This window comes from Medicago sativa, chromosome 3 (assembly GCF_051527215.1).
Source record: "Medicago sativa cultivar Bolivia chromosome 3, Bolivia_mono, whole genome shotgun sequence".
NCBI classification, from domain to species: Eukaryota; Viridiplantae; Streptophyta; class Magnoliopsida; order Fabales; family Fabaceae; genus Medicago; species Medicago sativa.
This window is the reverse complement of record NC_140751.1, coordinates 52,613,719-52,674,666: the sequence shown is the minus strand read 5'-3', so window position 1 is coordinate 52,674,666 and position 60,948 is coordinate 52,613,719. Positions and strand designations below refer to the sequence as shown.

At 36.5% G+C, this 60,948-nt stretch overlaps 2 protein-coding genes and 3 pseudogenes across 4 annotated transcripts; 1 reads left to right on the top strand and 4 right to left on the bottom strand.

The window, feature by feature from the left end:
• Window positions 1–7,459: 7,459 nt before the first annotated feature.
• Window positions 7,460–9,158, bottom strand: LOC146938243 (uncharacterized; annotated as a pseudogene).
• A 9,438-nt stretch (window positions 9,159–18,596) lies between these two features.
• Window positions 18,597–20,436, bottom strand: LOC146938242 (putative F-box/FBD/LRR-repeat protein At1g78760). Its single transcript, XM_085757829.1, has 3 exons — window positions 20,318–20,436; window positions 19,159–20,203; window positions 18,597–19,032 (listed from the first exon to the last, which is right to left on the bottom strand). The coding sequence occupies exons 2-3, from the start codon at window positions 20,185–20,187 to the stop codon at window positions 18,730–18,732; spliced, it is 1,332 nt and encodes a 443-aa protein (XP_085613955.1). The 5' UTR covers window positions 20,188–20,203; window positions 20,318–20,436; the 3' UTR covers window positions 18,597–18,729.
• Window positions 20,437–43,924: 23,488 nt separating this feature from the next.
• Window positions 43,925–46,030, bottom strand: LOC146938241 (F-box protein At1g60400-like; annotated as a pseudogene). Its single transcript, XR_015031219.1, has 3 exons — window positions 45,609–46,030; window positions 44,470–45,497; window positions 43,925–44,341 (listed from the first exon to the last, which is right to left on the bottom strand). The product of XR_015031219.1 is annotated as an F-box protein At1g60400-like (transcript).
• A 144-nt stretch (window positions 46,031–46,174) lies between these two features.
• Window positions 46,175–47,385, bottom strand: LOC146938240 (uncharacterized; annotated as a pseudogene). The gene is made up of 3 exons (XR_015031220.1): window positions 47,237–47,385; window positions 46,479–46,821; window positions 46,175–46,352 (listed from the first exon to the last, which is right to left on the bottom strand). The product of XR_015031220.1 is annotated as an uncharacterized LOC146938240 (transcript).
• Window positions 47,386–53,057: 5,672 nt separating this feature from the next.
• Window positions 53,058–54,443, top strand: LOC146938239 (uncharacterized). The gene has a single exon (XM_085749602.1). The coding sequence runs from the start codon at window positions 53,058–53,060 to the stop codon at window positions 54,441–54,443; it is 1,386 nt and encodes a 461-aa protein (XP_085605728.1).
• The last annotated feature ends 6,505 nt before the right edge of the window (window positions 54,444–60,948 follow it).

Genomic DNA, 60,948 nt, shown 5'->3' with positions numbered 1-60,948 from the left:
AATTATGAAATAATAGTGTGTTTGGTATCTTGTTTGAGTCTTTTAATTTAAAAAAACAAATATGTGCATGTGCAATATAGATGCACATGTGCAATATAAATATGTGTATGTGCAATATAAAAAACCATTGCAACATTTGATATTAATGATTTTAAACGAAGATGAATGCTAGCAACATTCACTTTTAAACACTCACTCTAGCACTCACTTTTGAACACTCACTCTAACACTTTTTTTGCCAAGCAGGGAGAGAGGACATGCATCAAGAGGGAACACCGACATCCCAACTAGGTTGGCAACCCGGGAAACCTCCATCCTATGCCGCCAAACTCTAAAGATTTATTAAAAAAAAGGGGGTAAAATTGTACAAGAGGGGGGGGGGGGGGGGGGGGGGGACTAGGGCAAGACCCTCAGAAAAAATGCAGACAACTACATGACCCTAAGGAAACCTGTAGTTAGGCAAGCCCACTCTATGACGAAAGAAATCAAGATGCAACTCCATGGGTAACGAATGACCCCTATTTGCTAACCAAACAGAGCCATGTAAAGAATGACCCCTATTTGCTAACTTGTTTGCACAACAGTTACTATTATCGGCTCCGCAATAAAAATAATAACAGGTTTATGTGACATAAATGAATTATTCCAATAAAGGACATTCATGATGAAGAAGGTGGAGGCGTACCCTTTGCCCGGGTGTTGTACGAAGCCTTTCCTAACACTTGCTTTTTTACTTCTTTTTGCTGCTTTTTGGATAGTACCTGTGTGAATCCTTCCTCCGCCATCCGTTTATCATATTCACGAATATGTGCCCAAAGGTCCAAGTCACTCTGGACATTCTTTGAAATCGGAATCTCTTGGTGCTGAACATGTGCTATACGCATAGGGGCAGTGACATCAACATTCTGGTCTGAACTGTTTTCAATTTCTGCGGTATTTGTCTGAGTACGTACTTCTAACTCCATGACATCAGTAAAGAGAGGCTGAGCTGTTGCAGTAGTGTCACCTTCCTGTGTCTCTGCACATTCTGAAATTTTCTCCAAGACATGAACCGAGGTGCTGGGAAGCATTTCTTGCCTTATGTCATCTTCAACAACCGGTACGACCTCAACATCATACTGAACTGAGGTGATGGGAAGCGTTTCCTGCCTTATGTCCTCTATGGTCTCAATATCATGTTGTTTCGTGGCAACTTCCTGAGCAGAAACATCATCCGAGCGTTGTGCTTTCTGACTCGGTGTGAACAGATTGTAATTGTAATGTATTGGCATCCGCTTTTGGTACTGAAATGTCATCTGCATCGTTGTTACTCCCCGGAGCTTCGAAGGCTTTTGATGACCCTATGCCGTCGGGGTTGTCCGTAGGTTGCCACTTCGGAGGCTGCTGTTTCATTGAAACAATACTTTTTTTCTTTTTGTCAGTAACGGTAGTTCCTTTCATGGGGTGCAGCCATCGACAACTTGAAATATGATGTCCAATGTTCCCGCAGTGTGTGCAAAATGCCGGCAAACGTTCATAGGTAATCTCAATTGAAAAAGAAAAGCATGTTCTCTCAATCATAACCTCATTGAAGATCTTCTTTGACAGGTCCATATCCACCAAAACGCGCGCATAGTGTCCAAATACTCGGTTTTGAGTGGCTGAATCAATAAGTATCGGGGTTCCAATAGCGCTTGCAATCTCTCTCAACGTGCGGTCCATCCAATATTCTTGCGCCAGCTCAAGTAATTGAATCTAAACTTGTGCGTGTGTTTGTCGCTGCGTGCGCGCACTAAAGTCCTTGGACCATTCGAAAAGCCGAAGCAAACCTGGCTTACGGTTTAGAGTTCCCTTGGACCATACTGATCGCATATCCTCATAGGAAGAAAAATAGAATTCAAAATACCCCTTGGCGTCATCTTCCATGGCCCAACGTTCGTCCAAAGTTGCTGAAGCTTTATCTGAACCTCCCGTGATCCATAGGGTTTGTCACCCTTACTTAAGATGAGTCTGCCCCGTAAGTTTCTTTTGCAAGCATTGATTCCTTGTGCGTAGGTCTCATCAGATATAGGGATGCATAGCGTTTCACCACGGATAACCGGAGTTGGTAACGGTGTCGATGTGTCTGTCACAGTTGCAGCAACAAGAGCCTGTGCAAATGATTTTTTTGGTGGATTACTATTTGTTGGGAGTGCAACCACGGTGGAGGGAGAAGGAGGTTTCCCCGTGGAAGCCAATTCTGATTGCCAATCAAAAGCCATGGCAGGGCTTGTGTAATTAGCCTAATAGATCACGTAAGCACAAAGATGAAGAAAATTGAATCACGTAATATAAAAGTGAGTACTGGTGTGAATTCAATTGAGGGAATCAAGTGATGAAAATTGAATCACGTAATATAATTCAATATAAAAGCGTGATTAATGAAGGAAAGGCAATGAAAATTGAGGTAACCATGAACTAATGGGGGATGGCGCTAGTAAGACCTAACGGAGCTCCATCATTCAATTTTTTATTATTATGACTCACTCTAACACTCACTCTTTAATACTTGATATTAATGGTGCACCGATTATTTTGGTGAAAACATATTTCTACTCTTGTTCTCTTCTAAGTTTTAAAAGCTAAACTTATTTCCGTGTCTATAAATTTGTTTAATTTTCATCTCTAAAAGTTCCGACTTTTAGGATTGAAAGTAAATTTTTAAAAATGGATCTGGACCTAAAATAAGGATGGTGAAACTCACACTCTCTAACAATTAAATACCTCTAAAGAGAGGGTCAAGTATGAAAATTGAATATGGTCCAAAAAATTTAGGTCATAAAGCGTGAAAATTGAATATGATCTTTGAATATGGTTCAATATTACTTGAAATTCATATTACTTTGAATAAGATCAATTATGAAAACTGAATATGAGCATGAAGTGTGATATTCCACAGACTTTGGGGTGTAATTTTTTTTTTAGGGGTTTAGAGTTGAATATATGATATAAATTTATTCATACTTTCTTTGCTTAAATTAAAGTACTCTTAAAGCAACAAAGCGAAAAACAAACGCTTATTGGAGGGCTTGTACTTCATTTAGTTATTAGGCGCAAAAAAAATATAGAGCACGTTATATCAATATTTAATCTTGCTAAGACGTTGTAATTTCCACTATCAAGGTGAAATTTTATTTTAATATTATCTTTACACAAATAGGTTTATAATTGGTATAGTTAGAAATGATCCTTTAATATGATCATTTCCTTGCAATAAAAAAAAGGTGAAGAAAGAGAAACTAAAATAGTTCTCATTCAGAAAATACATAAGAACAAAAAAAATAGTAGGAAAATACATTTTGAACCAACAAATGTTCAATCGTGTTGGAAGATACATCAACCTACAATGGACAAAGTCAGTAAAGATTGTGATTTTAAACCTCACTACCTTATATTTGTATTTACAAAACAATTTAACGAACCATTGATACAAAGTTTTATTTTATACAAAGTTTTATTTTATCTTCTTTTGAACAAATCAAACTGTTATGGGTTTTATTTTAAAACGATGAATTCAATTTTCCTTGTAAATTTAATTATTATTGGAGCTAATTTTTTTGACTTCTGACAATCTATAATTATTGAAATGTTTGAAAAATATAAATTTTGGTCCCAAGTTAAAGAATATTTTGAGACACTGCAAATTCTTATGAAGATATTGAGTTTACGGGAAAGATATTGTCAAAGAAAAAAATTGAGGGAGGGGGGATTTGTTTTAATCAATTCAGATAGTTGTTATTAATATAATAAATTTGGATCCTCAATCAAGTTATTTATATCAAACACAGATGGAAAATTGCTCTTCTCCTATCAAAAATTGCTCACTCCCAACCAAACTTCCCAAAATACTCACACGTGACTTAACTCACTCAGGTGTTAAACTCACTGTGACTTAAGTCATGTTGAAATACAACCTACGTGACTTGAGTCACATTCGGTCACATTCTGAACACCCGCGTGAGTTAACTCACGCAGGTGTTAAACATTCCTTTTTGCAATCTCTCTTTTTTAATGATGTAAAAGCTAGGCTATCCTCTTTGGTACAATAGGAATCAACTAGTTTTTTGGAATTATGCCTAAACAGCATTATTAAGGTCAAGTTTGAAGTTGAGTCATGTATGGCCAACATGCTAAAAAGGCGTTCAAGAGTAATTAGAGACTCAGACAGTAGTTTGAAATGTGGCTTCGTAAAAATTGTTGGAGTTTTGTCTATTACTAGATCGCCGACCCGTGCTATCGCACGGGTCAATAATAAGCAAATAAGCAAAATATATTAGCAATTGGGTTAATTATGTTTCTAGTCCCTATAAAATAGCGACCTTGTAAGTTTAGTCCCTACTTAATTTTAATAGTATTTTTAGTCCCTATAAAAAAAATTTACTTATAATTTTAGTCCCTCTAAAACAAAGTTTGATTAATTATCCTTAAACTCTTAAATTTTTGAACGATTTTTTTGAGACAAGATTAGAACACTATGAAAGGTTCGTTTACTAAAATTTAGAATTTTTTGACATGAAATGAATTAAATATGAATTTTTTAAAACGACAAAAGTTAAAGATAAAAAGTAATAAAATCTGGATGTAGAAATCAAATTTTGCAATAATTTTTTGCGGACGAACTTTTAGTAATGTTCTAAACATGTCTGCAAAAAATTGTTCAAAAATTTAAGAGTTTAAGCATAAATTAAACAAATTTGAATTGAGTAGGGACTAATACTCAGTGCAGAAAAACAAAATTAGGGACTAAAAATGCTATTAAAATTAAGTAGGGACTAAACTTACAAGGTCGCTATTTTATAGGGACTAGAAACATAATTAACCCTTAGCAATTTAAGAGTATTACTTCATATGAAAGATAGAAAATTAAAACAACGCCAAATATAATTTAATTAAAATATCACTACAACATCACACATGTAACATTAATCAAAACCTTTGTAAAAAAAAAATAAATAATCAAAACTTCAATATCTTTAACCTTTGGTAGGGTAAACATGCACAATTAGATTGCATTGTGATTTGTGGCGAAATCCTTAGATTGCATTGTGATTTGTGGCGAAATCCTTAGCATGAATGCAGTATGAGTTAACATGAGTGTACTATATAGGTTAAAGTAATGCAAGATGCATGTAATTATAGAAAAAAACTATTGGCGTTAGTATCTATGTAAATTGAGAGCACTGTATTTATAGAAAAAATTATTGGCGTTAGTAGAACTAAAATTTAATGTCTTACACGCTTATAATTGAAAGATTTGCATGTAAAATCATGTGGATAATATTAAATGAGCCTTTTTTTTCATTAAAGTGAGGTAAACATCATTAAAAGTTTGATTTATGCAACATCTTAGATTTACCTCCCTAATGCTATCTTGTATACACAATCAAATCTAACATTAATAGCTACGATGATATGGTATCAAAGATTGCTTGCATACTCATAAACTGCAGTGCAGCCATAAAGATCGTGTCTTCCTTGATTGAATCATTTAGGTTTAATAGCAATTTTCGTTCTCTAACTTTCACGAAGTTGCGATTTTTGCCCCATAAGAAAAAAAACTACAAAACCGCCCCCTAAGTTTTGCAATTGTAGCAGTTTTGGCCCCCAAGACCAATTTTTGGTAAAAAAAAAAAAAAAATAACACGTGGCCCCTCACTTAGGGTGCCACGTCAGTGTAAACTGAGTCAAAATTGGCCTTGGGGGCCAAAACTGCCACATGTGCAAAACTTAGGGGGCGATTTTGTAGTTTTTTTCTTAGAGGGCCAAAATCGCAACTTTAGGAAAATTAAGGGGTTAAAACTGTTATTAAGCCTATCATTTACTTAAAGAAGTTGTTGTGTCTTACTCCCTCCGCTCTCAAATATAAGAAAAGATTCCTTTTTTAGGTTCATTGAATAATTAATGTATTTGCTTTACAATGTAGACTAGATACATTAACTACTCAATGAACCTAAAAAAGGAATCTTTTCTTATATTTGAGACCGGAGGGAGTAGATTGTAAATCATGGTTTACAATCTAGACATGGTTAGGCTAGGTCTGCGCTATAAGAATGAATGGAGTGACCGTTTGAAACAAATCCAGTGAGTTGCCTTGCAGAGAAATCTAATGATGGGTGAGTGCAGCATCTAATACGTAGGCTTGCTTCATTTAAAAGCCTAATCATGTAGAAGTTTACATTCCTGTGAATTTGATTCCATTGGGCAATACCTATTATGAGCATGCTTATACCGAGTTGTTCAAGTAAAATGGCATTAGAGGTTAGGGTAAGTTTGTGCTATAAACAAAGATTTCTGCTCTCCCCCTTGCACTTTTCGTTCGCACCAGCTGAAAATACTATAATGCCTTTGCGCTAGTTAATTAGCGCAAATGTAAAATAATGCGCAAGTTAAGTTAAGTTAAGTGACGCGAGTTAAGTGGCGCATAGTGGCTACTTTTTTTAATTTATTTACTATATTCAAATTATTTTATTTACTTTATTCTAAATTATTTGTTCACTTTATTCTAAATTATTTATTTTCTAATTTTTTTTTTTTTGCTAAGCAGGGAACAAGTCAGACATCAGGAGACAACACCGACATCCCAAAGAGGTTAGGACCCCGGGAAGCCTCCGTCCTATGTCTTCCAAACTCTAAATTCAATAAATAAATAATAAACGGGAAAAAGGTATGTACAAAGAGGGGGGGGGGGGGGGGGGGGGCTAGGTCAAAACCCTCAAAAAAGAAAAGAAACAGAACAAAAGAAATAAATGACTAAGGAAATCTATAATTGGGTAGAGCAATTCAGACTCGATAGAAATCCATATGCAACTCAGCTGGGATCTTGTCTAACCAAATAGAATCTTGAACCTAGCAGGAAGATTGCCTAACCAAGGATCCATAATTTTTTGTGCCATCTTTTTAAATACTTCGTCGTCATTGTCTTTAATCAATGAGGTTGTAGTGGCTATCTCTTCTTGCTTTGCATTATTCGTGTTAGTAAGCAAGAATGCCATTCCATTATTATTAGTAGCCAAATAATAATCTAGAGAAAGTATAGAGGCTGTGATGAGAAACACAAACCAGAATCAAGTACTTCCTCAACATTGGCATGTCCATCTTCTCTTTGTGGTTGATTTCAAATGTTTTTTCGTCGGACATTCCAATATAACATAATCATTGGGAAGATGGAGGAGGACCACCCTTTGCACGGGTCTGATAATGCGGCTTGCCAATGACTTGCTTTTTACGAGCTTGCTTCTGCGACTTTGAGAGGACTTGCGTGAAGCCTTAATCAGCCATTCTTTGGTCGTATTCGCGAATTTTGGCCCATAAATCCAGACCATCCTGTATGTTTTTACTGCTGTGTGCTTCAGGATGAACAGAAGGGACCTGAAGCAATGCGTTTACCTCTGCATCATCAGTACAAGTGTTTGCTGCGTGTTGGGTTTGTAGGGCATCCTGTTCAAAGTCTGCAGCTATATATGGTGTCTTGCTCAATTTCATGATCAACCATGTCTACGTTCTCATCAGCCGATATCTCTTCCAGCACATATACTGAAGTGCTAGGCAGCCGGTTTGTGCGAGTTGTAGTAGCTTCTGATTGAACCTCAACGGTGTAATTTTCTTTGACAGTATGCTGAGATTCTGCCATTTGTGTTGTGTCATTTGGCACTGCTTTGTCTTTATTTTGATTTGTCGTTTCATCTGCCATATCCTTCACATCTGTACTTTGATCATACTCTTTAATTTTCTCAGCTGCCCTTTGATCATACTCTTTAATTTTCTGCCATAGGTCAAGGTCTCTTTGAATACGAGGGTTACTATGTGTCATACCCTCCGCACGTACCAAAGAGGGATTGTGCTCCCCATCAATAGCTGCAACATCTTCTTTAACATCATCAACAGACCCTTCAAGTTGAACATTATCTGAACCATCCCCATCAATAGTAACATGCGCCTCTACATTTTCAAGGCTAACATGATGGTTGGGCAAGCTTGCTGCAGGGTTAGTGACTTCTTGAACCTTCTCCTGCGCAAACAAAGAAACAGATGCAACCGGGGGACGAGTGAAAAACTTCTTGAACATCATTACGAATTAAAGTAAGAACAGGTTCAGTAGCCTGAGGCGGTGTGCACTGCGGGACCACATCCTCCACATGTTGCAATGGAATACTAAATGAAGAAGGTGCAGTTTCCTTCACAGTCTCCATTTCTTTCGTCATCTCCAAGGCTGCAAACGTATTGGAAGAGCCAATTACTGAGGGGTTTGTACGCGAAGGAGCCCATTCTTTCCTTTTCACCATAGTCTGAGCCTTCCCTTTATCACTAATTGCAGCAGGCGTAGAAACATCTTTCCGTGGATACAACCATCGACAGTTGTTCACCATATGCCCAAGGTTCTAACAATGAGTGCAATAGTCTGGCATCCATTCGTAAACAACTTCAACAGGAAAGGAGAACCCCTCTCTTTCAACCAAAATTTCGTAATACAGTTTCTTTGAGCAATTCATGTCAACCAAAATTCTGGCATAATGACCATAAAGCTGCTTTGATGTCACATTATCAATCACCAATGGAGTGCCCACCGCATTAGCAATCTCACGAAGAGTCCTATCCATCCAGTACTCTTGCGGTAATTCTATTAAACGAATCCAGACTTGTGCGTGAGTATTCTTCTGTTTGTGCATATTAAAGTCCTTTTCCCATTCGAATAATCGCAATACACCTGGCTTTAAATTTATAGTTCCCTTTGCCCACACGGAGTGCATGTCGGCTTCTAAATTGAAATAGAACTCATAGTATCCTCTCCCTAATGATGTCAGAGACCATGGAACTGCAGTGTTCCATTGTTGAAGAAGTCGTTGTTGGACTTCAGTTGATGAATATGGCTTGTCGCCCTTGTTCAAAATTAGCCTCCCGCGGAGGTTTCTCTTACAATATTCAATTCCTTTTTCATAGATTGCCTGCGAAATTCGAATACTAAGTTGTTCACCTTTAATAGATGGTTGCGGCAATGCTTCATTGATCGTGGGAATCTGGACAGTTGAGGTTAGCGCCTGAGCAAAGGAAGGACACATAATAGAAGCCTGCTGTTGTGATACCTGTCGCAGAACAGGAGTTGCAGCCGGAGAAGCAAGCTTGGCCTGCCAATCAAACGGCATGGCCGCGTCTAGGTGTAGAAGTCGAACCAGAATCAGAAGTTGTTCATTTATTTTCTAAATTATTTGTTCAGTTTATTCTAAATTATTTATTTGCTATATTCTAATTTATTTATGCACTTAAAATAAATTCAAAATTAGAAAATAAATTCGATTTTATTCTAAGTCAATATTTATTCTAATTTATTTATTCATTAAATACAAAATTAGAAAATAAATTCGATTTTATTTATTCAATATTTATTTATATACATAATCATAAACATAAAATAAATGCAAATATAAATACAAATAAAAAACAAAATTAATAAATATAACTCTCGTTTTATTAATATCATTCAAACATTACAATAATTAATACATATATTTTATTTGAATTCACTAATCTACTTATTATCTTTTTACCCTCTTGGGGTAAAAAGTTATTTTTACCCTCTTGGGTATATAGTGATTGCTCTTGGGGGAAATAGTGATCAGTCCTGTTGGGGAAAAAGACATCAAGATCCCTTGAGGTAAATTTAAATTTGGTTCCTTTTATACCGCCAGGATGATTCTTTTTACCCACTGTAAAAAGATTTTGGGAGTAAAAGGAAGCAAACCTAATTTTACCTCAAGGGATGATGTCTTTTTCCCCAACCCGACTGACCACTATTTCCCCCAAGAATCGACCACTATATACGTAAAGGGGTAAAAAGAGCCTAGAGACTATAGAAGCAAAAAAAAAAATAAAGAAGAGAAAGAGGGGGAGAGAGTGGGAGGAGATAATGTGAGATTGTGTGAGGAAATGATGAAGTTTGTGAGGGTATTTATAGGTAGGAATGATAACTTAGTTTGTATCTACCATAAATGTGGTAAAAAAAACGTGTAAAAGTGGTTAAAAACGTGTAAATTGAATGTTGAAAACCTGACCAAAGTGGAAAAAAAAACTTTTGTTCTTCAGTTCTAACCACCAGCCAACTTGCGTGAGTTAACTCACGCAAAGGCTCAGTGGTGCGTGACTTAAGTCACACAGAGATTATAAGGTGTGTGAGTTAAGTCACGCAGCGTGACTTAACTCACGCAAGGGTATATTTGGAAATCATGCTGGGCGCGAGCAAAATGTGATGGTGGAAGAGCAAAAATGATAAACAAATGGCATCTTTGAAATCATCACACTAATTAATAGAAAAGATAGCATTTGAGTCCCTATGAATCCAATCCTTTTCTTGAGCCCACTAAGCATATGATCGAGACGCTATCATATGGTTAGTTACTTCTTCAACAAATACATTTTTCGAGAAAGCGTTGAGCATGTCCTTAATAAATCATCAGTGTCTTTAAAACTTTGACATAAAACACGTTTTACAATTTAAGCTAGTGGTTAGGTTGGATCTACAATAATCATGGCTATATATAATGGCAACCTCTTTCTTGATTAATTTATATAATGACATAATGATGGCTATATTACTTTTTTCAAACTCTTCATAGGTACTCCCTCCGTTTCAAAATGAGTGTCGTTTTAGGTGTTTACACACATATTAAGAAATGCAATGATTAAGAGAAAGAGAATGGTTATTTTACCAAATTATCCTTATTAACTATTGGTTAGTTTTAAAAGTAATATTTTGGAAGTAGTGTGCAGAGTATTAATTGGAGGGTACAATTGAAAAGAAAAAGTTATTATTGCATTGGAAACCGAAAGCGACACTCATTTTGAAACAATTTTTTTTTGCTAAAGCGACACTCATTTTGAAACAGAGGGAGTAATACTTTTTTCAAACTCTTCATGTGCAAATTTAAATGACAAGTGTAGTGCTTTTTATTTTGGGAAACCTATGATTGCAAGTAATAAGATTTTTTATGATGGTCATAATTATAAAATGTACATAATGACACATCATATAAGTAGGATTTCTTAATCCCCGTGCCATTTGAATTTGGTGTATCTCATAGTAAGCCTATGGTTTTAGGTCTCGAACACATCGATTCATAATTACTTAGGCAATAATTACTCGAGCTTTATTGGCATGCAAGTAATAAGATTCTTGCAAGTAATAAGATTTTCTCTAATGGTCATGATTATAAAATCTACATAATGGGACATCATATACACATAATTTCTTGAGCCCCGTACAATATAGATTTGGTGTATCTTTTGTATGAAGTATTGCTCCTCCATTTCTCATGTGAAGTAGTACTCTCACATTGCTAATATATTGCGCTCGCACGGGTGACCGACTAGTTATTATATATAATTGGAGAGTAGTGTGCAAACCCTAATGCTCAACCCTATCAACCAATTTGTCTATTTTACCCTCCTTTTTTGTCACCTCATTCCAATTTCGCCCTCTCAAAAAAAACTCCTCCATCATTAAATTAAATTCTTAAAACTCTCAATTAGCTTTGCATGTCTATCCATATTCCAACCTCTCAATTATTGATTGTATGTTACATTACAACTCCTAAATGCACATAATTATTTTTTATTACTCAACTTCTATAATAAAAATGATATATAAAAAATATATATATCATCTGTATGATGTGCCCCAAAAAAAAAAAAACTAAGCTTGAGTTATAGAAAACTTCTCACCTTTTTTTTTATTCCAATGGTTTCCTTAAACGAGTGAGTTCAATTTTACTCACATAAACTTCTTATTTGTTGACATACCGTTAAATATCTATTACATAAACTTCTTATTTGTTAACATGCTTTAAAAAAACATGTGCTTATTTATCTCTAACATAAACGCATTCAAGTTAATTATTTTTTTCGGTTGCAGAATGTAGTTAGACAGATAGACATTCAATGGTTGGAACAATTAAAATATAGTAAAAATTACTTGATTGCATCAAAGCTTTCCACATATATAATCTCACTCTCAATTGCAAGTGTGCAACATTGATAATTTGTTCTATTTTATGAGTTTTCTTTTCTTCTATGATTTTAGTACCATTGTTAATTCATGAAATATTTTATTTTTACTTAATTTAACTTAATTTAACTTATTTCCTTAACTTAGTACCATTGATATCTAATATTTTTAGATATCATTAAATATTTTAGAGAATTCTTACTCCAAAAAAATAATTAGCCCGTGCGACTTCAAATTTTGTTTATAGAGAAGTTTTTAGGAATTTATAATAACCAATGATCTTAGATATTACATTTGGCTAATGTTTTTATTTAGGGATTTTGGATATGTTTTTCTTCCAATTGTTAATTTACCGTTTTTATTGTTTGTATCTATTTAATGAAATGTTTATTTATTTTAACATATATTAAAACATTAAGACCTGTGTGTCGCACGAATCGACCGTCTAGTAAAACTAGAATAAACACGAATCATTTTATAACAACTTTTAAACAAGGGCAGTCAATTTAGAATAAACACGAGAAAAGATATATGTGCAATCTTTAATTTGGAATAAATCAGAGCATTCAACTATTGATTCTAGATACTTAAGTGGGACTTGCATATATACATTAAACATTTTATAATTTTTAATATTATTATTTAATAAAAAAATTAGTCCATAAACTATTATTTTCACATAATATGATTTTTAAACTATTACAATTAATTCAAAGGTCCATAAATTATACGTTCATTGATCAATTTAGTCTTTCGGTTAGGACCAAATTGTTTCATTAGAGTATAATTTAGAAGACCTTTTAGTTGATTTACATAGTTTAAGAGCCAAATTGATGAGATATTGATAGTTTAAAACTAAATTAATTGTTTATTAATTTAATAAACATCTAATCTCTCCAACTTGATATCTCAAATAATTTTATAAAATGAGTCATATTTTTTTTTAAAATATTATATGAAGAGTCATAAATAATTTTTTATCGTTACTTTTTATCGTCACAAATTATTAAGTTAAATACGTGTTTCACCTAAATATTTTACTCTACATTGGATGTACTTATTTATACTAAATAAGTGAAAGAACAATGACATTTAGTAATAATGATAATAAGTTGAATACAGAATAAGACTAACAAGCTCCACCGGAGGTTGGTGCAATCTATGCAACCCCGGAGTCAATTCTAGACTCCAAGAAGCCAAATAATTTGTTCAAAACATAGTCACATAATTCGTAAATCACTTCGGTATATGGTACGGGTTTGGGTACGTGGTACGAAACCCTCAAAAGAATCCGATACATGGGAGGTATGCATAATCGGTATGTTATTTCAGTTCACGGTACGTTCTATGTGAACAAGGTAGAGCACAACTTGAAACTGAAACTTTATGTCACACATCGGTTATTATGTGAATAAGGTATATAACATTTCCTATAAATATATAAGTGATACGTGACCGATTGGACCGTCTCAAAAACAGGTAACTTGACCCTAACCGCGACCTGTCGGTAGAACCAAAGTTATCAAATAAGGAACTTGACCCTAACCGTGACCTGTCGGTAGAATCAAAGTTTTTAATTAAACAAAGTGCGACCCTAACCGCGACCTACCGGTAGAACCAACACTATAAAAGTTCTTGACCCAAGAACAAAAGAAAAGCTCTCACAATAGAGAAAACTCAAATATATTAATCTTAAAAAAAATGTGTTTTGAGAATTACATGAGCTTTTAATTTATAGCCTAGACTTGGAATACTAAAGATAAATTCCAACTACCATGCATTTACCGAATACATTGATAAATGCATGTTTATTACCTAGAAAATAGGCACTAACATGATTAAAATTTCCACTAGCCATTATAATAACTTAGAGCACTACTTTGAAGCATTGGAGAGGCTAGGAGAATACAAAAGACCATCTAAAAATTCACCCAAAAATAAAAACGAAAATTGCTTATTAAAATGGAGAAAATTGGACTTTTAATGCTTCTTGTCATGTGAATTTTTTATAGGTTTCCTTCCACATGCTTAGAGCACACACATCGGTTGAAAAAATGGGTGGTATCACACTACCCAATGCTACCATGTCATAGTATCATGGATATTTGACAATGAAATTGAGTGGTTAAACTTGCAATGGTAGCAATGCATTGCCACTTTGCTTTTGCTGTAGTTTGTCAGGTTTTAGAATACTTTTGATTTTTTTTCCTTCTTTTAATTACTATTTAAATAAGAAGAGGAGCCAACGGTTATATACATCATTCTTTCTTTTTTTTTTATTCTTTTAATTATGTGCATCATTCTTTTAATTTGAATGGAATGTTTGTGCATCATTCTATTAATGTATTTTCTTTTTTTTAAGGACTTTAATGTATTTTCTTATAACTTATTTGTGTCAAGTAGTACATTATTTAATATAATTTTGTATAATTTTAGTTTAATTTTATTTATTTATTAGATATTTTGATTCATTTTGAGTATAATGTGTGATACATTTTATATTTTTTTCATTATACATTTTATATATTAATGTAAAATATAATTTAAAGTATATTGTTATTGTAAAATAAGTGGGACCCATCTTAAAGTTTTAAAAGAGTGGTATGGATATTTAGAAAATGTAGTTGAGTGGTTTAAATAATTGGGAAGTGTAAAATATTATAAAAGATTAGGTGGGGTCCATTTATACCACAAAATAGAGTATCATGGATGTGTATGCTCTTAGTGAACTCTTAATCTCATCAATAAGTTTCTACTTTCTCATAGGAATTCATTGACAGATCACGTGAGTTACTCCCTATTGAGGAGGGACCGCTAGTGCAGTTTGTTCTCCCTAGAGGTGAGACTATTTAAAGAGTAATATATTTTGACATCCATTTGATGACAATTTTGTTGACAACCTTGTTTTTCTCACTTCTTATTGGTCAAAAACAATGGAGAGAGAAAAAGGAAGAGAGAGGATAACAACATCATGTGAGTATGAGAGAGAAAGTTATCCAAAAGTTATCAAAAAGTGGTTGTCAAAATATCATTTCTCTTATTTAAAGTGCTTCTCCATAGGAAGTTGGGACAACTTTTGGGTTGCACTTGGGTGTTCTCTGTTCCAAAGACAGTTAAAGTTTTTCTTTCACTATACTCCCTCCCTCTGTCTCACAATAATTGTCACTTTAGCATTTTTTTCTTTTTCTCAAAATAATTGTCACTTTACAATATCGATGCAGCATTTATTACTTTTTTTCACTATTATACCCTTATTTATTGAATTTCATCCAACTTAACTACTCCACTAACTACAATTAATAAGGATATTTTAGTAAATGCTACTAATTTTACCATTGAAATCAATACAATTAATCATTTCCTTAATAATCGTGCACAAACCTTAAACGACTAATATTGTGAGACGGATGGAGTAGTAATTAATACACCCTCCGGTCACTAATATAAGCAAAAATCTACTTTTTAGGTTCATTCAATAAATGATGTATGTGGTCTATTAAATATACCATATACATCATTCATTGAATGAACCTAAAAAGTGAAATTTTGCTTATAATATTGACCGGAGGGTGTACCTGGTACCGCGAACCGGTTTGCGCGAACCGGTTCTCGGTTCTCTGCCTAAACCAACGAATTATGTATCTTTGGTTCAAACATTCTGGTTCCGAGACACATGAGACCTTCACAGTCCAATCATGCTTCAACTAGAAATTAATACTCCTGCTATATCAGCATTGTATACTTAGAGCTTGACATTCCTAAAACCTAAATCTCAATCAACTTCAAGGCCATAAATGACACGGCAAAGCTCGGCGACAATGGTAGAGGAGTAACTGATATGAGCACAAAAACCAAAAACTCACTGACCATTTACATCACAAATGATACCCCCGATAACCAGCGTTACTTGGGTTACCTGTAAACGCGCCATCCACGTTCCCCTTGAACCAACCAGTCTCTGGCTTGCACCGTTTTAACTCTATCAATCCTGTTGAGATCACCGTTAATTTGATTTTGTCTAAAAGACTCCTTAACTTAATTAGCTTTCTCTATTACGAACAACTATGAGGCAGCCACTGCTCTTAATAATTGGTATCATGGATTCTATTATTCCTCCAAATGCAAAGCCAATAACAAGGCACAAAGAAAATATTGATCCAACTAACATTTTTCATGTGACCATAGGAGAACTTGATATTAAAATCAATCCAAACTAGAAGATTAAGAGAATAGAGTTTCACCAGCATATTGAAGCTTGTATAGTTTTACTTTTTGTGTTTTTGATGATATTCTTTAGATGTTTGTTCTAGCATATAGTCATTTTAAAGCACATAGCATATATGTCTCGTTGTCCTAGGATTCATTGGTATCGTGTACATTGTTTACATATATGAAACTTAACCAAAATTCACCTTTTTAGTGTCTGAATCGATTCACTAGTGTTTGAATCATATCGTCAGAAGTCAGAAGTCTCTGACTTCTAATGAATCGATTCACAAGTTTTTGAATCGTATCACTGTCGAATCGATTCGATATTATCTGAATCGTATCATGATTTCTCTCTGACTATGTACTAAATTGATTCAAATTAGTCTGAATCGTATCAATCTTCATCCTGGGCTCAGTTGAATCGATTCGAATATACATTGAATCACATCAATCATCATATATTATCTGGCTTGTCTTTTTGCTATCTGAATCGATTCACACATTTAATGAATCGATTCACTATGTTGTTTATGGCCGAAATTTTGCACTTGCCACCCCTTTCTATATAAACTCACTTCCTCATAACTCCCAAATTATTGAAGCATTTGCATCTATTCACTCTAGGTCTCAAAAACTCATTGTTCATACATTCTTCAAGATTAAATACTTTTTCTTAGAATCACTTTGTTCTTTGAGTCATATGACTTGCTAGGGTGCTAATAGGGATTGTAAGTTAGTTTTTTCAAGGAAATTGGTTGGGCTTAATCAAGGTTCTAAAGTGAAGTGAATAATCTGATTCCACCTTCAAAGGTCTTAAGGGTTCTTTCTAGTTGTTCTTGTGTTCAAGGGGATCCATTTGTCGGACTTAGAGAGCTTGAGTGAATAGCTTGAAGGGTTGCACGAGTGATTGAGGATTCGAAGACATCATGAAGCACCAAATTCAAAGGTTATTTGAAGTTTGGGGGAGTGGAGGCATTTTTACCAAGAAGAGTAGACGTAGCTCGAAACGAGGACGAAAGAGCGAACTACTATAAAAATCTCGGTGTCTTTCTCTCTTCCTTATCCTCTTTAATTTTGATAATTGTATACGCTTAAATTGATAGGATAGAAATTGATTTTGATCTAAGTTCTTTTTGGTTAATTGACTTAATTACTTGAATTAGGTTTTCACTATTATACTTGGATCAATTACTTTCAATTCTCAACAATTCATCAATTGCATATACATTGTGTTTTTGATTGTTAGCTTGTTATATTTTCTTATAGGTTTGGTTTTGAAAATTGAAATAAGATTTAGCTTGTGAATCACTCAATTCTCTTGTAAATCTTATTAGTACATAGTCTTAACAATTTGTCATAGTTTGTGATTGTTCAAGCAAGTTTCCAATAAGTCAATATTTCAAAACGCTTTCGCCAAAACTCCGTAAATTTTTCAAATCGCTATTCACCCCCCTCTAATGTGCATCCTTATTGGCCATATAGACCAACACATATCCTTTTTGACTAAGGGAATCCGCAATCTGCTGGCCATGGGACAATCTCTTGAGATGTGCATACAGGATTTGGGGACAGCAGTATAGTTAAAACAATCAGCAGAAGTTACTCCATTTGCTTCTGTTATGGTTAGTTATTGGCTAAGAAATCATAAGATCAACTGTATAGAATACTAATAGCTTGTAAAACTGTTTAAATTAGCACTTGTTAAGAGGAGAACAAATTTGAAGCAATCTTACAATAACTGAAATTTTAAATTTAATTTATGCATCTTTTATATTATGTTCCTCTCAGCTGTGAACACAACATTGGTAAGACAAAATAAAACCTTGATATATATATTGTCACCATATATCGATAGTTAGCTATGTAAGCCGAGAATTGTCTTACAACAAATTATTGAAGTAAAGTTGAGAAACTAGAAGGTAACAATACGACAATAGCATTTGTAGATAACTATAAGAACGCAATCCAGGGCAACGTAAATGACAGATAATTTGTATCAAATAACAAAGCAAGTAGGAGATCACTCTTTAGCATTTCCCTTAATTTATAAGTACATGTGTGTGACACTTTTTGGAAAACTAATTTCTACACTAATAGTATAAAACTATTTTACACTTCTATCTAATAAAATTATGTCAAATAGATATTTTAGAAATTAACCTATAAAGTGGCATCACGATAGGATTTGATTGGTTGTATATGTAAAAAAGTTTTACAATAACAGCGTATATTAATTCCAATTTGATTGGTAGCACAAATGATTAATCAAGCGATGCAACAGACACACTTTCAGATTATCAGCAACCAGAAATTCTTAGTATAGATTATAGAGCACTCACTATAAGTTGAGGCTACACACAATCATGTTAGTATATATGTATAATTTCTTTATTTATCTGAGAGACTTGTGATTTATGCTTTAATAATTGGTTATTACCAAAGAGATCTCGATAAACAGAAAGCCAGAAACATAGAATGAAAGAAAAATAAATAGTAAAACAAACCAATTATAAATGTCTCGGTCTAATAGATTTTTTTGTGCAATCTACGAAGTCAACATCAGCTGAGGGAGAATTTTGACGCAAGAAGTCCACTATCCCATCAGGTACCGTTGGAGACGGTTCCGATCCTAATTCATATGCTTTTTTTAACCTGGCAGCTTCTTTCTTTGTTTTCACTGTCTGTAACTTAACCTTGCATAGTGTCAAGCGAAATCCATACAGAATTTCGTCAACTTTCACTATCAATGACTTCAAGTTTCCCAAGGAAGGGAGTTTAAAATATAACAGACCAGGAACTAAGTTAAGAACCTAAGCAATGAGGGGCACAAGCGAATTAGTCTAATTAAGTCAAATATTTTATGAAGTTTTAGAACAAAAAAAAATGCATCTTAAGAAAGTAAAAATAGCCTCAAAACATGTTATAGGTTAAAGTACCTGAAGAGTCGTTGCAGTGACGGTCAATGATTTTATATCAGCAAACTCTATGAGCCAGCTTAATAGAAAAAAAGGAGGCGAATCGCGATGAAATGAATCTACTTCTGCATGAATATCTACATGTTTAAGAGAAGAAATATCGCTCCCAGAGATTTTCTGATGAGGAGTACCATGAAAAGTAAAAGCACAAAGACTTGGAGTATGTAGATCAATTTCGTAATAGGTGTTTTTGTTATGACACTGATACAATGTTAAATTGACAAGTGTCGCACTTGATATGCGGAGAGTTTGTCCACCCCTCACAGTACAATTGGTAATGAATAAACTATTCAACCTGATAAAGGCCGAGAATGGCTCGGCATAGTCATTATCACGAACACAAAATGTGAAAAATTGTAGATGCAAGCTAGTTAATGCCGGCAAATCAAGAGATTCTGGAAACAGATTTTCATGATTTGAATGCATAGAAAGCTTAAGATATGTTAATGCCGGCAAACTGAGACAGTTTGGAAACTGTGTTTTACTCTCTGCGTCAGAGTAAACAGAAAGCTTAAGATGTGTTAAACTCTGAAACGAATATAAGCTAGTCGGAATTAATGCAATGTCACCAGTGACATCAAGTCGTAAGCGCTGGACATTGTGTGAAATAGCGTAATTCACAATACTTTTAAGTATGTCAGGCTCTAAGCGACCAAGACGATACTTAAAATCAAAATCAAGAGCGTGTAATGAGATAGAGGTATCGCGAAGAGATAAAATCTTAGACACAAATTTGGTGAATATCTTGTATGTTCTAAAGTCTGTACAATGTAATCTAAGAGCTGGTAGACGTTTCCAGAGATCGCTATATCTTTTGGATAAAACGCAAGTTTGAACGGCGTGTTGGGCATTTAAAAAGGAGAGGGTATGAAGGATAACGCTTTCGGGTAAGTCACTGAGTCTGTCTTCATTTTCACACCCGCTGCTGAGCGTAACTTTCTTCATTGGCAGCGGCAAAATTGTTATCTCATCCGCTGCTGAATTAGACATTCGAGTTTATTTATACCTAATAATCAAAAAACTGTTGAAACAAAAAGGGATTATTTTGTGCAAAAGAAGTAATTGAAAAATTCTAAGTAGTTTTAGAACAAAGAAAAATAATAGTAGAAATAAGAAATACCTTGGAGTTGTGATTGAAGTAAGAGTGGAATGAATAAATGAATGAATAAATCTGCAACGATGTGAGTAGTTTTCTAGGGTTTGAGCGGAAGGATCCAACAGAAAATGCCGTGATGTAGTGATGGACAAATAAAACTAGATTACATATAACTAGGTTACATATAAGCTCTATTTATAGAAAAATACAATGACTTGGGGAGCAAGCAAACACAATATGGACCAATAATATAACAGTATCACCCAATAACCCAATTTTCTATATGGACATCCATTTATAATATTCATAACACTCCCCTTTGGATGTATATTGAGGATATGCCTCATTAAAACCTTACTATAGAAAAACCCGGTGGGAAAAAATTCTAGTGAAGGAAAAAGAGTACAACATCCTTTTGTGTGATAATCTGCCTCGTTAAAAACCGTACCAAGAAAACCCAAAGGGATAAAACCCTGGTTAAGGGAAAAAGAGGGTAGAACATATTTTTGTCTCCCCCTCATAAAGATGATTATATATGAGACGAAGAGATTCAAATATATTTTATATTAGTTACTCAAAATCTTTATTTTGCGGTGACTATGTAGAAAGATATGATCTATCTTCATACTCTTCTCCAAATTAGCAGGTATTGAGATATCTTCATATTGAGTTGTTGAAAGAACATCCTTTTAAAATTAGAAAACCGCAAGTATGTGTAAAATCATAATCCTTAATAAAGAGCATTCTCCACTTCCTTGATGTAGTGCTAACATTTTCAAATGATCGGATGATATTGTTGTTTTTCTAAGATACAAATTGTTTGTTTGACTTTGCTGCAATATCTGTGTTTACTAATTTTGACAAAAATAAAATACCATAATATGTATAATAAGCAAAATACATTAGTGTCCACACCTGGCCAATTCAAGTTGTTCAAAAAATTTCTGAGGACATGATCTTTACTCACATCAAGTGACATCACAATCATTCTATCACATAATCAACTAGATTTGTCCATATTGACCTTTATAACAAATTTTAGAATCTCTTCAGGAGTTCTAATAATATTTATAAGATTATCACAAAATCGATTATAAGAAATTCATTTTCAATCCTTAAAATAGACAAATGATGTCATCTCTTCAATAGTTTTGATTGTATGTCTTATGCAAATGAAATCATTCGAGTTTCATATAATCATCACTATTAAGTGAACCATACAAATAAAGTGTAACACATTTTTCATATAATTTGGACCTTTCATGTGCTACTAAACTTAATCAAATATGAAAAAGTTCTTGAATTCACTTCAGGTGAATATGTCTCTAAACAATATATGTTTCTTAAAAATAAATGGTAGATATTTACCAATTCACTTTAGGTGAACATATCAAACTCTATATATATGTATTTTATCATACTAATTCCCTTTTCGCCCGAAAATCATATATATCCATTTAACTTCACACCTTCAAGTATGCGAACTATAAGTCCAAACAAATTATGCTTTATGAAGCGAGTTTGATTTCATTGGAATTGTCTCTTTCCATTTGTAGATATTTTCATTATCTATAATCTTTAATAGACGTTAACTCATGATCTTCATTATTACTTATCACATATAGCGCTATATAACATGCAAAAACACGTCAACGTTGACTTCATTTCGTCCATCTCATTCCATTGATATCTTTTATTCATATTTATCAATATTTCATAAGTTTCAGGTACCTGATAAGTTCTTATGGAACTGAAAAATAAATTATGTTAGAAAACTCTTTTAGAGTTTCTATATCCTCGTTTGGGTTATCTATCATTTAAGCTCATTTTCTTGTTCTAGGATTTTTTTATTTTTTTTTTTATATATTTGGAACCAAATTGTCAACCATGCTTCAGGCACGGTTGAGATTCATTTGCAATATTAGATTATCCTACATGGATATCTTTTTCATTTGGAGCATTAACAGCTGATATTCAATTTGTTTAACTTTGCAAATAAGTTATATTTTGAGGATCAAGATGAGACAATAATATTTTCTTTAAAATAATTTATTTGTACTCTAGGTTCACAATTTTTAGCTGTTTATTATCTCCCCTTAATATTGAGAAAACTAATCCATCAATTGATAATTAGCCTACTAAGCCATGAACAAATTGGCACAAGATTTATCTTAGTGCGATATAGTGGAACAATTATGACATACACAACACATCTAAAAATTCACTTAGATGGAAAATATTAGGTTGTTAAGCAAAAACCAATGATAAATTTAGGGGAGGACTTACATATAGTAATGTGTTGGCTTGATGCATATCAATATCTCAATATACAAGATTATTGATTCCCAAAATTGAGTTTATAAGGCATGATCTCATAACCATAGTAGAGTTTATAATGTATGGTCTGATAAGTATCAATCATACAATTAACTTTAGACATCTAAAGAATGGATCTTCAAGTCCATTTTTATGAGCATATGCTACAAGTTGTTCAATATCAATTTCAATTGACAAATGATATTTATCAAATGATTTCAAAAAATTTCAGAAAATAAACTCTTAGTTAAATTTGTTGACATAATAATATCACAAACTTCTGGTTGTGAATATACATGTGATTATTTAGTTGAAGCATCGATTCAAATCATACAATATCCAAGCGATTCACATGATCAGTGTATTAATTTAAATATCACCTTATATAAGTGAGAGACACATTCTTTTAAATTGTCAACTTTCTCTGGGAACTATTAACACACAATAGTTACTAGATTGAAGAATCTTCTGGCTCTTCAATATATATCCTTTTTTTTCAAATAGTTTATGCATCATAATAGATCCGGGATAACGTAACAGGTCTTGCCAACGATTTGTAAACTTCTGGTTTACAATAATATGTGCTTCAATTGCAGAAATAATATAATATGTAAACTTCGGGTTTACAATAATATGCGCTTCCATTGCACTAATATAAATGCAGTATAAATTAGAGATAAAAATAAAAAAATTCACTACACTTATTTTCTTGAGAGTATATCTCGTAATATAGAGATATTTAACAATTTAGATGGATATTTTAAATCTCAATAAAAATTTATGAGAATGTAATTTCATTATGTAACTTTGTTCCTCCATGTAACAATAAATTAGCTATTCAGGAACCTTCAATAATTTATTTATTTTAAAGTGCAATGCTAACATTGATTCCTTGCATTATAAATTTATGAAAAATACTCTTGGTTCCTCCAAAATGCATGATTGAAACCATATTATTGTAGAAAAATTAGTAACAATAAATTTCAAATATCATAATCTTGCTATAAACAAAATATTCAATTTCAAATGAAATAAACTTTTTTTGGTTACAAAGCTAATCAAGCAAAAGAAAGAAAAACGCAAAGAAAAGGAAAAGAAAGAGCAACTATGCCCTTGGGAAAAAGACTCCTGAAGCGTCACTGCTTAATAACCTAAGGAGGTCTGATGGAGGAGTAGGATGAATAATTATGTCAACATCCGAAGCCGCCCCTAATTTGGCCAAGAAATCCGCACATTGGTTGCCTTCTCTAAGAGTATACTGAAGAGAGAAATTACCGGTGGTCAAAAGGTCCTTAGTGTCCTGAACTAGAATAACATAAACATGATAGCACTGAGTGTCCCCCTGTATGAGATTGATGGAAAGGAGAGAATCCGAGTAACAAACCAAATCACTGATGCCCATGTTCCTTGCCAACCTAAGACCGTGATAGATTGTTGTTAACTCAGCCAATAGAATATCATCAGAATAAGTGATCGAACCTGACAAGGCAGAGAGGAAGAAATCAGAACTGTTGCGGAAAATGCCACCAAAACCGATACGAATAGGAGTCCCATTGCAACTTCCTTCTACATTCAGAATGGTACACATATAATTGCCACAATTCCACTTAACAAAACGCTCAGGAAAGACAATTGAATCTTCTTGATTTAAGGAAGAAATGATAGTGTCAGCAGAGTTGTTGATGCTATTGATAAAACGAGTTTGGGACCAAACTTCGTTGTTGAGGCACATTAAATTTTGATGCCTCCAAATCCACCAAAGACTAGATAGAAATAAAGAAGGTCGAGCCCCATTAGTGTTAGAACGGATCCAATCTCTTGCGCAAATAGAAGAGAAAAAATCATGATTAAAAAATCCAGCTTTGTGCCAAATGGTTTTTGAGTGAATACAATCTCGGACACAATGGAGGAAGGTTTCTTCATGATTACCACAACGGGAGCAAATGGCTAATTGCGCTATATTGCAGTGATGAAGCAAGGAGAGGGTTGGAACGACCTCATGACAAGCTAACCAAACCAGAAATTTATATTTTTTCGGGACTTTCATTTTCCATATCCAAGACCAAGAAAACTGGTTAATGGCGGAAGCTTGAGATTCGGAGAGGGAGAGGAGCCAAGAGTATCCACTTTTCGCAGTATAAACCCCATTTTTGTTGTGTGACTAAATGAATACATCTTCAACAGAGGCAATAAAAATAATGTGAGTGTTGTTGATGTAATTTTCAATTGCGGGAGGACGATTGGTGTATACATCTTGAGTGTATAATCCATTGTTGGAAAACACGTCTTTAAATGAAAGATGGAGATCATGAATATCAATAATAGGAGCAAGATTACCAAGGAAACCATAAGGACTCCAGTTGCTGAACCAGAATGAGGAGGATCCCGAGTCCACCCTCCCAGAGTAACCGTATTTTAAGATGTTTTTAGCACGGATAATGGAAGACCAAGAGGGAGAGCAGTTGGCTTGAGCATTAGCATGAAGAATGTTTGGACCACCTGTATATTTATTGGAAAGGAGGTTCACCAAAAGCTTATTTTTTGATTGGACCATATCCCAAACAAGTTTTCCAAGAAGACATGTATTGGCTTCCCTAGCTGCTCTAATATTCAAACCACCAAGATGCTTTGGCTTAGTAATCTTCTTCCAATTTACCAAGTGGACTCCTTTATTGTTCAAACCTCTCCAAACAAAATTCCGGGTTGTTTGATCAATGCTATCACAAATGTTTTGAGGAAGTCAATTAATCTGCATGTAATAAGATGTGATGGAAGATAAAACTGAAGTAGCTAGAGCCATTCTACCTGTCCTGTTGAGGAGTTTATTCTTCCAAGATGCTAGCCTAGTTTGCACTTTTTTCAATAATGAAGTTGAAGTCGCTTCTCTTAGGCCGCCCTTTAAGGATAGGGAATCCCAAATATTTGTCAAGGGATGTTGTGCTACGGATACATGAAATGGAAATGATGTTGTTTATTTTCCCTTGAGGAGTACCTAAAGAATAAAAAGCTCTAGACTTGGAAAGATTAATCTTCAATCCTGAAGCATGGCTGATCCTATCAAATAAATCAGTGACGAGTCTGAGTTGAGAATTTCTAGCTTTGATGAAGAGGAGAACATCATCCACAAAAAGAAGATGGGATATTTGAGGACCTCCATTTGAAATGTGTATATGCTCCCAGTTTCCTTGGTGGACTGCATTTGATGGATGCAGAGAGTTTTTCCATGCAAAGAATAAAAAGGTAAGGAGAGAGCGGATCACCTTGTCTCAGACCATGGGACGGCTTAAAAGGAGGCATTTTGTTCCCATTCCATAAAATAGAAAAGGTGGATGGGGAAACACAATGCATGATGAGGTTGATGGTGATGTCAGGGAAGCTGAAATCATGTAGGCAATTTTGGAGAAAATCCCAGTTAACATTGTCAAAAGCTTTCTCCAGATCAAGTTTGAAAGCCACATATCCTTTCTTCTTTTTAGATTTTCTCATGAAATGAACAATTTCCTGCAAAACAATTGAATTGTCAGTTGTTCCCCTACCAGGCAGAAAACTGCTTTGATAGGGGCCAATAATATTATTAAGAATTGGTCTAAGCCGATGAACCAAGACTTTGTGATGATCTTGTAGACAATATTGCAAAGACTGATGGGCCTGAACTCTTTGAAGGTATTGGGATAGTCACTTTTAGGGATAAATGCAACGAGAGTGTCTGAAATCTCCAGATCAAAATGACCAGTGCGGAAGGCTGATTTGACTAAATGAAATATGTCATCTCCAACAATATGCCAATATTATTTGAAGAAAATGCATTGGAAACCGTCAGGGCCAGGGGCTTTGTAAGGTTCCATGAAATTGAGAGCAACATAAACTTCACTTTTGGTAATCGGGTTGGTGAGTGATTGTTTACCTACGTCATAATAGTTGGGTGGTTACCTTCATTGAAGATGCGGTTTTGGTGAGGTTGGGTACTAGTAAACAAATTTTTGAATAAGGTTTGGGCTTTTTCTTGTAAGATGTTGCTATCTGATGTCCAGATTCCATTAGGAAATTGAAGCCTGTGAATCCTATTTCTCTTTCTTCTTATGATGGTTTGAGCATGGAAAAAAGAGTTATTTTTATCACCAAACTTCACCCATTTTTCTCTTGATTTTTGATACCAAAGCATTTCCTCTTGAAAAAGAATATGGTTGTATTCATTTTGTAATTCTTTTTCAAGGAGAGTGTGTCTAAGGGAATCAACTCTCTCAAGATAACTTTGAATCCCCTTGAGTCTGCTTTCCATATGTTTCTTGCGTTTGAAAATGTTACCAAAGACTTCATGGTTAAAGATAATGGAGTTTTCCTTAACATTTTTTAAGGCGGTTATAGTGTTGTGATTGGAAGAGTTCCGAGATTGACTGAACCGTCATAATATTCCTAAAGGCTTAGAAGCCCTTCAGAAAGGCTCTAAGACCTCCAGAAAGGCTCTAAAGACCTCTAGAAGGGCTCGGGCGCCCTCCAGAAGGGCTCCCGAGCCTATGGCGCGCTCATCTTAAGGCACCGCCCTTCTAAGCTTCTAGAAACCTCTAGAAACCGCCTCAAATACACAAATACCCCTGTTGCTTGGGAACCAAGCAACCAAAGCCCAAGCCCATAGCAGGCTATAAATACTACTCTTGAGAGCATTCTCAAGGCATCTAATCATCAGTCTAAACCCTAGCATACGATTCTTAACCCTAGAATCCCTTACCGTACTTTTTGCAAGTACAGTTGGCGCCGTCTGTGGGAAAAGGTAAAACTAACCTTGACCACGTTTCTGAATCGTACATCGCGATTTGGAAATCCTAAAACCCTAATTTTGAATTAAGCTCCTAGATCGCATCTCTCATCGCGATCTAGGAACCCAACCTTGCCATCTCTCCGATCAGTTATTGTTCCTTCACCGCCATAGGTTTCACCACGCCGTTCCTGCAAAAATTGTGTGGTCCGGTCTGTATGTCGTTTGTTCTATAGCAAGTTAGCCGAAGGATATAAAAATAATCTGGAAATTGTGAATCATGTTCGACAGTATTCGAATCTGGCGAGAAGGTTTGTAGATTCTTTCAAACGAAGGATAATACACGCCAACAGGTTTCATCCAATTAACTAATCGTTCATCGAATCTTATTTTTCTATCTTCGTATTAATTTTATTCTGTACCACTGTTTTTAATGTGCACATCGCTTTGGTTTTGAAGTCAGCGCAACATGAACCAAATTAGTCTATGATCTCATACGTTTTATTAATCTGTGTTGAATTTTATTAATAATGAAACATACTGTGGCAAGCTATTATTAGATTATAAGTGGTTATTGTGAACTGTCGTCACTTTGATCACTTTCTGCCGAGGAATAATCAAATAGACCTACTAACTATTATTGTTTTTACCAATTGAAGTCCATTAATTTGTCAATGTGGTTCTAATATACCCAATTTCGTTTGAATAATTTTATGAGATGCATATTCTACCATGTTGTAATTCTTGTAATTTAATTGCTACTAGTTCTCCATACAGATAGTTTTTGGCGACCTGTAAAATGAATAAATAATGTTAAAGCACATAGTATTGGTATGTCTCATAATTAAAGTATATCCCATGTTCTTTTATCTTTCTTAAATTCATGTTGTACTTGTATTCAAATTCCTAATGGAGACGTAGTCGGTACGTTTTCGTTTCTTTACTTGAAGAAGGATGAGTTATTTTATGCCTGCATGTTGTAGCATCATAATGATGGTTAATTCCTTTTGATTATGCTACTAATTAAATTCCTCTTACTAGTTATATTCCACTTGTATTACTATTCATATTGGCTTGTTTAGACAATAATGGAGAAATCAAGACGCTAAAGCATATGGTATTTGGTAGTTCGGCCGTCATAATCCTTCGCCTAAAAGCAGCACAATTTCTGGCGGCCATTTGTCTTTTATAAGGTCCAAGAGAGAAGCAATTAGAATACATATCCCTACTTACCATAACAGAGCTGCACAAAACGCCGCTGGACCTAGCGGCGATCTCTAAAAGACGTTGACTGGGGAAGATCAAACCAACATCAGGCCTCAAAATCTAGACGACGAGATACTCTTTCTCGAAGCGATTCTTCCATCCTCAAGCAATTCTCTTTCGAAGAAATATCAGGAATTCAACATAACAAGGTTGGGCGAGGACGTCAACGAAAGTGGCAGGTTGGATGAGCGGTTGGCTTGGTGAAGTAGCACTCATCCACATCAACATCAGTTTATAAATTGCAATAAAATTGGTTGGTGAATTAGCTCCAGCGGTGCGATAACATGGCGAGTTCTACAAAAACAGCTCCCTTGAAGCCATCTCGTATTAGGTACTATTGTTCCATTAAATTTCGTTGAGCACTACCTTTGCCAAGGTACTTCCTCTCTTTCTCTATCTTTATCGGTGATTTAAGGCCAAGATAGCACTTATTCAATTAGTTTCAAATTAACCATGTTCCCACTGTTACTGATTTTGGAGGCACGGTTCTACTTCTGCTATATGATAAAGGAAGCTTAGTTGTATTAAATTCGGTATTTCTACTAAAAGGTTTAGGAAGAGACTTTTTGTTGAAGTAAAGACATAGAAAATAATGGAGTGAGCGAGTTAGTTCGGATTTAATAGGAGAATGATAAGTTAATAGGCGAGGTATTCAATTAGAAGAGTGGAGAGGAAAAGGAAGAGGAGTACAAAGCATAGGCGAGCTAAATAAGAGCTAAATAAAAGAAGACAAAGAACAGTTAGTTCCCATTAAATATAATTGCATATGATTAAAGACTCCTTTATTCATGATACTAATTACTTTGGAAACGTGGAAGAATTGTTATGTTTCAGATAAATCAAGGATGGGATACTAACGAGCCCGCCAAGGGCTAGATGAACGAAATGGGATAACTCGCCAGACAACACGCCATAATTAAAAGAGCATGGAAGCAACAGTCCCGCCATTGAAAACACAAAGATGAAACGCGGAATTATATCCTAGAACAAGTTTTTCGACCTTTGAATTTTGTTTCGCAGGTTTTCTAGTGAGACACCTTAATCTCTACAAATACTTTGCCATTTCAGTTTGTTATTTTGTCTAGGTGCTACTACTACAATATCTGCGGAGATCTACAAATCGACTATGCGCCCAAAACGCCAACCCTGAAAGGGCTCTGGCGGGGTTCGACTGAAAAATACATCAACCCTGTAAGGGCTCTGATGCTCGCCCAAAACGTCAACCCTGAAAGGGCTCTGGCGGGGTTCGACTTAAAGTTCCGTCAACCCTGGAAGGGCTCTGACGTAGATAATTAACTCCAACCCTGTAAGGGCTCTGGTGCTCGCCCAAAACGCCAACCCTGTAAGGGCTCTGGCGGGGTTCGACTGAAAGCTCCGTCAACCCTGGAAGGGCTCTGACGTAGATAATTAACTCCAACCCTGTAAGGGCTCTGGTGCTCGCCCAAAACGCCAACTCTGAAAGGGCTCTGGCGGGGTTCGACAGATTGGAGTCTCAGAACTCGAAAGACTTAAGTAAATCATCCATGACGTCCATCATCGAAACAATTGAACTAAAAAAGACTTCGGTGAAATACGATTAATCAAAATCACCAAAATATGAAACATAATCTACGCAATTAAGCAATTCAAACACTTCGCCTTGTTCCAAGACACGTGCTTGGGGGCTGTGGACCATCAGAATAACTTCATAGGGATTAGAGAACCCTCATACGAAATACCTATCTAAAACTAAAACAAGATCTACGAAGAGTCGAAGAGTACGGATCGTCCAGACGAAGCAAAGGACGCCGTACCAAGTTAAAAAGAATGCCAAAAGTGCATCACGTCGCCTTCGGGCATTTTTTCACCTAAGACATAGTGACTATACAAAACTTGCTTCAGCCATTTCCCTATGGTGCTTACAAAAAGCGCAAATGGAGCATTCAAAGATTGACATACCCGTTTACAAACCATCTCGCCTTGTCCCAAGACTCATGCTTGGGGGATTACAAGAACCGGTAGTGCGTAATACATGCACCCTTGGGGGCTACTAAAAACATTGTGAGACCATCCGGGGAGGGTACCTTAAACACGGATCACATACATACCCTTGGGGGTCCCAGTACATTCCAAAGATCGCCCCAGGAGAATCCTCGAAAATAAGGGCAAGTGTAATCTAAAATTTTAAAGACAGCCAATCACTTCGCCTTGTCCCAAGACTCGCGCTTGGGGGGCTGTGAACCGCCAAAACCTCCCTAAAAGACTTGATGACCTCCAGAAGGTCCAGTCCCATGTTATCAACACTTCGCCTTGTCCCAAGACTCGTGCTTGGGGGGCTGTGAACCGTCATAATATTCCTAAAGGCTTAGAAGCCCTTCAGAAAGGCTCTAAGACCTCCAGAAAGGCTCTAAAGACCTCTAGAAGGGCTCGGGCGCCCTCCAGAAGGGCTCCCGAGCCTATGGCGCGCTCATCTTAAGGCACCGCCCTTCTAAGCTTCTAGAAACCTCTAGAAACCGCCTCAAATACACAAATACCCCTGTTGCTTGGGAACCAAGCAACCAAAGCCCAAGCCCATAGCAGGCTATAAATACTACTCTTGAGAGCATTCTCAAGGCATCTAATCATCAGTCTAAACCCTAGCATACGATTCTTAACCCTAGAATCCCTTACCGTACTTTTTGCAAGTACATTGACTTACCAAATTTGCATAATCTTGGTGGTCAATCCATGCAGCTTCAAAGCGGAAAGGTCTGGGTCCTCTGGCTAAGGGAAGGCCACCAAAGCGGAGCAAAAGAGGATTATGGTCAGAGTGAAGCCTACAAAGAACCTCTATGAAAGCTTCAGGGAAAGATATGCGTCAATCTTTATTCGCAAGACCTCTATCAAGCTTTTTAGAAGGAATGCGGATGCCATTTTGATTGCAATGCCAAGTGAACCGGCCTCCCGTGGTGGTGAGGTCAAGAAGGTTGCAATTGCTCATGAAGTTTGAGAAGAGGTCAGCCCTACTTTGATGGAAAATTCCCCATCTTTGGTCCCCCGGAAGAAGGGTTTCATTAAAATCACCAATAAGCAGCCAGGGCCCGGTAATGTTGTGACTGATATTAGAAAGGTAGTACCATAGGTTGGGGCGCATGGTATGGTTTGGACTTGCATAAATGTTGGTGCAAGTGGTGGTAGCATCGCCAAGGCTAATAGAGAAAGTTACGGAGTGTTGATTGGAATCAAGGATGGTTGAGGCGGTGTTTGTTGTTTCTTGCTTCAGTAGCCATATACCTCTAGAATGGCCAATAGCTTCAATTATATAGACAAGAGTATAACCATTGTTGCTCCAAAAGTTGGAAAGTCTTGCAAAGGGAATATGTGTTTCTTGTAGAGTCAATATTTCTCAAAATTAAAGAATCACCCTTTGTTTAATGTACTACCAAATTGAATAACAAAAGTTGAGATTCATTATTCAAATACAACAAATATTCCACAATATATATATATATATATATATATATATATATATATATCATAACCAAATATACAACATTTCTAATAACTGTGTAAAATTCAAAAAAGACACATAAATTGAGACAATGGGAGTACAAAAAATACATAAATGTAAGTAATGTTGAACTTTACAACCATTTGTATTTCTAATATCTATACTATATATAAAGAGAATACATGATGTATAATCATGAAGGAAAATTTCATGAGTGATTGCAACTGCTTCTCGTTTTTTCTCTCCTAGATAGACTGGACTCTACCATTGTCATCCCATTATCCATCACTTTTCATCTTATGCCATCATCAAATTAACCATATCTAGTCTAAGCATGTCTTGTGAGAGCCATTGTCAATTGTGTGATTTTTATCAGACTGATTGTAGTTCTATTTTCTATCAGTTTTGTGTGTTCAGTGTTTAGTAGCTGCGGTTTGGTTTATATCATACAGGAACGTGCTATTGCTAACTGATGATATGATTCCTGAAGTTTCAATGATCCAAGACCACCGGATGCAGGCGGAAAATTCCAAAGGTACCTGACACAGGAGTCATTTATCACTGTATCTGTCCACAACAAACATCACCAACGTCACCCTGCACAGATCCAGTCTTATGCGGCAAGTGGAAATTCAATCCCAGCTGGTTGGCATACTTCGAGGTTAGTCTCTTTCTCCATTGATTCCCAATGTGTTTTTCCCTGGATGACACAGTGTACCACATTCATTGCACCCCATCCTACGACACCAATCAGGGCCATTAGCCAGCTCATTTTAGGTACCCATAAGGTAGGGAAGGGAAGGCACGGAGGTTTGGGTTTCAGGAGTGAATGGTGGCTCTCCCCTTCCTTTCTTGTGGTGACTGTTAATGAGTTGCCTTTTGTGGGTATGGCAATTAAATCATTGTGTCCTGGGAAAACACGGAGGAAATCCCTTATTCATAGAAGCACTCACACTAAGTTAAGGAATCATGAGCAAAGAGGGAGGCGAGTAAGGAGTTTTTGGTGGTTTCATGTTTCCTTTTCTAGTGTGAATGTTAATGGAGTTTTAGACTGTTTTATGAAAATCCTTCATCAAAGGCTGCAACTCATACAATCATGTAATGGTGTTACTTACACTAACATTAAGGTGCGGCCTTTATGGTACAAGGTTTCCTATCTCAGCAAGCTAGTCAACTTTACAATATCAAAATTATTCATTTTACCTTTTATTACCCCAAATCAGCAATTGTTATTCTGGAATGGTTTTTATGTCACGATTTTAATAACAATTACTGGCTTTTATGGTAAACTTTACTCTCAAACTTGGCCAAACAGCATAAATAGCAGGACTCAGAGTCATTTCTATCATCACCACATGCCATCCTCTAGCATTGCATACAAACCAGTTATTATCCTCGTTGCTTTTTATATCCTTAGCATTATGGCCAACAACAAATCAACCCAAAATTCCCCTGACCTTCATGAGTGCTGTCTCATTGGTAGACTACTCTCAAACAAGCCAATCCGTTTCCAACCCATGAGAACTACACTTTCCTCTATTTGGAAGCCAGATAGAAAGGTTGAAATCTCACAAATGGATACCAACCGCTTTATGTTTCAGTTTTTTGTACCAGAAGACATGGAACGTATTTTCCAAACAGGTCCATGGTTGTTTGATAGCAGTATGCTGGTAACCAGAAAAGTCAGTTTTGGTGAGAATCCAGCAACCATGCCCCTGGACAATACTGAAATCTGGGTGCAGCTACACAACCTCCCTTTTGGGTTCATGACTGAGACTATTGGTGTGCTGATTGGGAACCACATTGGCAGATTTGTAAAATATGATTTTGAAAATAACTGCGGTTTATGGAGGAGGTTCATGCGTATAAGGGTGGAAATCAATGTCCTAGAACCTTTAAAGCAGAATTGGGCTTTTGAACGTGAAGGTGCTGAGGCAGTTACCGTTGATTTCAAATATGAAAGATTAGGCAACTTTTGCTATGTCTGTGGTATTCTTGGCCATACACATAATTTTTGTTCAAAGAAATTTGGTGGAAGCGGCTCGAGCAGTTTCAAAAAATGGGGACCTACACTCAGAGCAGAATTCCGTACCAACACAGGTAGCTTGGAGGACAACCAATGGCTGCGTGATAATGGTCCTACCGGGGGAGCAGATAGGACAAATGAAGAGCTTGTGCAGGCTGATATTTTTCACAAAATGTATGGCAGGGTGAAAATTGGAAGAAATGTAGAGACAAGGCTTCTAACATTTGCTCAACACTTTGGTGCTACATTTAACAGCAATGAGTGGATTTATTTTGATCCCCTGTCCAAAGCTGCATATGCCAACACACCTACACCAGCACAAAATCAGCAACAAATGTCTTTTCTAACTATTACAGGTGCACAACCAGTCCTGCAGAATACTGACACAGAAGGAGCCAGAATTGATAGACTTATTCAAGAAGCAAGATTAAAAAACCCAATTATGATTGAAGATGTACCAGAGCAATTAACTCTCAACAGTCCAAATCTGAACCCGACTCAGCCAATTTCTCAATTAGCCACCACACTAACAAAAGTGGTCCATGTCAGCTCTAAGCCAAGTAACATGAAGCCTAAAGCAGGAAAAGGCAAGGCGAGTTTCAAAAATGCTGAGCAGAAGCTTCTGAAGCGGTTGCGTACAGAGGAGAAAGGAAGTGCGTTGGAAGATGGCAAGGTGCAGAAACAGGAAGTTAGCTCAATCCTAGTTCCCCATGCTGCAAATGGTGAAGAGAAGCAGGACTCTGAAGTTACTATGCAGGATAGTGAATTAGGGGATAAAAATATTGTAATGGCGGAGCCTGATAGTCAGGCCCGCCAGGAAAAATGAGTATCATTAGTTGGAATTGTCGGGGTTCAGGTAGCCCGAGCACAATTCCAAACCTTAAATACCTTAACCGGACCTATAGGCCGGACGCAATAATACTGTATGAGACAATGACAACTTATAATAAAATTGAAGAATTGAAATACTTGTTGGGTTTTGACTTTTGTTTTGCTACTGATAGAGATGGGAGAGGAGGAGGAATTGCTTTCCTGTGGCGTAAATCTCTAAACTGTGTTATTTTTAATTATTCCCTGAATCATGTTGATGTGGAAGTGAATGATCCCAGCCATGGTAAATGGAGATTAACTGGATTTTACGGTTTTCCTGAAGTCAGTAGGCGGAAGGACTCTTGGAATTTTCTGCGTAAATTGTCAAAGTTGTCAAAATTACCTTGGTGTATAATAGGTGACTTTAATGATATATTGGCAGCTTCAGAGAAGAAAGGAAGAGTAGAAAGGGCGCCATGGTTGATTCATGGATTCAGAGAAGCAGTTTTTGAATCTGGACTCACAGATTTACACATGGAAGGGTATAATTATACATGGTTTAAAAGTCTGGGCACTGACAGAGCTGTTGAAGAAAAACTGGACCGAGCTATGGCAAATAATGATTGGTTCAACATGTTTAATTCGGCAACGCTAGAGTGTGTTACGGCAACTGCATCAGACCATTATCCTCTTAAGCTGGATTGTATCCCAAAACCGCAGGTTCAAAGAAAGGAGAATCAGTTCAGGTTTGAAAACTCTTGGATAATTAATCCTGAATTTGCCCCTTTTGTTCAACAATGTTGGGACAATTACAATACTGATTCCCTGGTGCATAAGCTTGATCATTGTTCAGAAGATTAGTCAAATTGGAATAGAGACCACGGGCAAAAAACTCGCAGGAAAATCGACAAGGTCCGCAGGAAGCTAGAAACTGTCAGAACTCAAGTAAATGCGTCCAATGTTGATTATTACCATTCTCTATGCCGCGACTTAGACAACCTGCTAGTCAAAGATGATCTGTATTGGAAACAAAGGGCCAAAACATTCTGGTATCGAGATGGAGATTTGAACACTAGGTTTTTTCACGCGGCTGCGTCATCACGACAAAAGGTGAATAAAATCCAACACCTCCAAGACAACAATGGGAGAATTTGCCGAGATGAGGATGGTTTGAAAGGAATTGCCAGAAATTACTTTATTGAACTGTTCCAAAGAGCTAATAGCTCACGTCAGAATGTCATTAATGTGGTACCTCAGTCGATCACCTTGGAAGACAATGACGCACTGACAGCACCATTCTCCTTGGAAGAATTTAAAGAAGCTACCTTCTCTATGCAGATAGACAAGTGCCCAGGACCCGACGGATTCAATCCTGGATTTTATCAGAAATTCTGGAACATGTGTGGTAGTGAAATCTATGAAGCAGGTTGCTCTTGGCTAGCACAAGGAATATTCCCACCAAAGCTTAACTCTACCAACATCACTTTAATCCCAAAAGGTGATGTTCAGGAAACCATGAAAGATTGGCGCCCCATAGCTCTGTGCAATGTATTATACAAGATAATCTCCAAGGTTCTGGCTAATCGCTTAAAGCTTGTTCTTGATAAATGCATTTCAGACAACCAGTCTGCCTTCGTGCCCGGAAGATCTATACTTGACAATGCCATGGCAGCCATTGAAATAGTCCATTACATGAAAACAAAGTCCAAAGGCAATAAATATGATGCAACCCTCAAGCTTGACATAAGTAAGGCCTATGATCGTATTGATTGGGACTACCTTCGAGACATTATGATTAAAATGGGATTCTCAACACAATGGGTGAAATGGATAATGCTATGTGTCGAGACGGTAGATTATTCTGTTTTGGTTAATGGTGCTGCGGTAGGGCCGATTGTCCCAAGTAGAGGTCTCCGTCAGGGTGATCCACTTTCACCATATTTATTCATTTTGTGTGCAGAAGGTTTGTCCGCGCTAATTAGAAAAGCAGAAAGTCAAGGTACTTTGCACGGTGTGAAAATTTCTGCAAATGCACCGGTTATCTCTCATCTCTTGTTCGCGGATGATTGTTTTCTCTTTTTCAAAGGTTCCGTTGGTGAAGCATCTGTTCTGAAAAACATTCTCACGTCATACGAGGCTGCATCCGGGCAAGCTATAAATTTCCAAAAATCTGAAATATTTTGTAGCCGCAACACGCCAACTGATGTGAGAAATGCAATAGCTAATATCATGGGAGTCAAACAAGTACTAGGCACTGGAAAGTATTTGGGTGTTCCATCGATGGTTGGTAGAAGCAAGTCAGGTACGTTTAAATTCATAAAGGACCGTGTGTGGGCTAAAATAAACTCATGGAGCAGCAGATGTCTTTCACAAGCAGGAAGGGAGGTCCTTATAAAATCTGTTCTACAATCCATCCCGTCCTATATTATGAGTACATTCCTGTTACCTAATACTTTGATAAAAGAAATTGAAAAAATGTTAAATGCTTTCTGGTGGGGGAATGGTAATGGTAGTAGAAGAGGTATGCATTGGCTATCATGGAACCATAAGTTTGATTACATCGCGTTCAGTTTCTCACAACTCCAAAAGGCTTCGGTGGCATGGGTTTCAAAAGTCTTAAAGCTTTCAATATGGCAATGTTGGGTAAACAAGCGTGGAAACTAATCACCAACCCAGACTCCTTGATCACTAGATTACTCAAAGCTAGATATTTTCCGACTAGTGATTTTTTTGCCTCGCGAGTAGGACACAACCCAAGTTACATTTGGAGAAGCATATGGAACGTCAAAGCTGTCGTTCAAAATGGTTTCAAGTGGAGTATTGGTTCCGGCACTAGCATTTCAGTTTGGGATCCTCATTGGATCCGAAGTGGTCACACCATCACACCTCCTGCGATGATGAATCCTGCCATGGCAAATCTGCGTGTAGCGGACCTGCTAGTTCCCAATTCAAAAATCTGGCACATGGAAAATGTAAGCATTTTGTTTGATGATGTTTCTGCATACCATATCAGCAGAACCCCTCTGCTTGCTTCGGTTCAAAATGATAGGGCAGTATGAAAATTTGAGAAAAATGGTGTTTATTCCGTCCGTAGCGCGTACAGAGACATTATGAAGAGGGATCTTAATACATACCAAAACAGAATAGTTGGTGATTGGCATCAGATTTGGAGATCTAAAACACCACCTCGGATTAAGAACTTCTTATGGAGAGCTGCTCGTGGCTGTTTACCAACGAGGGTGCGTCTCCAAGCCCGAGGTGTCAACTGTACTTCGCAATGCCCTTTCTGTGATGAGCAAGAAGATAGCCTGCATGCTTTGTTTTTGTGCTCGAAAAGCTCACAACGCTGGCAACGTATAGGGATTTGGAATACGGTCTCAAATGCTTTAACAAGTCCAGAAGACATTTCCCATAATATATTCAGAATATTGCGTCAGCTGGACAAAAATCAACATCCCATATTCAGCGCGTTAATGTGGAGCATCTGGAAGCACAGAAATAACAAAGTGTGGAACAATACTACCGAAACTTGTCAGTCTGTTTGTGATAGAGCCTCAGCTCTGCTTACTAGTTGGAGGAATGCTCAAATTGCAAAAACAGCCTTAAACCCGGTTGTAAGTCCACGAGAAACTACAAAATGGAGTAAACCATCACCGGGTCGGTACAAATGTAACGTTGATGCCTCTTTCTCTGACTCCCTAAACAGAGTAGGCATAGGCATATGTATTAGGGATGATCAAGGGGCTTTTGTTTTGGCTCGCACAGAATGTTTCACTCCCCTTCTCGAGGTTGATACCGGCGAGGCACTAGGCCTTCTAACTGCTTTGCGGTGGGTAAAGGATCTCCAACTATGGAATATGGACTTTGAGGTGGACTCTAAAACAGTAGTGGACAGCATATATGGAAAACAGATGGGTGTGTCAGATTTCAACGCAATTATCAATGATTGTTGCCACCTACTGTGCACAGATCTAATGAACTCTGATGTAAAGTTCATCAGGAGACAAGCAAACGAAGCTGCTCATAGTTTAGCTAGGGAGGCTCCGTCTGAAGCTAGTTTCCATATTTTCTATAACATTCCAACATGTATTGAAACTATTCTCATAAATGAAATGCATTAAGTTTGTTCTTTTCAAAAAAAAATATACAACATTTCTTTTGTATTATAACTAAATACAAAATTTATACACAAAAATCATGTGAATAAATTTTAATTTCAAAGTAGAAATTAAACAGTAAGATATAAAAGTTTTTTCCAAATAAAGATATATATCTTCTGAACAAATCAATTCGCCTGAATTAAATTAAATTCAAATCTTTAACAACATATTTGTGTGTTGTTGTTACCATGATCGAATAATCATACGTAATAATTCAAAACAAATATTTGTATAAAAGACATTCAAGTGCATATCAATAATGAATTTTAAATGCGTTTAAATCAAAAATCATAAAAGTTGCCCAAATTACATGAAAATACAACCATGAAAAAATAAAATACTTATTTGTCATAAAAACAAAACACAAATATTGACCAGACCAAATTGATGTACATATCTCCTTTATATTGAACTTCGGTTTTTCAAAAGTATAGAAAATTTCTAGACCAAAAAGATTTGGTCTACTATAGTTTAGAAAAGAGTTTAAGTGCCAAAATTCAAGAACTTAAAATAGATAATTTAGGTGTTTGGGAAATTTAAATTGACAAATATCATTGGATCCAAATTTTCTACTATGAAATCAATTTGCTTCTAAAAAAATGATTTTAACTAACTTTTCTGCATAATAGAAAAAATTGTGACAATTAATTAAAATAAAATACATGATTTTAATTGGTGTATACCAATCGAATTGACTTTGGATCCTTAACAAACACGGGTCGTATAGTTAGAAAAAAATTGAATTAGTTACATTATCTTTTTTTTGAATTAGTTTTTTTTTTGAAGAAGCTAAATTAACCCACCTAAATTGGCACCAGAGAGAATTAAGCCTTTTTGAATTAGTTTCTTATTTTGGAAAAGTAAAAAATATATCGAATTTAGAAAATAATTTTGGATCAAATCTTCAAATTAAAGATAATTGATACAATTTGAAATCCTTATTTTATAACAACTTTTATTGGTCATGGTCGGGTTTGAACCCCGGATCGGGTTTAAACCCCAGATTGCATATATTATTCATTATCCCCTTCAACTTGAACTAAACTCATGAATACATTTTATAACAACTTTTAAAACAAGGCATTCAATTTAGAATAAACACGAGAAAAGATACATGTGCAATCTTTAATTTGGAATAAATGAGCATTCAACTCTTGATTCTAGATACTTAAGTGGGACTTACATAATTTATAATTTTTAAAATTATTATTTATTAAAAAAATTTAGTCAATAAACTATTATTCTCTCGATAATATGATCTTTAAACTATTAAAATTAATTTAAAGGTCCCTAAATTATATGTTCATCGATCAATTTAGTCTTTCGGTTAGGAACAAATTGTTTCACAAGAGTATAATTTTGAAGACCTTTTAGTTTTTTTTTTTTTGACAAGTTGAAGACCTTTAATTAGTTGATTTACATAGTTTAAGAGCCAACTTGATGAGATATTGATAGTTTAAAACAAAATTGACTGTTTATTAATTTAATAAACATCTAAACTCTCAAACTTGATATCTCAATTTGTAAAAATAAAATAAAATTATATCTCAAATATTTTTATAAAATGATTAGTATATATTTTTTTAAATATTATAAAATGAGAGCCATATAAATAATTTTTTGTCGTTACTTTTTATCGTCACAAATTATTAAGTTAAATACGTGTCTCACCTAAATATTTTACTGTACAATAGATGTACTTATTTATACTAGATAAGTGAAAGAACAATAACATTTAGTTTTGAGTTTTGATGATAATAAGTTGAATACAGAATAAGACTAACAAGGTCCACTGGAGGTTGGTGCAATCTATGCAACCCCATATTCAATTCTAGACTCAAAGAAGCCAAATAATTGGTTCAAACATTTTGGTTCCGAGACACATGAGACCTTCACAATCCAATCATGCTTCAACCAGAAATTAATACTCCTGCTATATCAGCGTTATCTACTTAGAGTTTGACATTCCTAAACCCTAAATCTCAAGCAAATTCAAGGCCATAAATGACACGGCAAAGCTCGGCGACAATGGTAGAGGAGTAACAGATATGAGCACAAAAACCAGAAACTCACTGACCATTTACATCACAAATGATACACCTGATAACCAGCTTTACTTGGGTTACCTTTAGATGCGCCATCCACGTTCCCCTTGAACCAACCAGTGTCGGGCTTGCACCGCTTTAACTCTATCAATCCTGTTGAGATCACCATTAATTTGATTTTGTCTGAAAGACTTCTTAATTTACTTAGCTTTCGGGGATGTGCATACAGGATTCGGGGACAGCCGCATATATAGTTAAAACAGTCAGCAGAAGTATTACTCCATTTGCTTCTGTTATGGTTAGTTGTTGATCTATTGCTGATCAAAATTCCTCTGTTGGACACACTTTTCATCGAAAACTTCACTATTAGAATCACACCAGCATATCCCGTATTTCCCATCAAGGGGAGAAGGAGGAAAAATAGTATGAATTTTAAAAAAGATGATACTAATCTCAGTTGCAAACTTCATGTAAGCTAGATAGTAGATACTAACTCAAACCGGTCGTGCGTTGTGTTTCAAGATGCTCAAAAGATTTTTTGCAAGTTGGGAGTGCAGCTAACTCAAAGCTCAGCTTTAAACTTCATATAAGCTAGAAGTTAATTCATATTATCCATCATCTGATCAAGGAAGCGAGACACACTTTGGTGGAAAATCAACAAGCAAACTAATTTTTGCTATAGAGCATCCACTTATATTGAATCAACACACTTCCATTTACAAGTGAACCAGAAACTCTAGGTTTGAGCACCTGTAAAGTTGTGTGAGTAGTAAATATCATGGCTGTATAGTCTATTTTTCATATTATCCATCATCTGATCAAGGAAGCGAGACACACTTTGGTGGAAAATCAACAAGCAAACTAATTTTTGCTATAGAGCATCCACTTTTTAACAAGTGCTAATTTAAACAGTTTTACAAACTATTAGTATTCTATATAGTTGATCGTATGATTGTTGATCGTATGATTTCTTAGTCAATAACTAGTCCTTGAAGAGCAGGGACTTTTAAAATAGACTCTAGGTTTGAGCACCTGTAAAGTTGTGCGAGTAGTAAATATCATGGCTGTATAGTCTATTTTAAAAGTCCCTGCTCTTCAAGGACTAGTTATTGACTAAGAAATCATACGATCAACTATATAGAATACTAATAGTTTGTAAAACTGTTTAAATTAGCACTTGTTAAAAGGAGAACAAATTTGAAGCAATCTTACTAACTGAAATTTTAAAACAACAATCCGCACCAAGTTAAAATTAATTTATGCATCTTTTATGTAAGCCAAGAATTGTCTGACAACAAATTATTGAAGTTCAGAAACTAGAAGGTAACGATAGCATATGCAGATGACTATAAGAACACAATTCAGGGCAATGTAAATGACAGATGATTTGTATCAAATAACACAGCAAGTAGGAGATCAAAAAACTAATATTTATTTATAAGTACATGTCCGTGACACGTTTTGGAAAAACTAATTCCTACACTAACAGTATATAACTATTTTACACCTCTATCTAATCAAATTATGTCAAGTAGAAGTGGCATGACAATAGGATTTGATTGGTTGTATGTGTAAAAAAAAGTTTCACAATATCAGCGTATACTAATTCAATTTTATTTTTTGGGGTCAAAACGTTCTAGAATTTGATACAAGTCTATTTCTATGAATAATCAAAATGTTCTCACTTCTCAACAGTTATTACAAGCCAAGAATATCATCAAATGTGAAATTAGCACACCACAAAACTACAAACCTGATATTCAAAATAGCCAGCAAAACAATCCATCCTTAGTATGAGACAGTTTATCTCTAAAATTCAAGCAGCTAGACTTTGGTCATCAAATAACACAAATACTCAAGGAAGATCATCAAATAACACATACATACATAAACAAAATTCGGCACTTCAAGTCTTCAACCAGCATCAATATTGAATACTAAACACTGTAAGGCGTGAACTGCCACTCGTTACACAACTTTCTAAACTGTCTTGCACCATTGCTTCTACAGCGACATGAATTATATCCGACAAAGGGACCATTGTCCATAACCCCAACATAATGGATCACTTAATATCTTCTAATAAAAGTTTCCAAGTATGTCCATATACTTGTATTGCATCTGAACTCTGAAGACTCATAACAACCAGGTTCCTGTCGATCAAATAGGGTCATGTAAGAAGCAAGAAGTCAAATGAATCTATAGAGAATTATGTTACCAACACAACTCTGACAAATGTAAGTTCAAGTGGGAGCAGGCAACTTGAACTCAAACTAAGCACCAGTTCAGTGGTGCAAGTTGTGAGTAACAGAGTCATATAGATAAGATAAAAATATAAGCAAAAATTGTATGATCAACGACAAATAATAGAATACTATAAGTTAGTTTGTGTAATTAATTCAACTAGCACTTATTAAAATGAAGAAAAACAATGAGATAATCTTATAAATGGTTGAAATATTTATACAACTTCACTCACAAATTAAAATGAATTTATCTGCCTTAAATATTTCATAAGTTCCCTTCATTAAATTCTCCATGAATATAAAAAAATGTATTGGGCTTTTTTGTTAGTTTGAAGTTTGGAAAAACTACTGTATTACTTATCTCAGTTGAGAAGTTCCTGTAACCTTAGATCAAAATGCTCCTCTACGTGACTCAGAATGCACAAAGGTATTTTTACATGGTAGCACAAATGATTAATTAAGCGATGCAAACAGACACACTTTCAGAGTATCGGCAAGCAATATAATTCTTACTATAGAGCATTCACTTAAAGTTGAGACTACACAGAATCATGTTAGTATATATGTATAATTTCTTTATTTATCCAAGAGACTTGTAATTTATGCTTTAATAATTAGTTATAGAATGAAAGAGAAAAGAATAACACAAACCAATTATAAATGTCTTGGTCTAATCATTTTTTTTGTTCAATCTATGAATTCAACATCTGCTGAGGGCGAATTTTGACGCAAGAAGTCCACTATCCCATCAGGTACTGTTGGAGACGGTTCCGATCCTGATTCATATGCTTTTTTTAACCTGGCAGCTTCTTTCTTTGTTTTCACCGTCTGTAACTTTACCTTGCATAGTGTCAAGCGAAATCCATACAGAATTTCGTCAACTTTCACTATCAATGACTTCAAGTTACCCAAGGAAGGGAATTTAATCTTGAACAGATCGGGAATTAAGTTGAGAACCTAAGCAATGAGGGACACAAGCGGATTAGTCTAATTGATTCAAATATTTTTTTATGAAGTTTTAGAACCAAGAAAAAAGTATCTTAAGAAAGCAAAAATAGCCTCAAAACATGTATAAGTTAGAGTACCTGAAGAGTAGTTGCGGTGACTGTCAATGATTTTATATTAGCAAACTCTATGAGCCAGCTTAATAGAACCCAAGGAGGCGAATATTGACAATCTGATTCTACTTCTGCATGAATATCTACATGTTTCAGAGACGAAATATCGCTCCCAGAGATTTCTTGAAAAGGATTACCACAAAAAGTAAAAGTACAAAGACTTGGAGTACGTAGATCAATTTTGTAACTGTTGTACTTGTTATCATACAGAGTTAAATTGACAAGTGTCGCACTTGATATGCAAAGTGTATGCCCCCCTAACAGCACAATTAGAAATGAGCAAACTATTCAACCTGTTAAAGGCTGAAAATGGCTCGGCGCATTCATTTTCGCCAACAGAAAATGTGAAATGTTGTAGATGCAAGCTGGTTAATGCCGGTAAATCAAGAGAATCCGGAAACAGATTTTCATGAGTTGATTGCATACAAAGCTTAAGATATGCTAATGCCGGCAAACTAAAATAGTTTGGAAACTGTGTTTTACGCTCTGCATAAGAGTAAACAGAAAGTTTAAGATGTGTTAAACTCTGAAACGAATACAAGCTAGTCGGAATCAATGCAACGTCACTAGTGACATTAAGTCGTAACCGCTGGACATTATGTTTAATAGCGTAATTCACAATCCTTTTGAGTATGTGAGGCTCTAAGCGACCGATATGACGCTTAAAATCAAGAGCCTGTAATGTGATAGAGGGATCGCGAAGAGATAAAATCTTAGACACGAATTTGGTGAATATCTTGTAAGTTCTAAAATCTCTGCAATGTAATCTAAGAGCTGGTAGACGTTTCCAGAGATCGTTATATCTTTTGGATAAAACGCAAGTTTGAACGGCGTGTTGGGCATTTAAAAATGAGAGTATGTGAAGGATAACGCTTTCGGGTAAATCACTGAGTCTGTCATTTTCAGGCTCGCTGCTGCTGACCTTAACTTTCTTCGTCGGTGGTGGCAGAATCGCTATCTCATCAGCTGAATTAGACATTCGAGTTTATTTATACCTAATAATCACAAAAATGTTGAAACAAAAACGGATTATTTTGTGCAATAGAAGTAATTGAAAAATTAGAGCTAGTTTTAGAACAGAGAAAAATAGTAGAAATAAGAAATACCTCAGAATTGTGATTGAAGCAAGGGTGGAATGAATGAATGAATTTGGAACGATGGGCGTAAAGAGCAGAGAGAATGGATTTCAATAGTTAATTTCTTCACGTTTTCTAGGTTGATTGTTTTGTTAATATGAAACTACATTGAATATATATACACATCTTGTTCTGTCATAATGAAAGTTGTTCATGCAGCAGGCTAGGAAGGTAAAGTTTAATGTAGTATCTCGTGTAGTCCTCTTGTTTGGTACATAATGCAGCGAATTGCATTTGACCGAAACACTCTTGACGATTTGGATCCAATTATCTTTCATAAGATTGTAAGCATGATTTACTAATCATTGATCAATTATGCTTAAATTATGTATATAATATCTGTCATCTAATGGTACATAATGTGCAGAATCACTTGAAAGGCTTGAAACTACATAAAGCTCAAATTATGCTTATGAAAGTTGTTTATGCTGCGCCTCTTGTTTGGTACATAATGCATCAAGCTGAATTGACAGACACACTCTTGATGTTTGGATCTAATGATCTTTCATAAGATTATAAGCATGATTAACTAATCATTGATCAATCTTGGGGCTGTGTTTCAATTATATATATATAATATCTTGCATTTAATGGTACATAATGTGCAGAATCACTTGAAATGCTTGAAACTACTACATAAAGCTCAAATTACTCATGGATCGAAAAAACCACTCCATTGTCCTTCTTAAAGTTGTGTGTGGTATGATCAACAACCTGAACACAGAATACAAAACCATACATTAATCACAGCGACTGAGTCACACTTAAAAAAGAGCATCACATATGAATTCAGGTGCATGTAATGTAACACTACACTGGAAGGGAAGGTGAAAAACTTACATTTGTATTGCTGAGTTCTAGATTGTAAAAGTCCATTGTATCAGACTTAAATAGAGGACCAGCATGCCATGTCCCACGGTTAAGCTTGAGAAATTTGGAACCTGAAACCTTGAAAACTTGAACATCCTCAATGGCAGGAGGCACATAAAAATGACCGCTGTGTGACTTCACGACTGTCTTGCCCAAGTCATCCTTGATTTCATTTGCATCAACAATGGATGGCTTAGCCACTCCAACCTACCAAACATTACCACCAATGGACCCAAGGCACTGAGTCACACTTGCATGATGTGTGATGTTGGAAAACTCAAGTGGACGATTTTCAAGATGCATAATGTAGAACCTAACAAACACAAATTAATTCCATTCAGTTACAGGGCATAGCTAATAACTATCCCAGCTAAATTAAGCTGATAGAATATGTGTAGAGAAACAGATTTTGAGCACTTTATCTCAGGATAAATACAACCCAAACAGCGAGAAATTACTACAACCAAGATCTGATAAAACAATAAATCCATCTCTGTGAATCTAAACAATCAAAGTTTTTTTTTTTTTTTTTAAGAAGCTAAATTAGCCCACTCAGACTGCAGAATCGAACGTGAGACCTTGAAGAGGAGCACACTCACTCTCAGGTTCCACGTCAATACCACCGGACCAATACAAGCGGTTAACCAATCAAGATGATTGCAACTACTGTTGATAAGTGTGATTAAGAGGTGAGCATCGTTGATAAAAATTGAAGGTTGAATGAAAACCTGGGAATTCCTTGGCTAAGGTCAAGCTGAGCATCGTTTGGACCAAACCCCTCACCGTCCGATGAAGCCTCAATGACCTGACCGTACTCTTTGAAGGTCGCCGGAGTTGCTTCAATTGCCTTCACCTTCACACTCTCCATTCCCGATCAGATTACGTGGTGTAGCTTCAACAAAACAAAAATCTCTTTCTGCCACGTATATCAAGTCTTGTTGTTTTTGGTCAAGGTAGTAGGGTTTGAGCGGAAGGATCCAAGAGAAAATGCCGTTATGTAGTGATGGACAAATAAAACTAGAATAAACACCAATAAATTACTCCTACACACAAAGGAGTAGTATATAACAACTCTTCTTTTCTTTTTTTTTTTTATAGAACGACGAAATGACAAAGTCTCATAAACTAACACACACAAAGTGGAGGTGCTGGGGTTGAAACCCCAATCACGACTTCCGGCCCAACAATTTCGACATTTTTACCAATTAAGCTAGGAGTTATGAGATATTATACAACAACTTTTAAAACAAGGGCATTCAAATTAGAATAAACACAAGAAAAGATATATGAGCAATCTTTAATTTGGAATAAATCAGAGCATTCAACTCTTGATTCAACTCTTAATATTATTATTTAATAAAAAATATTAATATTATTATTTAACACCAACAGAAGAGGAAGCCCCGGGACAAACCCCCAAGGCAACCCCGCACCAGCAACAACACACCTGAAAGACAACAAGAAGAACAAAAGCAACCACCACCAAGCTAATCACCTGACAGAACAGAAAAACAAAAGCAAAGAAACATCCTCAGGAGCCGGCCAGGAGGGAGGAGGCAGAAACCCCCACCTAACCCCCAAGGAACCGAGATAAACCACCACCAAAACCCAACCGATGCCAGCAAAGGACGGGCTGCACCTCCCACTCATGAAAGGAGTAGGAACTAGCAGGGCACTTAGTCAGGAACCACTTCCAAGCTAAGAGTTTCGCTCTATCGACCACAGGATCCTGACGGAGAGAGAGCCACCAGAGAAGATAAGGTCGTTCCGGACATCCAGATGGTCCAAATAACAGCATGCCAAACTAAAAGGAGACCTAATCTCACCCCCCCAAGCCCGTAAAAGCAAGGAAATGCCGAGCAAGACCGTGGGGGCTCACAAACTCCCACCCCAACCACCTAGACACCTGATACCACACCGAAAGGGCCGCAGGGCAAACAAAAAACAGATGAACCGCGAATTCTAACGGCGCCTCGCAGAGGACGCAACCCAAATCTCCAACAGCCAGGGGGACATCACGCCTTTGAAGGTTACACCAAGTCGGAATCTTATCAAGGAGCAGTTTCCAAGGGAAGACAACAACCTTAGAAGGGGCTCAAGACTTCCACACACTAGCAATAGCATGCAGGGTATCACCATGAGGGACACCGTCAGACAAAGAGTCCTTAATAAGAGAGGAATAGGCGGACTTCACCGAGTACTTACCATCAAGGCTAAGCAGTCAAGACCAGGCATCCTCCCTATCCACTCTAGAGTGCCTAGTCGCAACCCCAAGCAGCTCATTAAAAAGACTCGCTTCGCAGACAAATAGCGGTCTCCTCCACCTCAGATCCCAGACCCAATCACTCCCCTCCCAAACACCTAACTCCCCCACAAACCCGTCCGCCTGGAGAGACAGCTGAAACAGGCGACGAAACCTATCCCTAAGAAGGACCAGACCACACCACGGGTCATGCCAGAACTTGGTCGAGAGACCATTCCCAATAACTCTAGACACACCAAAGGAGAACCAGTCCCCTGTAGCAGGCCGATCACTCCCCAGCAGGGAAATGTTGGACCACCACAAGGAGAACCCCCGCAGGCCGGAAGGTCTCCCTCCAAGGTGGGGGGAAGGATGACAGGTACCATAACGGGCCCTAATGATATCTCTCCAAATACCACCATTGCCCTGCAACAAGCGCCACCGCCACTTAGCCAAAAGAGCAAGATTAACAAGACGAAGGTCCCTGATTCCCAGCCCCCCCTCACTTTTTGGCTTGTAAACCACCGACCAGGACACCCAGGGGATGCATTTACTACGTGTCATACCCCATTTTTTGACCTAAGATACCACTGACACGTGTCGATGGACCCTACATTCATACGTCGCTTGACTCTGTTCGACCTCTGATCTTCAGTGAAAAATTCTGCAGAGAGGTATTTTAAAATACCTCATGTTTTTATTACGAGTCGAGCCCTCTTTTTCTTTTTATTTTGTTTTTAATTTCCATCTTTTATTTAAGTTTTTTAATTAACTTTAATTTTGTTTTTAAAATCTTAATTCTTTATTTTTTTTATTATTATTTAAATCTCATTCTTTTTTCTTACTCTTTATCTTATTTTCTTTTTTATTTCTTATTATTCATTTTTTAATTCATAAAATCCAAAAATATGCATATTTATCTTTCTTTATTGTTATTATTTATTTTATTTTTTTTATGTGATAAGTCCCAAAGTTTGTCCATATCCCAATTCCTTTCTAAATTCATCTGCGCCGAAACTCAGGAACAAAAACATGCTAGTTTCCTCCTCTCCAGGCCACTCTTTTCTGCTTCTTATTAACAGAAGCTAAACCCTAACACTGAGCCTATAAAAGGAATTGCATAATTCATCAGTAAGGGGGGCCAAAATTCATCAGAAAATACACAATTTTATAGCCAAAGTCGACAGCCATTTTCCAACACAAAACCTGCAACAATCTCAAACATCACAAAGAACCAATTTTTTAATCCAGTCACGACACAGACGTACAGTACCATACAAACACACAATTATTTTTTTCATCGAAACCTGTAACCATTTTACCAACAGTTCACTCGCATACAAACCTGCGACGGTGTCACGATTCCACAACACAAAAAACCAATCGGCCATAACAACCGTCATCAAACAATTTCCAGCCATCAATCTCAACAACCAAATCAGATTACACAATCAAATTCCAGCCACAACCGTACTGCCTCGACGAAAGCTCGCACAAACCATTTCAAAACCGGTGAACACGGATTTGATTCACCCTTACAATCACACAAGACCGTTTCACAACACCGGAATCACTCTCTCAAAGACGAACGCGGACCCAGAATCAACAACCACAAACCTCCAGCGGTACAAATCCGAAACAAGACCGGACAAAAGAAAGAAGAAGGAGTGAAACCGAATTCCACTTCAAGGCATCACAAATCCGAAATAAAGGTTTGATTTTTCTTTCCATGGATCTTATTTTGTTTTAATTCTTTTCTTTTGTGTGTAAAAAAAAAAGAGAAAAAAGAATGAAAGATGGAAGGAAGAAGAAGAAGTCAGGAACGTGAAACAAAGAAAGATAAAGAGAGAATGTTGGGTGAAGATCAAAAGAAATTAGGGCCACAACCTTTATGTACTAATCCATTCAAACCGGTTCGACCCACACCCATAAACCGATCCAATTCGGCCTGAACCTAACCCATAAGCCCAGCGCCCCTTTACAGTATTTTAGGCCCAATTCCGCTTTTCAATTTCTGCATACCCCCTGATCACTGACCGCACCCCCTGCCTTGCATAATATCATTTTGTTTCTTTTTTCTTCATGCATTTTAGTTTCCCTTGTGTATTTTTATTTCTTTGCACTTTATCATATTTTTTTATTTTTATTAGATTAGGTTGCATATGCATCATTTAATCATTTGGGTATACTCATTTTATGTCACTTACTTCTTATCATATGGCCTTTAGCTTGTATATTAGGCTTGAATGTAAATAATTCATGCATGTTTATAGTCTAGTTTATCATGCATTTTAATTTATTTTTATGTCATTGCATGAAATTAGAATGTATAAATTAGGCTTTAATGTAATTTAATTTATTTTGTGCATGGAACTTAGAATGTAAATATAGGCTTGTAATTTATTTATTCTTCATCGCAGACCATAGCATGTATAATAGGTTTTTTTGTAATAGCTTAGGTGCATGTGTGCGTGCGTGTGTGTATGCCTTTATCTCTCTTGCTAGTTTAGGTTAACGGTCCTTGTGGTGGTTCATCACCGCCATAAGGCCCCTACGCTTTTATTTTTTTTTACGCTCCGTTAGTTTATCATTCAAAAAACAACAAAAACAGAACACAAAAATATTTTTTAAATAAACCTTGATCTTAAATCAAGTGACGTCTCTTTTTATTTTCTTTCCTTAATTAAACTTCAATCAATTTAATCTTACTTCAAGTCTATTCCTTTCGATATTAAAAAATACAAACCAATTCCATTTTGCCACTTGGCTTTTATTTTAAAAACATTTTTCAAAACTAATAAAAAACACAAGAACAAATCAAACGTCAGTTTTTTAACCCCGAACTACGAGGTTTTGATCCCTCACGGGTACGTAGGCAGAGGACTTTGTCCTTCCAAATCAATAAAATGTAGATAATTAGGTCTCTTTTTTCTTTTAATCATTATTCTTAAATTCCTTCTTTTAAATAAAAAGCAAGTTTATAGCACATTAATTAAATAAAACCAAAAGGTTCCCGTAGAGTACTACGGACATAAAGGGTGCTAATACCTTCCCTTTATGTAACTAACCCCCGAACCCAAAATCTTTTCAAAATGGGGTGGTTTGAACTTTTTTCCCCTTTTTCTTTAAAAATTAAATGTTCGGTCGTGAAATAATCAAGTGAGTCAAAAGCTAATCAAATATCCTTGATCTCCGAAAAATGACGCGACAGAAATGGCGACTTCACTGGGGATACCTTAAGAGGGTTAAGCCTAACTTGGTTTTGTTTAAAATTTTGTGCTTTAAACTTGCTTAAAAATCAAAAAAATCAAAAATCAAAAAAATAAAAGATGGAAATTTGTGTATATATTTGTTCTTCCTTCTTCTTTCTCCTTTCTTAAACGTGAGTGGTGAGATAAGTCCTACACCCGGACTTGAGAGAAACATAAGATAGGATGGTGGTATAATCAAAGTCCCATACCGAGAGTAAGTTTCGGGATATGGCACATGTGATAACCCCACTCAACGGAGGTCTCTTGGAAGTAATTTATGTCGACATGAGTAGTCGTGATTGGCATTGCTATTTTCAAGTGACTGTTAATGTTGAGGACCTTTAGTTACCTTTAACCCATCTTGGCCTTTTAGGACGTAGTGCGGTGGCTAATCAAGAGTAGTCTTGAGTTGGTTGATACGCGATACTACACTCAGACGAGACTTTCTTACGAACGTTGTTGGACCGGAAGTAGTTCCGCAACCCGATAATGTTCGGAAGTGGTTGACAACTCTGGGAACTTGGTAGAACCCTTGTTACAAGTGAAAATAAAACCATAGTCCTTACCAAATGGTGTTGTTACCCTGGCTCCAACATTATGGACTTAACCTCACCATGCATACATGCATTCATTTCTTAAAATCTTTCTCATCAAAAAAATCATCGAAGAACCTAGATAAGTCCTTGTAAACATCAGAGGTGTGGACCTTGTAAATAGGGACACCAAGAAATGCATTTTCAAAAGTCTTAACCTTAGCTTTTGTTAGGGGCTATTGTCCTTGACTTTGCTTTTGCTCTTAACGAAACTGTTTGTAATATTCCAAAATTATCAAATGAAGCAATGTTCCTTATGATGTTTACAATTACTTTGACGAGTCCTTCGATAAATAAAAAATATGTCTATAACATCATGCATCATTTTGCATTTCACAGTATCAAATCCAAAGTCTCACAAATTTTCCTTCTCCATAAAAGGTCAACCAATCTCAAAAGTGTCATGGCGTCCTCGTCCGAAACCAACTCGCATGTGCAACACTCGAGCAATCATAAAGAGAAGATGGATTTTCTCGAGCAAGAAAATCAATTGCTCCGGGAGGAAATATCAGCCATGCAGACTAAAATGGACGAAATGACTGAATTGATGAAGACACTGACGGTTGCCCAAGCACCTCCACCTCATCCTCCTCCTATCAGGACTCAAGGTGAAATTGTTTCTACTGACCCTGAATGGATATTTTGTGCTGATACTCCGGGGTACTCTGCTCCACAACGTTCCGTGCCTTGGTTCCCGCCTCTTACTGCTGGAGAAATACTCCGTCCCATTGCTTGTGAAGCTCAGATGCCTACCCATCAATATGTAGCCCATGTTCCTCCACCTCCTATGAGAGCTCCTCCAGTCGCTATGACCTATTCAGCACCTGTGATACATACCATTCCACCAGATGAAGAACCCATCTACCATTCAGGGGATACGGAAGCCTATGATAGAGTGAATGACTTACAACAAAAATATGATGAAATTCAGCGAGATGTGAGAGCCCTCCACAAGAAGAAAGTATTTGGGAAGACTGCTTATGATCTTTGTTTGGTGCCAAATGTTCAAATACCCCACAAGTTCAAGGTACCAGACTTCGAGAAGTATAAGGGAAAATCCTGTCCTGAGGAACATCTAACAATGTATGTGAGAAGAATGTCTGCCTATTCCAAGGATGATTCAGTCCTTATCTATTTCTTCCATGAAAGTTTGGCTAGTCCTGCCTCAAAATGGTACATGAATCTAGATAAAACAAATATCCAAACTTTTCAAGATCTGTGTGATGCTTTTGTGGAGCAATACAGTTACAATGTGGATATGGCCCCAGATCGAAGTGATCTACAAGCTATGACTCAGGGAGACAAAGAAACGTTCAAAGAGTACGCCCAGCGGTGGAGAGATACTGTTGCCCAAGTCAGCCCGCGCATAGAAGAGAAGGAGATGACCAAGCTCTTTTTTAAAACTCTCAGTCAGTTCTATTACGTGAATATGGTCGGAAGTACCCCCAGGGACTTTGCTGAGATGGTTGCTACGGGTGTACGACTAGAAGAAGGAGTCCGAGAAGGACGATTGATCAATGAAAGTGTCCCCGCTGGCAGTTCAAAGGAGAAAGACCAGGGAGTGAATATGGTGAAAGGTCAGCAAGTCGATCCACATCGCCAGGCCCAAAAAATGCCGCAGTATGACCCGATTCCTATAAAATATGCGGTTTTGCTTCCACAGTTGCTCGAAAGGAATCTAGTCCAGACCAAGGCGCCTCCTCCGGTACCAACAAGATTACTAGCATGGTATAGACCTGACCTTTTCTGTACCTTCCATCAGGGGGCACCTGGCCATGATATTGAACATTGTAATGCAATGAAGAAGGCAGTTCAGAATTTGATCCGGACCAACCGCCTGACCTTCTAAGACTTAACACGAGGAGTGGTTAACTGTAATTGGGTCGCTGTTGACGTTCCTTCCGCTGTTTTTTTTTGTTCAAATAATGTTTGTTTGTTGCTTTTCGCTTTTCAAAAAAATATCCTTTCGTCCCGCCCGAGACGAAAGTGAACTTGTGTAGGGCTTTTGCTTCATATATTTTCCATCATTAATAAAAAGGTCGTTTTGATCCCGACTTTCATTTTATCTTGTGCTTTCTGGAAAAATGGTAATACAAAAAACCAAAAAAATATAATCATTCTCAAGTATCTGCATAATCATAACTTACACTTGTCAAAATCAATAATCAAATCATGCATTAATAAACCCGTTGAACACATTAACCATGTACTCTCTTCCAACTTTGAGTTCCCTGTGTCCGAAGCTGAAGAAGGGAATGAAGAGATTCCCGACGAGATCTCTCACATACTGGGGCATCTAGCCATCGAAGCTGCAAACCAAAATATCAAGAAGATCGTCCAGAAGATGGCAGTCATTTACAAAGACTGGTCTAAGATGTTACCATTTGCTATGCTCAGATATCGTACTTCAGTACACATTTCAACAGGGGCAACCCCCCCTCTTTCCCCAATATGCAACATGGAGGCCGTGCTTTCCGTGAAGGTCGAAGTCCCGTTAATAGGAGTTCTGCTAAAGTCCAAGCCTAATCGAATTTAAATGCATGACGACCTTTGTACAAATATATCAAAAGAGGTTTGAAACAAGCTTCTAACAAGAAGGCTCGTCCCCGTGAATTCAAGAAAGAGACTTTGTGCCCAACTTTGTATTACTTTCCAACCAGACTCCAGGGGCAAGTGGACGCCTAATTATGAAGACTTGTGAGCAATGACTCTTACAATCATGGATGGTGACAAACTCACATGTTCTAAGAATGTCGGTGCAGTCAAGAAATACTCTGTCAAAAATAACAGCTCGATAGGTCGCAAATCTTAAAAAGTGGCCTAGGCAAAAATGAGCGTTTCAGTGGACTGAAAACCTGAAAGGGCGGTCCATGCAAAAATTAGAGACAAAAAATGATGATTATCCTGATAGGTCGAAACCCGAAAGGACGATCTATGCAAAAGTTAAGGATCATGACAAGTAACTGCATCAGTCAGCACAGTCCACTTGGGGCATCCAGTCGTCAAAAGCACCTCTAATTTGAAGCATCAGCAGATGAAAGACTCGGAACTGGGGCATTCAAAGTATTCGGGGAGTATAACGGTTATTGTGTTCAATGTACCTTCCAATATATTTACCATTTTCCAAATTTTTCAAAGATCTGTGGAGCCATACCATTGGCAGGTCACCACTCAATTCATCAAAATTTGAGCCTGTGCCCATTATTTGGAACTCTCATTTATTCTATTTGCAAAATTTCTTCTATTTTTGATGGCAATACTTGAAGCAAATTTTTTTTTTTTTTTTTCAAAATGCAAAACTTTTTTTTACATCTTTCGAAAAGTGTGAACAACGGACACACTCTCTTTGAACTTATGAGTAGGTGAAGCGTACATCAGCATCCGCCTCGAGAACGGTTACATTCCGAAAGAGAAACATGGCTAAGCACTATAAAGAGGACCTCTGCTTCGAGCAAGATGCTTTCACAGTAAAAAAAAAAATATACAAAAATAAAAGCTCGCTAAGTTGAAAACCCGAAAGGGCGGCTTAGGCAATAGAGAGCGTCCCGGTGGACTGAAAACCCGAAAGGGCGGTCCAGGCAAAAATTAGGGGCATAAAAAAGGAATATACTCCCGGTGGACTGAAAACCCGAAAGGGCGGTCCAGGCAAAAGTTAGGGATTTTCAAAGAAAAATACAAAAATGACTGTCGAAGCATGACAAGGGAAAAGCATTCGGCGCTGATTTACAAATGGCGACTTCTTCCAGGCTGTTGGTTAAACAATGGGCTTTCTCCCCAAAATTCATCGGTTGCTATTCATCAATTGCAACCTTGTGCCGGGTTTTACACCGTCAACGACTTGATTTGTTCACAATAGCATCATCTCCAAGGAAGTTTGCCGAGTGTTTGTACTGCGATGTCAGTCTGCCTCCCATCTCACCTGTCTTGTCTCGTTTCATCGAGTCGCCTGCCATCCAGTTTATACAGTCATACAAATTACATTCATACATTCATACAATCATACATTTATACATTAATACTTTCACATATGCATACACAACATATACACAATATCAATTCATACATGATTGCATTAGTCACTAAAATCTTGTGTCGATCGTGTCTCTTCAGTTCGGTCTTTACTTATCATTGCGTCAAGCAGCAAGTTTCTACACATGAACATCTGACATTTACCTTCTTATCATCAGAAGTGTCATCCCCAGTGTGTCTGGTCCAGAGATGTCACTCGTTATAAGCCCGGTGGATTCCGGCGAACTCTTACAAAGCCCAGTGGATTCTGGCAAACTTTTATCAAAAGCCGAGTGGATTCTCGCAAAAGCCGAGTGGATTCTCGCAAAAGCCGAGTGGATTCTCGCAAAAGCCCAGTGGATTCTGGCAAACTTTTATCAAAAGTCGAGTGGATTCTCGCAAAAAGACGAGTGGATTCTCGCAAAAAGCCGAGTGGATTCTCGCAAAAGCCGAGTGGATTCTCGCAAAAGCCCAGTGGATTCTGGCAAACTTTTATCAAAAGCCGAGTGGATTCTCGCAAAAGCCGAGTGGATTCTGGCAAACTTTTATCAAAAGCCGAGTGGATTCTCGCAAATGTTTATCTTGTTTCAAGCTGCCAGTCCTAAACAACGGACCGCTTGAGTCTACTTTTTGCCTTATTTCAAGCTGTCAGCCCCAAACAACGGACCGCTCGAGTTTACCTTTTTCAATTGTTTCAAGCTACCAGTCCAAAACAACGGACCGCTTGAGTTTACTTTTCATCATGTTCCAAACGGTCAGTTCCCGGCCAATGAACAATTTGAAATCACATTTTATTTCCTCCGGTGTCATCCCCAGCGTCAGCTGTTCCAGTGATGTCATTAATCAATTTCAATTTCAAATGTGTCGTCCCCAGTTTATCCTTCAAGAGATGTCACCCCATAGTTTTTGTCTTTACACAACTGTCAATACGGTAGTAGACAATCTTTCCCCAGTGAAACTACATTTCCCCTTAGCGGAGTCGGATCCCTTTCTTCAACAAATTTGGGTATCCCGTCGTTATTTTCGTCTCAGTCAAGTCAACTTTGTCGTCCTGCATTCATACAAGCATTTCACGAGCATTCATAGCATCTTAGGTCCAAAATTGGTGTACTTTGTATTTAAGTCTCTTCGCTCCGATCGAATTAAAGATTCCATCTTCAAATCTCCGGACAAAGAAACTTAAATAGGGGCATCTGTCATACCCCATTTTTTGACCTAAGATACCACTGACACGTGTCGATGGACCCTACATTCATACGTCGCTTGACTCTGTTCGACCTCTGATCTTCAGTGAAAAATTCTGCAGAGAGGTATTTTAAAATACCTCATGTTTTTATTACGAGTCGAGCCCTCTTTTTCTTTTTATTTTGTTTTTAATTTCCATCTTTTATTTAAGTTTTTTAATTAACTTTAATTTTGTTTTTAAAATCTTAATTCTTTATTTTTTTTATTATTATTTAAATCTCATTCTTTTTTCTTACTCTTTATCTTATTTTCTTTTTTATTTCTTATTATTCATTTTTTAATTCATAAAATCCAAAAATATGCATATTTATCTTTCTTTATTGTTATTATTTATTTTATTTTTTTTATGTGATAAGTCCCAAAGTTTGTCCATATCCCAATTCCTTTCTAAATTCATCTGCGCCGAAACTCAGGAACAGAAACATGCTAGTTTCCTCCTCTCCAGGCCACTCTTTACTGCTTCTTATTAACAGAAGCTAAACCCTAACACTGAGCCTATAAAAGGAATTGCATAATTCATCAGTAAGGGGGGCCAAAATTCATCAGAAAATACACAATTTTATAGCCAAAGTCGACAGCCATTTTCCAACACAAAACCTGCAACAATCTCAAACATCACAAAGAACCAATTTTTTAATCCAGTCACGACACAGACGTACAGTACCATACAAACACACAATTATTTTTTTCATCGAAACCTGTAACCATTTTACCAACAGTTCACTCGCATACAAACCTGCGACGGTGTCACGATTCCACAACACAAAAAACCAATCGGCCATAACAACCGTCATCAAACAATTTCCAGCCATCAATCTCAACAACCAAATCAGATTACACAATCAAATTCCAGCCACAACCGTACTGCCTCGACGAAAGCTCGCACAAACCATTTCAAAACCGGTGAACACGGATTTGATTCACCCTTACAATCACACAAGACCGTTTCACAACACCGGAATCACTCTCTCAAAGACGAACGCGGACCCAGAATCCACAACCACAAACCTCCAGCGGTACAAATCCGAAACAAGACCGGACAAAAGAAAGAAGAAGGAGTGAAACCGAATTCCACTTCAAGGCATCACAAATCCGAAATAAAGGTTTGATTTTTCTTTCCATGGATCTTATTTTGTTTTAATTCTTTTCTTTTGTGTGTAAAAAAAAAGGGAAAAAAGAATGAAAGATGGAAGGAAGAAGAAGAAGTCAGGAACGTGAAACAAAGAAAGATAAAGAGAGAATGTTGGGTGAAGATCAAAAGAAATTAGGGCCACAACCTTTATGTACTAATCCATTCAAACCGGTTCGACCCACACCCATAAACCGATCCAATTCGGCCTGAACCTAACCCATAAGCCCAGCGCCCCTTTACAGTATTTTAGGCCCAATTCCGCTTTTCAATTTCTGCATACCCCCTGATCACTGACCGCACCCCCTGCCTTGCATAATATCATTTTGTTTCTTTTTTCTTCATGCATTTTAATTTCCCTTGTGTATTTTTATTTCTTTGCACTTTATCATATTTTTTTGTTTTTATTAGATTAGGTTGCATATGCATCATTTAATCATTTGGGTATACTCATTTTATGTCACTTACTTCTTATCATATGGCCTTTAGCTTGTATATTAGGCTTGAATGTAAATAATTCATGCATGTTTATAGTCTAGTTTATCATGCATTTTAATTTATTTTTATGTCATTGCATGAAATTAGAATGTATAAATTAGACTTTAATGTAATTTAATTTATTTTGTGCATGGAACTTAGAATGTAAATATAGGCTTGTAATTTATTTATTCTTCATCGCAGACCATAGCATGTATAATAGGTTTTTTTGTAATAGCTTAGGTGCATGTGTGCGTGCGTGTGTGTATGCCTTTATCTCTCTTGCTAGTTTAGGTTAACGGTCCTTGTGGTGGTTCATCACCGCCATAAGGCCCCTACGCTTTTATTTTTTTTTACGCTCCGTTAGTTTATCATTCAAAAAACAACAAAAACAGAACACAAAAATATTTTTTAAATAAACCTTGATCTTAAATCAAGTGACGTCTCTTTTTATTTTCTTTCCTTAATTAAACTTCAATCAATTTAATCTTACTTCAAGTCTATTCCTTTCGATATTAAAAAATACAAACCAATTCCATTTTGCCACTTGGCTTTTATTTTAAAAACATTTTTCAAAACTAATAAAAAACACAAGAACAAATCAAACGTCAGTTTTTTAACCCCGAACTACGAGGTTTTGATCCCTCACGGGTACGTAGGCAGAGGACTTTGTCCTTCCAAATCAATAAAATGTAGATAATTAGGTCTCTTTTTTCTTTTAATCATTATTCTTAAATTCCTTCTTTTAAATAAAAAGCAAGTTTATAGCACATTAATTAAATAAAACCAAAAGGTTCCCGTAGAGTACTACGGACATAAAGGGTGCTAATACCTTCCCTTTATGTAACTAACCCCCGAACCCAAAATCTTTTCAAAATGGGGTGGTTTGAACTTTTTTCCCCTTTTTCTTTAAAAATTAAATGTTCGGTCGTGAAATAATCAAGTGAGTCAAAAGCTAATCAAATAGCCTTGATCTCCGAAAAATGACGCGACACTACGCTTGACCCCTCCCCAAAGAAACTCACATTGAAGCCTGTTAGCTGTTGTGTTCAGAACTGCTGCCACGTCTGCAGAGTTTATTTTAATTATGTTTTGAATATTTTAAATATGTTTCCTAGTTTCTAGTTCAGTTTCTTTTCCTCCTGTTTTTCAGCAATCAGTTTTTTTCTAGTATTCCATCGTGGCCTAACTTATAGGAACATGATATCAGTGGGCAGTTATTTTTCTATTCTGTACTTTTCTATTTGTACGTTTGAATTGAATAAAAATTGTACTCTTGTTCTAGCAACTACCTTTAATCTTTTCCTCTGCAACTTTACAAAATAACAACAAATTGGTATCTAGAGCTCTCTTCTTGAGGGACCTGTGAAATTGAAATGGATGATGAGTCAGGTTTTTCAGAAGTTGCTCCTCCTCTCTTTGATGGGAACAACTATGACATTTGGGCTGTCAAAATGGAGGCATACCTAGAAGCTTTGGACGTTTGGGAAGCCAT

Coding starts and splice junctions, on each gene's coding strand:
- LOC146938242 (XM_085757829.1), bottom strand. CDS start 20,187: ATGTCTAATTCAGCAGCGGATGAGATAACAATTTTGCCGCTGCCAATG. Junction 19,033..19,158: donor TCACTGCAACGACTCTTCAG/GTACTTTAACCT, acceptor CTCATTGCTTAG/GTTCTTAACTTAGTTCCTGG.
- LOC146938239 (XM_085749602.1), top strand. CDS start 53,058: ATGGATTTTCTCGAGCAAGAAAATCAATTGCTCCGGGAGGAAATATCA.